At 42.4% G+C, this 63977-nt stretch overlaps 1 protein-coding gene across 1 annotated transcript; it reads left to right on the forward strand.

Moving 5' to 3' along the window:
- The first annotated feature begins 30535 nt into the window (after positions 1–30535).
- Positions 30536–41144, forward strand: KCNG1 (potassium voltage-gated channel modifier subfamily G member 1). The gene is made up of 3 exons (XM_077832420.1): positions 30536–30674; positions 38921–39725; positions 40265–41144. Exons 2-3 carry the CDS (start codon positions 38967–38969, stop codon positions 41033–41035), a joined length of 1530 nt encoding a protein of 509 aa, XP_077688546.1. The 5' UTR covers positions 30536–30674; positions 38921–38966; the 3' UTR covers positions 41036–41144.
- The last annotated feature ends 22833 nt before the right edge of the window (positions 41145–63977 follow it).

Here is a 63977-nt window from a genome sequence, read left to right on the forward strand (position 1 = left end):
AGGCCACAACCTCTCATCTAGAGTTTCCTATGGGGATCTGAATTATTTCAGTCAGACATCAATAGGGTCTAATCAATACAAAGATAAAAAACTCATACCTAAATCAGAGCTAAGAACTATACCTCCCTTAAAGGTATAGTTTCCCAATTTGTCAGCATATCACAGCAACCGACTCCCCCAAAATGTCAAGCAGGAAAAAGAAATCACAAGAGCAAACATTTCATGCTAATAGTATTCAGATTTATATTTTAATTAAACTATGAAAGATGTGTTAGCTCTTCTTAAGGATAACTCTTGTGACATTCAAGGTCACCTTAAAAACATGACTGGCGTAAGAATCACCATCACTAGAAATGACCCTGAGCCAGCAAGTTTGGAAACAAACCCAAATCTGCCCAATATTCAGGTATGCTCAGATCTGGGGTGTATTGGTTGGGGTTGGATGAGCTTAACTCTACCTATATCACAGGTTTCCACATAGCAATGTGTGTTGCTATGGCCACCATATCAGATTGCCAGCCTGGTTTTTGCCATTTTGAAGTCCAGCCACTAATGGGCCAGATTCAGATGTGAAGCTAAGATGATTGACAGGCTGAGGGGGTCAGAATTTAGTTATACTAACTTATACTCACTGGGCCAAATCCTGCTCTCAATTAGTCCATTGTATATCTGTATACAGTCTATTGAGATCAAAGAGCAAGGTCATTTCATTCCTAAATTTCAAGTATTTTAATCTTTGACTCTCACAGATAAAACATGAGTTATCCCAGCCCTAAACTCATGCCACTTCTGGAAACAACACCCCTCCATCTAAAGCATTTGGAACACTTTTTTAGAAATCACACTTCACCACACCTGTGGAAAACCACAGGTAAAATCCAGATCACTTTTCTGTCCTTCCAACCCAACCCTGAAAATGGATTCCATGAATGCCTTGTCTCTCATAGAGGTTTTGTCATTTACTAACTGCTCTTTCACTGGAGGATCTCCAGGGCTTGACAGATGCTCTGGACATGTCTTCAGTAGCAACAGAAGGCCACTTAAGAAATTCTATGCCAGCAGATAACACAAACACACATTGCTTATACAACCGCTGACTCATCAACCTGAGGTGGCATCCGACTTCTAGGAGAAGGTATCAGACTTTCACATCTTGAGTCCAAGGAACTTAGAAGTTCTTTGGCTGACCATTGGCATAGGGCCTGAGTCTGCCACCTGGCCTAATTCCTTCTACAGTCAACTTCTCCTCTATGGCAGCTGCACAAATAATTTTAAGAAGTTTCAGGTGGGGGAGGGTTTAGTGTTTTTGCTGCTGAAACACAACAGAAGTCTGAAGCAGTCAGTGATTTACACTGCTAATTAAATTGGGGAAATGAGTCTGAGTAATTATAGTTCTCCTCCTTGTCCTCAATTAGAGACTCACTGAGAAGCAGCAGAAGACACGTACAGGAAAAGAGCATAGTTTGGGGTTGGCTGTGAATAGGTTCCCCAGGAAGAGAGAGAGAAAAAAAAAACTTCACACGTCCCCCAGAAGTGTGTTCGGGTCCTTCCAAAGGCACTCTCAGCTGTACATCACTGCAGCAGCTCATCACAAGTTGCTGGAAGCAAACCCTGTGGCCAAAAATAACTTTTCCAAATGGCAAAAACAGAAGGTGGCAAACAGTGACATATTCCCAGGCTTGCACACCAACAAAACAGCCTGCAAGCAAATTAAAAATAAAGGGGCAACTTAAAATACACAGACTGGAAAGAAAGTTATACACTTAATAAAGAAACAAACTTCATGCTGACTAATAAGAAAGAAGATTACACTTCCTATTGACAGGCTCCAAAGGGTTGTTTCCGTACCTTTGGAAGGCCAACTAACTGAAAAGAGTTTGGATAAAATTGTAGATAGGCAGGTGGTTAGTCAGATCCTGACTGCTTAAACTGCTGGCTGGACCCCAATCTCTTAGAAGGAGGGAAGTGGCCCTTTTTAAAGGCATTACATTAACCAAACTGTTCTCATGAGATTTTGGCCTCAAAGAGCAAAAATGTTGCCAAATCTGCTCACCATATAAGATTTCCAACACCATGATTTATGGACAAAGTCACTTCTACTATTGAGACTGAACAAAAATCTCTCAATAATAGGATACTTCTGATTAGACCCAGAATCAAAACATTAAGGGCTTTCAGACATGTGGATCTGAATCTGAAACTGCCCCAGATAAAGGGGTCTAGATCTAAGGTTGTGGGTTTGGCTCATATCTATTTGTAATCCTGTTAACTGTGATGTTATTATTATATTGCACCCAGATGATTACTTGTCTTGAGAATTAGTTTGTCTGAGAAGTTGACCTGCAGACAAGCCACCAAGACTGGCTTGTTTCCTAGGTGGACCTAATATGATAGAGAATTCAGTCCAGTCGATGGCCTGGTTTAATGAGAAGCTTGCCTAAAAGCCTGTCTGTGGAGCAATGTTTTATATCACTTTATCTTTTGGAACTAAATGGCCCCATTTCACATCCCAATGTTTCTACCAATATGGTTCACAATTGCTACACATTCTTAGCTTTCCACCATTCAAGATTCCCCTGCCGTGCCTTCAAATTACTAAAACTCCAAATCTGGAAAGGCTGGTGTACATGCTTACCTTTAGCCACTGAGAGTAGTCACAATGATTCTACCAGCACAGCAAGTACAAACTGCAGGTCTAGACTTGAATTTGCAAACTCCTCATCCATATCCCTCACATTGTCCTCATTCAGTATCACCAATTCACCCCTGCAAAAAGCAGTTGTTGCCATGAATATATTAACACTGACTTACCCTGTCTCTTTTCCCTTCTCCCAGACAGTTTTGTTTGAGTGCCTAATATGTTCATTAAAGATAGATAAACTTGGTTTACTTACTTCCAGACATTCTTAGACACTGGGGGCCTCAAATGTTTAACCTGAATTCAAGTGTTGTTGGGTTTGCATCCTGGTTAGGGTGACTGATTAAGAGTAGCAGAGGGGGACAGCAGGAAATCCAATTAAGAAGTAGGGATCAGTATGAAGCAGGGAACAAAAGATTATTGCAAAGAGACTGTGGAAAAGAAAAGAAGCAGAGTAGGGAAGTGAGACGTTTTAACAGGAAACAGAAGCATATCTGTACCCTATGTATGCCTTTGGCAGCTCAACATTTAGGGAGGGGATCTTCTATCATTAACACAAAGAACATGTTGCCGTTTGGATAGAAAATGCAATGCATCGAGTTCTTTTTAAAACTGAAAACACTCTTCTTAGGGAGAATGCAACTTCCAGGGTTTAAGAACTTGAACAAGTTTTGCAAACCCAGAACTAGTTTGAGAAGTTTTCAAATCTCAGATAACAAGGCTCACCCATCCCTGCATCTTGCATTTGAGAACAACAGTGCGTGTTGTCTTAAAGGTTAATAAAAGAGAGTTTGGGAGGTTTTTTTATTATTAATTATTATTATTATTACTACAAAATACATTTTCAAAATCCTTTTAAGATCCAAAATTAGCTGATTTGTTTTGAGTTACAGTTAGGGCCTAATCCTCCACCCTTACTGAGGATGGAGACTAAATACATTTTTGAACTAAATGGTTGGAAAATCTGTTTTTCTACTTACCTGCCAACAGCCAAATACAAGATTCTGTGTTTCTCCAATAACAATTAACACACTGTTGTGTCTTTAAATCAAGGCACTAAGGGCCTGAATCTCTACTGCTCTCTACTTTATGGAGTCATGCACACATTGACAGTTGTATTTTACACTCACTTGACACAAGTATAAATGACCAGCAGCACAAGGGAGCCAGCAGTCAGTTTCTGACTCACTAGTGAGGTTTATAGCTATTAGCTGTATTGATCACATCTGCACCGCATACCTATTCCCACAGCACTCATTAAACTCCAAAACTCCCCTCCTAGAATGCTCCAGGCACAATGTAAAGCCAGGGATGGATTCTCTAGGGTCAGCCTATTCTGGGGTTGTTCCAAAATCCTGACCAGGAATTAAGAATGGATGGCCCTATAGCATTCCATACACCATTACTACCTGAAGTAGTGCAAGAAATTCTGGTAATGCAGCTCTATATATTGATATCCATTAGAATTACGTTGGGATTAGCCCTTGCACAAATGCATGGCCAGGATGCAAGAAAACTTCTTGATCCCCTCTCACTTGCCCCACACAAAGATAAACGACAAGCAGAGTGCAGGGACTGCTCCTTTGGGGCCTGAACTAACACCCATTGAAGTCTGGATCAGGCTGCCAGTGAACAATTAGGTTGGCACATCTCCCCATGGAGCCAAAGAAGAATTAGAACTATGGTTCCCATTCTCCTCTACATTAGCTCATGCTCTGAGAACCAGGTACAGAAGTGGAAAATAGACTATGGTGCAATTTACACATTACTCAGCCAGGCTGGCGAGATCAGGTTGCTTTCTGCCCCCTGGATCTATACCACTAACACTGTAGAGTAGGTGCCTTAAAGACATAATTTTGTCCTTGCTGTTGCAGGAGAAAATAGAGAACCTTAAATGCAGGTTTAACAGATAAAGCAAACAAACAGAAAGTTCTGTTTAACCTTTAATATTAATATAGACATCCATCCATCAGCATCTTTCATTGTCCCACTTGTACAAAGCTCAGTGGTATATCACTTAGCATAAAAGAACAAAGCTTCATTTACAAAAGAAATATAGTAAACAAAGAACTAATCCTCACAGATCAGAATAAAATCAAATGATAATAATGATGACCATTTTACCAGCAAGCAAGCCGCTCAAAGCTATGTCTGCCTATACGGAGGCTGATTAACTGACCCTGAGATGGCATCACATGCGAACCAGTGGGCAACAAACTTTCCCAAATAGACAGGCCCGCCAACGGGAGGGGGACAAAGGGGACAATTGCCCATGGGCCCAAGCAATTAAAAGGGTCTGGGGGCCCCCAGCCGCTGGCAGCGCAGTGGGCCTAAGGCAGGCTTCCTGCCAGCCCTCACTCCAAGCCACTCCCGGAAGTGGCCAGCACGCCCTGCAGCCCCTGGGGAGGGGGTCTCCGCATGCTGCCCCTGCCCCGAGTGCCGATTCCACAGATCCCATTGGCAGGGAACTGCAGCCAATGGGAGCTGTGGGGACGGTGCCTGTGGGCAGTGGCACGCAGAAACCCCCTCAGGCCCCCCCCGCCCCCGCCCAGGAGTCAGAGGGGTGTGCCGGTCGCTTTCAGAAGCTGCCTGAGGTAAGTGCCGACCCTCTGACAGCCTCCTGCACCCAAATCCCCTGCCCCAGCCTACAGCCCGCGCCCTGCACCCAAACTTCCTCCCAGAGCCCACTCCCACACCCAAACTCCCTCCCAGAACCCTCACCCACTCCCACACCCAAACTCCCTCCCAGAGCCTGACCTCTCAGTCTCTCCCACACTCAAACCCCCACCCAGAGCCTGACCGCTCACCCACTCCTGCACCCAAACTCCCTCCCAGAGCCTGACCCCTCACCCACTCCCGCACCCCAACCCACTGCCCCAGCCTGGTGAAAGTGAGTGAGGGTGGGGGAGAGTGAGCGACGGAGAACACAGGCACAGCTTGTCCATGCGTGGGGCCCGGAATTGCTGTCAATGGGCCTGCAAATAGACAAGAAGCATTAGTCTCTCCTTCAAGCAATCACAGATAAGGGCAGATTGATCTCCCCTCCCAATACACAGAATTGTTCCGCTTTTCCAAACCATCACCGAGACATCTCCCATATTTGTCAACAACTCAGCCCCAGTCTCTCCCTGAGAGTTCCCAATACCAGGATGAGGTTCAACAAACATCACTGCATTGGGAAGGCCTTAATGTTCACGTGAAACACTGAATGGAGATAAGCACAAATGTCTATATTATGGTGTTCACACAAATCAGTGTCTGTCCCCCTTCCATGTCCTGGAGATGAGAATATGAGATTTTCTTTGGGAGAACGGCCAGGGTCTGATTCCTATTGGACATCAGGTCCCAGAAACTTCCTTTGCAAGTCTTCTTGTACAGGCTGATGAACACAGGAGCCTAGAAAGTGCCATGATATTTTTTAAAAGCAGCCACTGGAGCCCACCAGAAGAGAAGCAGTTAGGTACAGTGAGCTTAATCCTTTATTCCTCATGAACATACAGTTCCCTTTAAAGTCCGTGGGCGTTTTCGTCATGTAAGGAACAGGATCAAGCCTATTATGGAACCATAGATATCATTCCATAGTTAAGGCTCCAGTCCTACAAGGCAATCCACATTAGCCTTTACATCCATGTAGAGCCCCACTGAAACCCATAAAGATCAGCTCACAGGATCAGGCCTTAAAGTTTTAAAAAGCATTTAGTCATAAGCCTCATTTTTGATCCACTGTTAACTTTCTAATTAGATAGACAGATAGATAGATAGATAGATAGACAGGTGAGAGGAAAATAGCCAATGATATTTTGCAGCTTATGAAGTGTATTTAAAACACAACTACTCCTTTTTATAGAACTCCAAATATGTGTCCAGTATCATTGTATAATGAGCTAACAATTTGACAGAGTTCTTAAACTAAATGTGATTTCCAAAAGCAGCATTAAAAATAGAGACTATCTAGAGCTGGAATGGATATAATGGTGATGCCAGGGGAAGCAAGACTAAACATGTTAGTTGTTACAGCAGTAATTTGTTTAAGAAGACGTATACTCTTGTGTAGCATAGAGAAGAAAAATTGATTTTCCAGCAGCACTATAAAACATGCCAAGAAACTGTAAACCAAAGCAAAGCACAAACTACAATGAGATAATAAAGCATTCAATATTTTCCATATATCTCCATTTATGGAAGGAAATAAGGAATTATTCTACACTTCTCTTGCCTTCATTTTATGCCCTCTGCTGCAGGTCAAAAGACAAGAAAACATATATAGAGGCAGAACTGGAACTCTAAAAGCTTGAATGCTAAAACTTATGTGCATAAAGAGAGATACAGGAAGTGATTTAGCTGAGATGATAGAACTGGGAACAGAACCAAAAATTACTGATGATGATGATTTGTATTGTAGAAGTGCGTAGGAGCCCCACTCATGGGCCAGGATCCCACTGTGTTAGGCTCTGCACAAACATAGAATGAGAAGACAGACCCTGCCCCAGAAATCTTACAATCTAATTACTAACCCCAAGTCCTTCTCTTCTAACCACTAGCCAAAGTAATCAGTAAGCACACTGAAGATAGATATGAAGCTCCTGAATATGCTAAAACACTTCTGTTCCTTTTCTGTTATTAGGGGTCCAGATTTCCAGTTGGTATAACTCAGGGCAGTTTCACTGACTTCAGTGGACCTACATCAATTTACACCATCTTATAGTCTGGCTCTAGTACATACCTTAATGCAGAGGTTCTCAAACTGTGGTCTGAGCCCCATTCAGGTGGTCCGCATATAGTTCCTTCTAAGATGTGCACCTGGGCAGCCACACACAAGAGAATGAAGGGCTGCCCACCTAATTAGTGGAGCTGCGCAGGCGTGGCTCCACTAATTAGGTGCCTGGACCCTGGAGAAGATGCACATGTAAGTTGAGGTGGTGGACTTGGGGGGAATAGGAGGTAGGTGGGAAGGGGCAGTGGGGTGAGGTGGGGGAAATAGGAGGTAGGTGGGGGCAGTGGGGTGAGAAGAGGGGGTAGGGGGAATTTAGGATGTGCAGGGCTGGGGCAGCCAGAGAAAGAGGTGACTTGCTGCAGCCCCAGGGTTGCGGCTGCCGGGGAGAGAACCCCTTCCCAGCCCAGCTCGGTGGTTGCCACAGCAGGGGAAAGACTACTGATATTAAAATATGAGTTGTGTGCTTTTATTTGTAGAACAAAAACATGTTAATTATTATTTAGTTTTTTTATATAGCACTTTTATCCAAAGCGCTTTACAATAGTTAGCTTATGGTACAAACAACATTTGGAAAGACCATGAAGTGGTCCGCCAAGACCGTCAGCAATTTTCAAGTGGTCCACGAAAAGAAAAGTTTGAGAACCATTGCCTTAATGCTTAAAACCATGCTAAAAAGTTACGCAACCATATGGATGTAAATTACACCCATATCTCAAAGAGGTACCTCAGGAATGCATCCGATGAAGTGAGCTGTAGCTCACGAAAGCTTATGCTCAAATAAATTGGTTAGTCTCTAAGGTGACACAAGTACTCCTTTTCTTTTTTCTCAGGAAGGCAGTTGCTACTAAACAACGCATGCAGAGCTAGTACTTGGGATGAAATGAGGATGGGGTTAGCTGTGCACTGGTATATATAAAAGGATTAAGGATTTCATCTTCATGAATTCTCTACTGGTTGGTTAGTTCTTTCAGGGTATTTAACAAAGCTTCCAAAGAAGCTCCATCAATTATATGGCTTAATGCCATTGAAAGATGTTTGTTTCCATCAACCTGCTGATTCATTTCACTTTATGCATCACTTTTTTCCCCTCTCTCCCCTCCCTTTAATGAATGATTTTTGGTAAATATTTTTGGCTCATTTATAATTGTGCCAGGAGGTGGAGAAACAGTGCTGGGAACTGAACTCTCTGGGTTTATGACCAACCAGCTAGGTACAGGGCCATGGGCTGAAATGTGAGAATCCCATGAGTGAAGTGGCTCTTGCTGTAAGTGATCCAGCTAAGACTTTGCCTGGAAAATGCACCTTTCATTCTTACCACCTCACCCTCTTTGGGATAAGGATGCCAAAGTATTCGGGAAACACAGTGGGGAGAGAGGATTGGAGGGTGAAATGGGAAAAACTAGGGGGATAAGGAGTTAATAAGATCTGCCTTAAATTGAATTGAATAAAGGCTCCATTTCCAGGGAGTCTCCCTAGCTTCTAAAGAGTCGCTGATTAAAGAATTATATCATGTACAGCATGGTCAGAAAGCATGCTCTGAGAACTAAGATCATGCCACTATCTTCAGTCAAACTTATGGAGAAGACGGAAGTAACTGGGATGGGACAGAGAAAAAAACTAATCTGATCTATAGTTCTGGTCCTTTAAAACTCATCCTATCCTTCAGGGTGGACTCCAGTAAATAACATTGAGCTCCTGTTAAAAATAAAAACACAACACTCTCTTCCTGAAGAGTAGTTGGAAATTTAACAGCCAGGACTGTCGTTAAAAAAAATGTTTTAAGTCATTTATACCAGTGCAGCCAGAAGTATTGTCTAACCACAGGGCTGGATTAAATTATATATTTCTATATTTCTCCTAGAGGTCACAATTCAGGCTCCATTATGCTAGACACTATATATATATATACACACACACACAGAGTAAGAGACAGACCCTGCACAAAGGGTTACAGTGTAAACAGACAGAGGGTGGGAGGAGAACCCAGAGATGAAGTGTCTGCCCAAGGTCATACAGCAGATTGGTGGTAACCGTGGGATTAAAAACCAGGTCTCCTGACTCCCAGTCCAGTCCAGTGCCGTGTTCACTATGCTCAAGCTGACACCGATTTCCTGTGTCTTTGAGAGTGTAACTCAATCTGACAATTATCCAAAGTGGCTGCTGTCCTTCATTCAGATTTAATTCCCAACATGCTTTGACACTTTCCAAAATTCCAATAACATCTGGAAAGGTAGGTTTAGAATGGAGCACTTGTCCCTGCCCAGGAATTTTTTTTTAAATTATGCCACTTGCCAACCATGCAGGACCCCAACTGAAATGGACCCAGGGCCTGTTTCACAGGGTCATCATGCACTTGCACAGAAACAGCTCTATCTGTGTTTTTTAAATTTTTGTGCCACGTTAAACAGTCTTGCCTGATCTGAGTTTCCATCCATCTGCCCTCACACGAGAGAAAATTATAAAGACACCTGGATTGATCCTGGGGAGTGCTCCACACAATTGCCTGAACTGCTGTGATTCATAAAGGATACAGGTTTCAGAGTAACAAGTACTCCTTTTCTTTTTTCATAAAGGATACAGTTTGCAGGTTTATAACTAGTATATTTAGAGGAGATGATTCAGAATGGATATTAAACAGGGAACCTGAACATCCAACTGTTGGAGACAGAATACTGGACCGGATGGGCCACCATTCTGATCCAAAAAGGAAATTGCTTATCTGAACGGGCCAAAGAATTGCCTGTCTCTCACAGTTTAGTGGCCATGCCCTTCAGATGTCTCCCATGGTGAGGGAGAGCACTCATTTTACTCCCAAAGTTACCTATGCCCCACACATCCCACTGAGTCTAATTTATATCAGAAATGAACTTAATGAGATTGAGGTTATAGTAAGAGGAATGAATCCAACAGCATTAACAGTTTCCTGCATGAATAATTTTTGTGTCACTCCTTTTGAGTCTTTGTCACACATTTAGGCCTTAGAAGCCTTAGAGGGGGTCCATGCTGGGAAGTCTAATGAGGTTCCAAGCCCCATGAATAGGCAGTTGGGTAAAGGCACTAGACTGCTGCTGTGCAGGCAACATACACCTCTAGATACGTGTTTCTTTTGCCTCGTGTTGCTCTTTATCACCTCCTTTTGGCTGAATCAGAGTCAGGTTCCTTGACTAGGAGGTTGACTTGGCATGTGGAGTAAAACTGGGAAGATCCTGCTAATTCCCTCCAAGAACAAGAGGATGCTTTAGTTGTACGCTATTGGTATGGTACAGTCGTTGTAACAAAGCAGCTTATTTCTTCAGTGTAATTTATTGCAGACTCTCACGATAATAACTAGTGCCTCAAGCTCCCTCTGCAACAGCACAGTCTGGCATTAGATGATATTCTCTCATCTAACTCAGATATCTGAATGCACAGTCCAGCTCTCAGGGACATCATAAGGATTTGTGATACTCCTTGGAGGACTGTAGGTCCATAAACCAGCAAATTATTACAGCAAAACATAAATACAGTATTTTCATCCATGACAGATACAACCCTGTTCACAGTGTGCCTACGAACATCGTACCCATCTTGCTGAGACCAGCAATCAGAACGTCTCAAAGACACAAAGTGCTCCTCAACATTTGTAAATTAAGTAGAGTATTCAAAATTGAAGTGTAATTAACAATGATTACAAAAAACTGAAATTGAGTAATTAATTGGCTGTCAGTTCTTTGCTAAATTTCCAGTTTAGATGGCAAGCTACAAATATGGTCACATTAAAAAGAAACAGAGATCTGTGTAAATTACTTCTTATATGGATCCAAAATGTTGTTTTATGGATAATGTTTAATTTTTATGCAGCTCTTCATTCATCAATACACCCACACGAACAGATCACAGATAACGTGTGCCCCGAATAAAACATCTCCAGAAAACTGAGATACCTTTTGTGTATTTTTAAAGTACACACAATATCCAAAGCCATCAATATTATCATGACGTATAAGGATCAGTCAATAGGTAAACTTTTCAAAAGTGTCTAAATGACTTAAGAGCCTAAATCCCATTTTCAAAAGTGACGTAGGTACTTAGAGCCAGATTTTGAAGGGGTTTAGGCACCTAAAGATACTGCTAGGCTCCTAGTGGGACCTTCAAAAGCAGCTGAGGTGCCTAACTCCCATGGGAGATAGTCTTATTCTAAGTCAATGGGCATAAGGCCTGGTCTACACCACAGACCTATATCGGTATAACTATGTTGCTTGGGGGTGTGAAAAATCCACACCCCTAAGCAACGTACATATACCAGCCTAACCCCCTATGTAGACCGTGCTATGTAGATGGGAGAGGTGGATTAACTATGTCCAGGGGAGAAGCTCTTCCTTCGGCATAGTAATGTCCTCACTAAAGCGCTACAGCCACGCAGAGACTGTAGCGCTGTACGTGAAGACAAGCCCTAAGTGCCTACATCACTTTTGAAAATGAGAAATGCTCCTGAATCTCTTAGGCTCTTTCGAAAATTTTTGCCAATATTCCTGTTATGGGCCTGGTCCAAAACCCATTGAAGTCAAAAAGAAAGACTCACATTAACTTCAGTGGGTTTGAACTAAGCTTCAAATCCCTTTTATAAAGGATTCATAAACTACCACAAATTGTCATGCCGGCCTAAACTGCGGCCTACAAGCCCACTCCAGTTAGGTACAAATTTCTTTATTTTTACAATATTAAAAGATTGGCTAACTGTTCTTTCTCTAGGCAAGTGAAACATTTAACAGCTACCAGAGCCCATACACATTTGAGAAAGTTTAAACAAAAATCCCAAACTCTGATTTTTGTAAAAAGGATTATTGAAAATAAATATGAGACCTATCAGAGCCCATAAACTAAGCAGAGTCAGGTCCAGTCAGTAGTACTTTGCTGGGATGGGGGAGCTGTCAAAAACCATCAGGATTCTGAGAGAGCAATTATTGGTAATTCAGTGTGTGGCAAACCATCTAGTGAGTTACCACTGAACCAATTCCCAGCACAGTATGTGGGAGCAGGGAGCTGTCAGAGGGGCCATTGTTCAGAAGAGGGCCAAATTCTTTATAGTCAGGCACATTGGCAGGTTTAAAAAAATAATGTTATTGGGTCTGGAGTTCTGGCCAAATTCCAGTTTGGGGAATTATAATCTACCTACATTTCTTTTATAGTTTCAGCTGTTTCATATTCACTTCCTGTCCAAACTGTGTAGTGTTGCTGCTAAACGAGATATCACATTCCACCCTAGAGCTGATTGCAGTTCACTGATGTCTGAAGGGACAGTAACAAAGCATTTGTAGATTTACATGGATAGCCTAGAGCGGGTGGGGGGGGAAGGGGCAAACTTTTTGGCCTGAGGGCCACATCGGGTTTCCAAAATTGTATGGGGGGCTGGTTAGGGGAGGCTGTGTCTCCCCAAACACCCAGGCATGGACCGGCCCCCGCCTCCTATCCAACTGCCCCCTGCTTCTCACCCTGATGGCCCCCGCAGGACTCCTGCCCCATCCAATCCCCCTGTCCCCTGACGGCCCCCTCCCGGGACTCCTACCCCATCCACCACCCCCTGCTCCCTGTCTCCTGACCACCCCCAGACCTCCCATCTCTGACTGCCCCCTGCCGCCTCATCTAACGCCCCCTCTCATTCCTGACTTGCCCCCCGGGACCCCTGCCCCATCCAACCACCCCTTCTCCCTGTCCCCTGACTGCCCCCCTCCTTCCTGACTGCCCCCCCGGGACCCCGTCCCCATTCAACCCCCCCTGTTCCCCGCCCTCTGACCGCCCCGACCCCTATCAACACCCCTGCCCCATGACCACCCCCACAACTCCCCTGCCCTCTATCTAACCCCCCACACCCCTGCCCCCATACCGCACTGCCTGGAGCACTGGTGGCTACCGGTGCTACAGTCATGCCGCCCAGAGCACCGGGTCAGGCCGCGGCTCTGCAACTGCGCTGCCTGGCTGCCCAGAGCGTGGCGTGGTGTGCTGAGGCTGAGGGGGACGGGGAACGGCAGGGGAGGGGCCGGTGGCAAGCCTCCCGGGCCAGGAGCTCAGGGGCCGGATAGGAGGGTCTTGTGGGCTGTAATTTGCCCACCTCTGGCCTAGAGAGACTGCGCCTAACATTAAGACTGTTCTTCAGGCTACCAACGGGGGGGCACTTGTGGAAGCAGTAATATAATAGAGAGCCTTTGAACTCTTGAGGGTAGATCAGTGATTCTGCAACCGGCCTGAAATGAGTTGACAGTTTCAGTCCAGTTCCTAAAACACAGGTGTCCACAGCATAAAAATCATTACTATAATGTTTTATCAGTACATCTACAAAGAGAAGTGACAGGTTTAACACACTGAATGGTTGAGTCATTTTCATTTCCTGAACGTAAAAGACTTTAAGTGGCAGAATTACACCAGGGCTTTCATTTAGTATGTCATCTCAAGCAAGGGGAAATATTTGCTTCAGAAATATTATACCAAGTCAACATGAATGTCTTTTAAACTATAGGCCTCACGCTGCATCCTTTACGTGCCCATTGACATGAAGGAAATTTTGGGTGCACCAGAAATCCAGAACTGGACACTGTATTTTCATCTCAGATGGGATGTGAATATAACATATGAAAATACTTTTTACTGCATTATATTGCTGGCTCTACCGCTGGTCAAAAGTTATTTGTTGAATTATGGATTTGATTGAACAGGAGCAATATTACATAATTTGTTAACTTTTGCCTTATTGATTAGCTCTACTGAACAATAATGTGTGATATTTTGCTACACAGGCCAAATTTTGAGTGGGGTCTCCAAAACTGCATTCATTATATGTATAACTACATCAGCTGATGCAGGGTCTTGCACATGGATACTGGAACATAAAGAGCCATCTTTTCAGACCTCTGCTTGTTCAAAGTCATATGCACAAAAGTTTGCCAGTTTGTGATTACATTTATTGCAGTTGTGCATGCAAGTGAGGAAAAATATGCATGCATATGACAAATTATTAGTCTAACTGCTGTTTTATATACATACTAACCATGAGTACATGCACAACTGCATTAAATGCACATACTGTTAAAAACCCGATCTTCCAAAGCCTTCAGCATGTCATTAAGTTTAAACACATGAGAAGACCTATAAAATTCAGTGGGACTATATGCATGCTTAACATTAAATGCATGCCCAAGCTTTTGCAGGAGCAGTGCCTACGTATTCAAATACATTCATGTTTCTGCACATACATTTTCACACACAAGGATCTGAAATTATGTCCCCAAATTGCCATGATTGCAAAAAGGAGGGAGGGTTGTACATAAGTAGGTTATCCACTGAATTGATAGAAGGATTTCTGAAAGCCTTTTTGAAAATCTGAACCACATTTGTTTTATTTCTGTTTACTTTATACATCATTAAGGAAACAAAGATAGCATGGAATATGCATAATATGTAGCAGCACTGAAATCAGTCTCTTTCATTTGCCTTATTATTTTAAACATCTGAGGTATATTTTTATGCAATGGAAAATAAACGTTACTTTCATGCCGTTTGAGCTCATTTTTCTACTTTTCTGTGATAAATCATTCTTTTAATTTATAGTTTGGAAAAGAGACTGAAAAGCTATTTTCTGCAGACTGAAACATCATTGTCAAAGTAAAATGAAATCTCCAAGCTCCACAAATCTAGGGCTATTCGTAAGCATAAGTGACTGATGAAATTCCTGTGCTGTTCTGAACCCATGCGGCAGGTAGCGATGGTAACAAGACTAACAATGATGGAACCAAGCAAAGATAATTGAGCACATGTATCTTTTTATTATTGCTATTTTAAAATGTCCCTGCTCTCTAAAGCGGTACTGTTGTCAATAAACGCTTTCCTTCATAAGAACATAAGAATGGCCCTACTGGGTCAGACCAAGGGTCCGTCTAGCCGAGTATCCTGTCTTCCGACAGTGGCCAGTGCCAGGTGCCCCAGAGGGAATGAACAGAACAGGTAATCATCAAGGGATCCATCCCCTGTTGCTCGTTCCCAGCTTCTGGCAAACAGAGGCTAGGGACACCATTGCTGCTCATCCTGGCTAATAGCCATTGATGGACCTATCCTCCATGAATTTATCAAGTTCTTTTTTGAACCCTGTTATGCTAATGTTGCTAAAAACTATATATGGTTAAATTATCAAAACATTATGGGCCAGATTCTACCCTCAAATTAATTTGGTCCAACATGTAAATCCCTTTTTATGATGCTACCATGTAATTTATTCCTCAGATCTAAACTTACCCTAAATCATATTTTGCATAAATAGGCCTGTGTGACATTGCACAGTATAGCCACTGTGCTTCCTCCCCTCACAAAGGACATCTGTTTTGAACAGCCATGCCTATTTGGACTGATCATGCTATCTGCATTACTATGGTCATGTTTCATTAAATATTGACTCTAGAGGCTCAATTCTCCTCTACAACTGAGTTTTGCTCAGCCCAGGAGAGGATGAAACATCTGGAAGACATAACCAGCTCCCTGATTCTGCATCAGCTAGCCCCAGCTTGAGGTGTGCTCTAACTCATACCACTGGCATAAGGGGCATTATTTCAAAGAAGGATCAGTGTAGCAGAACAATGCTCCGCCACAGCCCCAACATGCCACCTCCCCATGCCCCAGCATGCCAACTGTACCAGGAGTGGGAAGAGCAGCTGGTGTAAGAGGAAATTTCACCTGCTTTATGCCAGTTGGGGAGGGAGTGGGAATATCTACACTGTTATTTTTAGCCTTGTAGCCCAGACCCCGGCCTGAGCCCAAGTCAGTTGATCCAAGCTCTGAGATTCAGTACCACAGGTTTTTCTTTGTAATGTAGCCATATCTGAGTAATGCTGAGTCTTGGACTATGGGAACAGCTCATCAGCATGAGTAGGAGCAACTTCTTTACATAGAGCTCCTTTAGCTTCTGTGGAAAAAAACGAGGCGTACTTGTGGCACCTTAGAGACTAACAAATTTATCTGAGCACCAGCTTTCGTGGGCTAAAACCCACTTCTGTGTTTCTTTTGAATTCATCAGCACAGCCAGGCATGTAGCAGGATAGAAGGACATAGTTTCGCTGCCACCCAAAACAGCAAATGTTTAAGAAGAACAACAATAATCCTGATGTTTAAGCTTAGCAACTCAGTCAAAGATATTCCTGAGATCCAGGCATCTCAGTAGAGATGAAGAAAGAAACTCAGCAAAGCACAGCAGCTGAAGTGATTCATTTGCAGTTAGGATTCAGTTACCATCCGAACAGATAGAAGCACCACACCAATTGCTAAAACATAGGGCATGCCAAAGAGAGACTGCACCACCCTTTGAGCTGGGAGTTGAACAGCAGCATTATCCACTGGCCAGCCAGTGATCATTCTACACCATCCAACAGAATACCTATCCCATCTCAGTTGTTCAAGGTGCTATGGGCCAAATTTTGATCTCAGTAACACAAAAATAGAGTTTACTGTCTCTGGATTTATACCAGTATAGCTGGGAGGAGAACTGGACCCAGCTAGTCTATCAAATTTCTATGTTCAGAAAACTATGAGCAAGCAGATAGGTTTCTCCATTTTCTTCCGGCATATGAGCCTCACAGCAAAACAGCAAAGACTGAGAAGAAAGAAAGTCTAACCTTCTCAGATACTGGAGATAGCTAACATTAAATTCTCTCCTTCATTGCCTTCAGAAGGAAGGCACTGAGGCAATGGAAGAGCCCCAGTCTAGTCTAAACGTGATTTTTTTTTTACCAGACAGTTATATTGGTACAACCCTAACGTGAACAGTTATACTGATCCAGCTTATTCCCCTTCCTACACAGGAAGAGCTATACTGGTATTAAGCACCATGATACCATTATAACTATATCCACACTGGGGAGCTTTAACTAGACCGAGAAAGTTATAGGAGTTTCTATCGATGTCAAAGGGAATTTTGCTGCTGATTTCAATCGGAACAGAATCAAGCCTTCCAAGAGCATCCTCTGACTGAACTGCAAATGTATCCAACTAAAATGCATTGCCTAGCAGCGTTTCTAGGAGGAAGACAAAGCCGAGCACAATCATAACTTAACAGGAAATGTCAAGCCATAATATTTATTTTTAGATAAATACTTGATTTTTTAAAATATGGTAAATATGAATGAGTAATGCATAGTAAATTACCAATACGGAACCTTATTATATTTCTATGATTCCTAAAATAAGAATTATTTTAGAGGAATGTTTCATAAACTTAATAATAAGAAAATAAATCTTATTAACCAGAAAGCTGGTCTACATTTTGTGGCAATTTTATTGTAAGCAAGATGTATGGCTGAACAGTAATTAGGTATAATAATCACATTATGTGTGTTTTGCTTCTTGAATATTAGGTTCCATTTCTGAATTATAAGAATTATGTATTGTTTGAACTTGGAATTATATACCAAGTACCGTTGTTAACTTCATTCATAGGGAACGCTAAATTGCCTGTCTGAGGAGGTTTGCTGGAAAGATTTTTTCTGGTATTCTCATTTTTTATAATTGCTAATAAGGTCCATAGATAATTTAATCACAGTAACTCATCCAATCCCGAGAGGAGCTAAGCACCCACGCTGCCTCTAAGTCGATGGAAGAGGTATGTGCTAAGCACCTCTCAGGATCAGGCCCAATAATATTCTAGGGAAGAATATTTCCATACAATTCAATAACCCATAAATAAGCATTTGAAAATTCGTGAAAGGAATTTATTTTTGACACTACTTATAGGTAGAAGTTAGCCAGTAGCTATTACCAGCCACAAAAGGAGGCATTATAGATGGATTTATTACAAGACACTATATGTAGCTGGGATCTAGCTGCAATGTAAGAAATTCTCAGGAAAGTTATTAGATTACTGTATAATCTGGTCACCAATTGTACCCAATTGTACCCAGATGTTCTGCAAAGATTCTGCAAAAATATCAATTGTAAACAAGTATTCCTGCGCAATGATTCTGCAAAATTGTTCTGCACTATCGTTATCAATTTTAACCCAATATTCCTCTGATGGGATAAAATTTTGATTATGTTTGGATGACTAATGACTATCCCTTATCATGGAGTAGCCTGGTTAACAGCTCTCTGAAGATCTGTCATATTATCTGACTTATATGTACATTACTTTATCTATAACTCTTCCTTCTACAGACTAAGACAATACCTATGCTGCTGTTAAAATATCTCAAGGACTGCAAGAGACCCAAACCTTGCAGGTTACCAGAAGGCCCTTTTATGGTGCTGTAATGGGTTGCTTACATCAGCAAGAGAAAAATTTTAGGGTAGTCACATGTATAACTAGGTCAATGCAAGCTGACTTACGTCGACCCAACTTCATAGTGCAGACCAGGCCTGAGACTGAAATGTTAAAATATTACACTAATATCAGACCACACATTTGGCCTTAATTGCAGTAGCAATGAAATTTTTAAAAAATAATCCCTCGAGTACGGCTCGAAGCTCAGGTGATTGGTATGTAAGTTGCCAGTTCAAATATGACCCAGGCCAGTACACCCCAAAAATTGCCACACCTTCTGTACATAAAATACATTGACACATGTCCACATCACAATTACCATTGAGCCTCCCATTCAGAGGGGGTTTAACTAGCAAAGGACCCATTAGGCACCCGACGGTATAAGGAACTGAGGGCACTCAACTGAGAGGAGAAGGCCCAGGAGAGAGGTGGTAGGAAGTGTGTGCTCTTGCTCTCTTGGAAGGGCCTGAGGTAAGCAGACTAAGGAATGCCACAGGGACAGAACTGATCCCTGTGGTTGGCCCTGGAAAGGGGCAATACCCAAGAAGAGTTTGCAGAGGACTCAGGACTCTTCTATGGAAAAACCCCCACAGGGAGTAGAGTAGGCTCCTGTGGGGGACAGCACTGAGAGAGGGTTTGCAAGTGGAAGCAGAAGATTTCTGTAGCACAAGGAGGCAGAAGAATTATTAGTCGGATTTTCATTCGGACCTTTCAGTTATTCCTGAAGGGGGATGAACTTTGTGATGTGGCTGGAGAGGGCCGAGCCATGGAACACCTGAAGACAGGCAGATGGCCTGCAGGAACTGAGAATAATGGCCACGTTATGCCCCGATGAAAGGGGGCACTCTAAGGGTGTACAGTAATAAAATGCAGACAGTGAGCCAGATTCTTAGTTCATGTAAATTGGTGTCGCTCCACTGAAGTCAACAGAACTTTACAGCTTTACATCATCTGAGAATCTAGACTATTTCAGGTGTAACCCAGAGTAAGGCTCAAATCTGACCTACTTTACTCAAGTGAGTAATCAAAATCCTTTCAAAGTCATGAGTGGGTAAGTAAGGTGAACAATTTTGAACCCTGTGGGCCTGATTGCGATAGACTGTGAATAGGGCCTTACCCTTGAACATTCCCACTGAAGTCAATGAGACTACTTGTGGAGTCAGAGTCTCATAATCTGACTTTTTGTGTTTAAAATGCTGGCTTTCATTTTCATGGAGCCACAGTATGCAGAACATTTGTGGAGGTTCAGAAATGTCACCTACAGGGTTAGCCTATTATTATCCAGCTAAATCCTTTGTTTTGCCACTGTCAAAATTATAAGGAGTACTTGTGGCACCTTAGAGACTAACCAATTTATTTGAGCATAAGCTTTCGTGAGCTACAGCTCACTTCATCGGATGCATACTGTGGAAACTGCAGAAGACATTATATACACAGAGACCATGAAACAATACCTCCTCCCACCCCACTCTCCTGCTGGTAATAGCTTATCTAAAGTGATCACTCTCCTTACAATGTGTATGATAATCAAGTTGGGCCATTTCCAGCACAAATCCAGGTGGCCCAACTTGATTATCATACACATTGTAAGGAGAGTGATCACTTTAGATAAGCTATTACCAGCAGGAGAGTGGGGTGGGAGGAGGTATTGTTTCATGGTCTCTGTGTATATAATGTCGTCTGCAGTTTCCACAGTATGCATCCGATGAAGTGAGCTGTAGCTCACGAAAGCTTATGCTCAAATAAATTGGTTAGTCTCTAAGGTGCCACAAGTACTCCTTTTCTTTTTGTGAATACAGACTAACACGGCTGTTACTCTGAAACCTGTCAAAATTATGGCAATTTATTTTTTCTACACAGCCTTCAACCAATCAAACGTGTATTTACATTAAAAATGCAGAGCACAATGTGAAAGGTACAATGAAACATTCACACGCTGCATTTAACAAGCAGCACTGAGACACAAAGAAACAGCAAAACACTGTTTGTGAACAATGAAGGAAAATTAACAGGAAGGCCCCCCATTTGCACAAATCCATGCAACAAACAGACACACACTATGTGTTCACACACTGGTTTACCTCATCTGAGCACAACATTAACAATAATGTATGTGAGCATATGCTAAATTTGTGTGCAAATGACCAGTCTGATGCTTTTATTAATAACAATAATAATAACTAGCTGCATTACAGTAGAGCCCATCAGTCCCAAATGAGATTGGGGCCCCGTTGTATTTAGGCATTGTCCTCCAAATTACTTACAGTCTAAGAGGAGAGGTTTCCAAAGTCATAATGTGCCCTATGTGCCTTTAAAAATCTTCCCCTTAAGCAAACGATATAGACTAAGGTTGGGAGGGAAACAGACCCACAGGAGGTGACCTGACTTGCTCAGTATTGCCCAGAATTAGGAATAGAACACAGATCTCTTTACTCCCACTCTAATGCCCTATTCACAATAGATCCTGCTGTCTACCTGTGCAATTGCACATGCAGTCATGGCTACTGAATGAGTAAATTACGTGTATCTGTGCATTAACAAGTATTGGCAGGCCCGTCCATAAAGGGGTGCGGGGCCCAGGGCGAAAGTGACATCACTTCCAGGACCGACCACACCGGGGGCGGAGTAGGGGAGGCTAGGGGAGGTGGTGCCTCCCCAAACAACGAGGCGTGGCCCCGCTCACACTCCGTGCCCCCACCCCCGGGCCCAGCTTCGGTGGCACCGCTAGGCTCCAGGGGGATGGGGCCACACCACCTGCCTTCCCAGGGCTGCCGTGTGCTCTTCCTCCCCATGCACTCTCCCTTGGGATTATGTCACCAGTTTTAAAAATGACTGAGATTTAGAAAAACAAATGTAATAGAAGTCCATCTCATTTCCTGAATTAAGAGTGTGACCAGAAGGGATTGGCTGGAAAATGTATCCTGAGTGACACTGGGTGACACTGATAGGCACATCTATCCAGCATTGTTTACTACAGCTCATTAAAATCCACACTTGCATCAATCGGGTTCAAAGACATATCATTAGAGTCATAAAGACAAATGTATCAAACTGGTATTTTCATAGTGCCTGAACACATCATAGGGGAAATGATTTTCTTGATTTAATTTGATACTGACCTCCTGATACTGATCTTTGCATCTGAGTATTTGGAACTTAATCCATTCCAACTCACAAAGCCACACAATATTCAGCACATATGTGGAAAAGCGATTTGCAGATCCTTACAATGCTCCTTCAGCTCAGCAGCTCCAAAAAAAGAGTGACTTTATGGAACACTGCCAGGACCCTGATAAACAATACACTGTCCCTGATAGTTCTCTATACAGCATTTCCCTAAGCTCATTATAGCTGAACAGCCTTCCTCTTCTGAAAATACTTTCACTGGTTATTGCCAGTACATGACGTACAATAATATTTACAATAAATAAATACATGAAATATTTTATTGCATTGAACTTCTGGAAGCCTAATCATTTAAAAATGTGGGTTTAACATTTGTGCTTAATTTGCTCTTGCAATAACAATGATTGTGCACAAAACCTGCATAGAGATGTGCAAATGGCTAATTATTATTTGCACATACAGATACCTGGGATACCCATGCAGTTGCAGTAACTGCATATTCAAATTCAGCAGAGATTTTGCGCATGCCATTGTGTGCGCAGGTCGCTGTTTTTCAAACTATTTCCCACATTCTTTGTAGAGTGAATGCTTACACTGACTGCATTTTTATACCCACATGTGCATCTCATTTACAGCATGTCAGACTTCAGCATGTTAGGACACATCCATCAACTGCACAGTATTCAGTCAGAAAAATAGGCAGAATACTTATCAGTGCATCTGCACTGGGGAGGTAGGAGGAGATTAACATCATAAAGCATTTGAGTAAACGTCAGATATCTGTAAATTAATTTCAGTCACATCAGCCACCTTAAAAACATAAACAGAATAATTATGCAACCAGAGATGGAGGAGGAGTACATTACCTTTGTACTCCATCAGTGCCAAAGATAACACAATACAGAAGTGGGGAAACTCTAGCACAAGTTTTATCTGATCATACTCTGATTTTGTTCAACAGCAAAAAGGAAAGTCTAATTCTGCACACACAAAAATCAAAAACAAAAGCTACAGTTTATTCTAGCAATACTAATACCCTTGTAGCTTTGTTTAAAAGTTAAAGCAGGGATTGTGTGTTCGGATATTGAGGCAGTAAATCTGGTTCTGCTCCTGAACCCTATGTGAGCTTATTCAAATGATTTTCCCTCACCAGGCAGCAGTTCCTCACCTACAAAATGAGGATATGACACTCACTTATCTTGCAAGGTGGCTGAACTAATATTTGTAAAGCACTTTGGGTTTCTCTAGAGAAAGACACTTAAGAAGGGGAAAGTATTCTCATAATCATTATGAAGACCTTGTGTTATCTGCCACATATGTTCCTGATGGATTATGTCAGGTGGATCCTGGAAACAGAGTTTGGAACAGTGGGTCAGAGGCAGTATAGCTGATTGCTTCGGTCTGGCTGCCTGCTTTCAGGGGCAGAGCAGGCTACGTCTCCTGGAAAAAAGATCCAGAAAGACAGAAGAGGGTGCAAGATAAGCATGCATCAAGGTGGCTGGGAGAGAGACTCCACCCCAAAGACTCTGGGCTTGGAGGAAGTATCTGCCTGTTGTGTGGCGAGTTTTGTGGGAGTTCTTTTGGCGGTTCAAAATGTTGGGCCCATGCCCCTGCATGCCTTCCAGTTACATGAGAACAAAGGAATTGCCAACCAGAACTAGGAGATTTGTGAGGAAATTTCAAGGGGCCAGATTTTGAAACTTTTACTCTCATCAGTAGCTTTTATTCATTCATACAAACGTTCTATGTGAGCACTAATTCAAATAGTACAAGGAACATCTGTTACTGACCTTTAGAGGGCTTCTTAAGTTGTGTTTTCTGTGAATTCCTTCCACCTAAGAACAGACTCTGCCTGAAGCCCTGCATTCTGCTGCTTACAGTAAATCAGAGAGACTGTCCCTTCTTGAGCCTATACCTCATGAGTTTTAGAGCAGGTCATAATTCCACACTTCATTCTGATTACCCCCATTTAACCCCCTTCCATCCCACTCAGGTTCACACACAGTGAGACTGGAGCCTGGAACACTACTTAACACCACAATGGCTGTAAGAGGTGCTTGTGCCTCAGGTGTTGCATCCCCAGAGGCTAAAAGCATGAGATAGGTGTGCTGTTTCTTTAATACTGTAGCAGAAATCAGTAGACCTGGGGAAGGCTCTGAAAGGAACTCTGATGCGTGGAAATAGAGGGACAGATTTCTTTATTTCTATTAATGGACCCTTGCTTAGTATTAGAAGAAAGCAACTCTTTGTCCCTGTGCATCCCAATCCATTCTGATGTGTGTGAGCAAAAGTTTGACTCAATTGTAAGCTTCCAAAATGACTGTAGGCTGTGTGTGTTACCCACTGAGTCAACCAGTCAACCTAACATCTGGTGCATGCACTAAACAACATCTGCACTGTTAGAGGCAGAAGTATTGGGATTTCTAAGACCAGGTAAACAATTTGTAAAGAATAATTTAGTCAAAGAGTTTTGCCTCCTTCTGTGTTTACAAAGGTGCACTCAAACAGATGGCATTTTTCTTTAGTGTACTCATTAGCTGAAATTGTTTGCTGAATAATTTTGTGTGGATAATTCTTGGTCTGTAGCTTGGTATTGGAACCCCTCACTACTTGACTTAGCAGATATCCTAATCCTACCTCATAAGAAATGAATTTGTTCTCCTATTTTGTTTAGGGAGCAAGAAGGCAGAGGTGCCACAAAGATGAAATGCTCTGTTTTGCAGGTACCATCACTCCTGACTGCAGAGTGATGCTAGAATTATCTGCAGCAGCCAGAGAGAAGGTAGAACAGCACTTCAACTTCAGCATTCAAAGGAACAGAAGGAAAGGCAGCCCGCAAGCAACAAAAAGTCATGAAAAAAGTATTAAAATTTTCCTCTGCAGCAATGTTAATTCTTCAAGGAGCACAGAGTGTTTGGTTTCTCAGGAAATCTCCAGACAGTCAAACATGCCGTCAATTTATCACTACAGAAAAAATGTTAGCCCCCTCTTCATCATCTTCATGGGCATGTATTTGAATTTGTTTAACATGTCAATTCACTACTCATGAAAGATGCTGGTATGACATCCTGCAGATCAAAGTCCTCTATTTACCAACAGAACAGATATACAGGCTACAGGATCAAAACAGAAGCTTCCTTGTTTTCCTTGCCTGTGTTTAAGTTCTTTATGCATGCTTTTTCTTCTCTCGGAAGTTTTAATGTTAGCACCCAACACTCAACAACAGGCTTACAATAACTAAAAGGTTCACACATTCAGTGGTGGAATAATAATAAACAAGAATTATTTAGGCTCCATGCTTCTGCGAGGCTAACAAAAACCTATTTTCATTAGTTAATATTGTGCAAAAAGACCAATCATTCACTGTGTTTTTGCTGCATAAATGGCCTTCCCTACCCTGGATGGATGTGAAGATAGGCACAAACGTAACCCAGAAAAAAGATCTACCTACATGACAAGAAATAAATCACAGGAAGTAAATCATGGTGTCTCTCTGATTGCCGCTCGCTCTGTCCAGAACCCCATTAAAGTTTTACAATCCTGGTCAAGTAGACCTGAGATTGGTGTTCATTGGTTCTGCTGTGTGTTACGGTGTGGGACAGGACCGAGTCTGATAGCTGCGAGGAGGGAAGGATCAAAAGAACTGCCAGAGATTGATGGGGAAAGAGAAGCAGACCCTGAGAGCCTTGTACATATTTAGCCATTTTAAATAATTGTTGAATTATACTATTTTAGCAACATAGTGTTTCATGTGCCATGTCTACGTAATAACATTAAAACACTCCCTGCTTCTAAAAGTAAACTGGATCTTTATTAACAGGAACTTTTCACAGAGATGTTGCAACTGTACCCAGCATTTCAGCCATGTGCACACAGACAGACTTCCTGGTGCCTCCTCCAAACTCTTCCCTCTGCAACCTGTGCTCTTCTCTCCATCATTCCAAGAGGTTGCTGCATCATTTCCTTTTTCAATTTTTATTATTGTTGTGTCTTTTATGCAAGCCTTTGTGGACTTGATAAGGTCAGAGATTACTAGTTCATAGACCACCTTTAGGGATATGACCTTTACCGTTAGGCATCAGAGTCCTTCAAGCATGCTAGCCTTTGAGCCAGTCTCACACTTTTTGTTTGTGTTATTGTTATTGGTAGGGAACTTGTTTCCATCCTGGTGTTATCGTCACTCTGTTGGGTGGTGTCCTGTTGGTCCTCCATATTGGTCATATACCTCACTTCTTCTAACTCTCCTAGGTTAGGTCAGCCAATGGCTGAGGCTGTTTCTGTATCCTTCTGATCCTGGCCTTGGCCCTGTCTGACTAGATGTGCCAGCTGCCAACCACTACTATGCAATTGTCTAAGTTTCATTTCCACCACTGTCCTGAGTCTGTAACTACTGCATATGACCAGCTTGGACTGTTGCCTTTTGCCATTGCTTTCTGTGGCTATTGGCAGTTTGGAACCAGACCCGCTCACTTGTGCATTGAGGCCTCAGGTTCTTGGCTCCTTTGTTGTAGCAGGCTGCCTGCCTACTTTGGTATTCCCTTAACTGCTTCTGTGTACTGGCTATTGACCTCCCACTAGGCTCCAAGAAATTACTCCACATGGGAAGCAGTCATGTTTCTCCAACCCCTCAATCCCGTCTTCCACACAGAGCTCATCCCAAACCTAGTAGTAGGGGGTGATCTTGTGTAGCACTTGCTCCTTACGACATAGCCAACTCTGGAGTATGAACTGTTCTACTGTCCGCTGTGGGCTGCTGACTTTGCATCAGTGCTGCTCCTCAGCCTCCTTCTGAGGCATCGCACTATAGCGCTAGCTGCTCTTCTGGGTTGTCAGGCTGGAGGACTGGTGATTCACATTTTATTTACTCCTTTCAAAAGCCAGTTCTTGTGTCTCTGGCCATTCCCACGCTGTGTTGTGGCTCATTAACTGTTTCAAGAGTTCACAGGCTTCTGATAGCTGTGTGCAGAATCTGGAAAGATAGATGGCCATTCCTATCAACAGCTGAACTCCACTCCCCACTGGCCTGGGCATTTCCCTAATGGCTTCACCTTCTCAGTATCCTGCTGGAGTCCTACAGAAGTCAACAGACATCCAATATAGGGGACCTCAGTCCCACCTTGTCTGCGTTCAGCTTAATATTCCACTCCTGACACCTGTCAGGAGTTGTTGCAGATTGATATCATGATCCTGGATTGCCTCTTCCTTGACATCTACTACAATAAGAATGTCAACAGCTACAGTCTTCATGTCTAGGAATCCCTCAAGTACCTGGTTTGGTTTACCTTGGAACACCTCTGAGGTGGGGCTGCTGCCCATAGGTTTTTGTATCCAGCAGTACCTGCCAAAAGCTTGTCAGGTAGCTGGATAGCTCATCTTTCCATCACAAACTGTGCACAATTGAAGACATACTTTCTGGATAAATCAGACAGTATGTCTTCAATTATTGGTAATGGGTAGTGACTTCTTTTCAATGCTTTGTTCAGTGGTTTTGAGTCCATGCAAATCCTCAGTTTACCTGAAGGTTTTCTCACCACTATTAGGCTGCTGATCCACTCTGCACTCGTTTCAGTGGGTGCAATGATGCCTGTTCTTGGCAGGTTTGCCAGTTCCTTCTTCAGTGGCTCCACTAGGCCTAACTGCACTCTGCATTTCGGTAGTCTCACAGGCTGCATGTGGGCTCTATTTCTAATTTACTCTTGCCTCTAGGTATCCACCTTCTTGAAATACATCCTTATCTGCTGTTAGAATGCTAGACAGGGCCCTGGGTGACTATTATCCCTCCTTGTCACATTGAGAATATTGTGGTGTTATACTGTGATCAAATCCCTGGCCCGCTCTGCACTGCTGCCCAGTAGTGGGTGGTATTCCTGTGTGCCAATTACTATAAACTCCAAGTGATAATATCTCTTGTTACATGGGTTTCTTATCTACAGCCTGCATTTGCTCACTGGACTCAGAATTTATTGTACACCACCTGCATTTGGTCGCACTTCCCCAGACTAATATTGCTGCTTATCAGTGTTGCTGGGATTACATTGCAGCTGATTCCACAATCCATCTGGAATCAAATAGGTCACTGATCTTATAATTTAGTTGCAAATGGCAGCTGAATGGCTGGAAACCTTCTTCTGCAGTACATATACACTTAGAGTCTTTGTACCTGCTAAAGTCACACTCTTTATTGGAAGTCTCTACTTCCTCAATCACTGCATGTGGTCACTTTTTTCTTCCTGGAGTAGCTGCAGCATTGGGACATAAAGTGGCTCTGTTTTCCACACCTCTTGAACAGCTGCCCTGGCTGGGCATTTTTTTTTTCTGCCTTTCATGTTGCTTTCCATGGACCATGATGCATTCTCAGTAGGTTTCTCTCTGACCTGCTTCCTGCATTCCTTTAGCTTGAACCTGTATATCTTTCCCTGCGCAGTTCAGTTACCCTTGCTATGGGAGGCATTTCTTGAAGATTAGATCTGTTTCTCTCAATCTTTCCTTTAAGCCAGAATCATGTGTCCCACAAATGATCCTGTCTCTAATAAGGAAGTATTTTGTCTCCAAAGTTACATGTGAATGCCAGAGTTCTCAGCTCTGCAAACTAAGTCTCTATTCCCTCTTCTGCTTCTTGATTTCAGGCAAAAAACCAGTATCTCTCTATGGTGTCATTCTGTCTGGGACCACAGTGCTCACCAAACACCTTGATTAGTTGTTCCAGTGCTTCAGGCATTATTCCTGGCACCAGTGTCTGCTTGGCACAGTACATAATACTTTATAGTAAGAGGTAGTCCCTGCCCTAGGCTGCTTACATTGTAAGGTCCCAGTCCTACAAGTAGTTCCATGTGGGTCCAGGGGTATGCCTTCATGGGTCTCTTCACAGGATTGAGGCCTAAACAGACAAGAAAAACAGATGGTGGACAAAAGGAAACAGTATTATCTCCATTACAGATGGAAACTGAGGCACAGAGAGATTAAGTGTTTTGCCCAAGCTCACACAGCAAGTCTGCAGCAGAGCTGGGGACTGACCCCAGATCCCCTAAATCTCAGTCCAGTTCCCTAACTACCTAACCAACATTTAACATAAAGAAATACTCCTTTAAAATCAAGATTAAATCCATACAAATGGATCTCTACATACGGTATAAGGGATTCTTACCTATCTGCTAGACCATACATCTTTCGTGAGAAATATAGCAAGGACGGTGAGTCATGTATTTTTCAAAACTTGAATAGGAGATCATTAATTTTAATAGAATTTTGTGACTTGCCATAGGAATGATACGTATGAATACTCATTTAGTTTTTATTGGTGTGGGTGGGTTTATATTATGTGATTTATATTTTTAATTGTCATTTGTTCTGACTATTTTAAAATAGCATTCAGTTGCCTTGGCACAGAATGGGGGATGGAACCAAGGGTTTACTGACAATAGTATTATGTGATGCAACCAATGTGTCACTGGCTGTCTCCCACAACTTCACAAAAATGTTATCAATTTGAGGTTACCCTGTTAAGCAAACAGCAGTGCAGCGACACCATGCGGTACAATGGCCCAACTGCAGGGCACAGCACCAGCTTTTCCGCATCCAGAACCACGCAGGCTAGTGTTTGCAGAAGAAAAAGGTGAAATGTTGCCATCAATTTAGCACTGAGAGCCTGAGGCCTTAGAGGTTTCATCTGAGTGGGACCTGGATTTTCCTTGGAGAACAGCCTGTAACAATCGAATAAACTTCTGGGCAGTCACCTGCCCACCCTAAATAGTTTGGTGCAGAAGGTGCAAAGTATCTCATGTATGTAGCAAACAAACTGCTTCTGTGGAAAGACATGCTCAGCTCCTCCCTTCACTCCCAGTCAGGTCAGGTCCTCAGAGGCATGTGGGCAAAGTAAAAACTGAAAGTCTGTGTAAAAAATATCTGCAAAATACACATTCTCAGAAGGTAGCTTGGCCAATTTCTCTGCAGTTTTAACATGAAGATGTAGTGTGTGCAAATGTGCTGCACATGGACTATGTACATGCCTGTGCTTGCACAGGGAACATGCACGTTGTATGCAGGTATTTCCAATCCACATACACACTTAGAATGGGCCAAAACTTGTCTTTATATTTGTGTGTAAAATACCTACCACAATGCTGGTATACTATACACGGAGTGTGTGTATCCCTCCTCGGTGTTTACAATGTCCATAGGCGTATTTTTGTGCAATATAGGTATGCATGCAGGTAAGCAATGCTGCATGTGTGCCTGCAAAGTGTGTTCGTCTGCCCGCTGGATGCACTGTTGGTGTGTATGCCTGCGCCTAGTGTGTGCACTATGGTGGGCGTATGCCACTGCCCGCGGCGTGTGTGGGCCTCTATCGCCTGTGTCCATGTTGAACCTGAGCTGGATTCAGGTGGGGCTTGTCCTACTCAATTCATGTTCATAGGTGTGTGTGCGTGTGAGCACAATGCACGTTGCACGCGGGGCGGGGGGGGGCGCGTGCAAGCCTGCAGAGTGTGCGGCGGCCTGTTGCCTGTGCGGGATGGGCACGTGCCGGTCGCCCGTGCGCGTCTGCGGTAGGTTGCATGGGCCGGGGGTGGCGCGGGTGCGCGGCTGTCGCTGGCGGGTGTTGCCGGCTGCCCGTGCGGTGCCCGACTCTCCGGAGCGTGCCGGCGGCTCCCGGGCGGCCCTGGTTGCTGCGGCAGCCGCCGGTTGCGACGCGAGCCACGGTTACCATGACTCTGTCCCTCTCCGTCAAAGGGACTGGAGCAGGGAGCGTCCTGTGGGCGCAGCCCCAGCCCCGCCGCCTGCGCGCTGGGCGCGGTGCCTCTGCCCTGCTCAGCGCAGCTCAGGCTCCCTCCGGAGCCGCCGCGCTCGCTGCTCCTGCTGCCCGGCGCCTCCACGCCTGCCCGGCTCCTCGGGGGAAGGACCCAGCCGGCCGGAGCCGCCACAGCACAGTAAGCGCGTCCCGTTCCCCTGCCCAGCCCGGCTCCCCTCTCCCGCACAGCTGCGCTCCCCGGCTCCCTGCCCAGCCGCGTCCGGGAACTTCCCGGGCAAGTTTCTAGCGAACTTTCCTCCCCCGCGACGAGCCGCCGGGGCTGGAGCCCTGCCTGGCTGCGGCTCCTTGGAAGAGCGTTGAGCGCGCGTCCCCCCTCCCCGGGTCTCTCCCTTTCAGGCTGTTTATCGGTGGGGACAGAAAGAGACCAGAGGGCAGCCAGCTGCTTTTTACGCTCGCTCCAGTCCCCAGGTCACCAGCACTCATGGGACAAGAGCCACCGCCGCGGCCGGAAAGCCCTGGGAGGCTGCCCCTTGGCCGGAGGCTTTGATGGTTTCCCCGGAACATTGGGATGATGATTTCAGACTCATACACATCTCGTTCAAGCAACAGGTTTTAGCCCTCAGCAGGGATTTAACAGGAGGAATCCTGCTCCTTCACCCGGCCTCCGTTTCCTACTGTTGCACTAAAATAATGGCTCTTTAGCTCATTAAAGTGGCTTATCCGGGTAGTGAAAGTGCCGGGAGCTCCTGAACTTTCCCCTGCTTTCCAGCCTATTTTCTGTTTCCTTCCCTCCTTTCTTTGAGAGCCTCGCCGACAGCTGCCTCGGCTAATCCATCAGCTAGACATGGCTTTTTATTTACATCCGCTTTCATTCCTTGTTTCCTTCTCCGTGTCTTGTTCCCTCTCTCTGAGCTGTCTGTTTGCACAGTGCGATTTCCTGACTTTCAGAGTCGTGTGTCCTTTGCCCGGGCTCTGATTGTCCTTTATCCAGTTCATTTTAATTATTTTAAGTTCTCTGTTTCATCCTGTTAATTTCATGACTTTTTGTTTGTTTTGTGTTTATTGTCTTAAAAGCTGTTTTTAACAAGTAGTGTGCTTCAGTCTTATTTATCCATCAGAAAGGGTTATACTGGGGGGGAAAGCTACTATATGTACTATTAGTACCCAGTGTTCACTTTTCATTTTGATGGCAAAAGGTGAACTAATTGTTTATATATATATATATATAAACACACTACAAATCTCATTTACTTATTAAAACGTGCTTAAAATTTACTATAATATCTCATTTAAAATTGCTTACAATGAAAAAACTATTTGGAAGTAAGAAAGCAAGTTATCAGTTATAATCAATACTGAAGTAATCTCTGAGGAAGATAGGGATTCTTTTTTGGCAAAGTTGCTTCTCTTTTGATTGTTTTTTGACAGAAGCATTAGTTTCAGTAACATGCTCAAATAAAAGGAAAGTCAGCATTTAGTTTGTGGGTTAGCACAACATAACATGCCCTGGCCTTAAGTATAACTGCTTGCACCAGATCAAACAGAGCAGCAGATATGTGCTTATTTATTTTCATAGGATATATTTATTAATATGATTTTAATGTCAGAAACTAACTTTTCCAAGTCTTGTTTTGATGAGAAGTAATAACAATTAATCTAGTGGGGGAAACATATCCCTGGGGAACTTCCTTAGGTTGCAATGTTTAGGGTGTGTTTGTAAGTAGAGTAGAAGTTTGAGTACCCTGTCACTACATAAGTTGTTGTGTCCGTGCAGTCTGGAGTATTTCAGAATGGTAGCCTCAGACAGGTGTTATAGTGTGAGCACCATATGGTGGATCGATGAGCTTCAGGTCCTGGAGAATAACAAGCTGGATTTCCAATACAGCCTGAGAAGCATGTGGAACTTTTTTTTTTTTTTTCATTTGGAGAAGTATAACACAGGAATAATTTTTAAATGGCAGGAAAGCTTCTTATGGCAGAGCCTTTTTTGGAGAGGTAATTATATAAGTAGTCGTACTGCATTGGAACATGTTTTACAAGAGGAAATGGTAAACAGCAGCAAATGTAAGAAGTACTAGGAACCAGACTTGGGACAGAAGTCTGGGGAACTATTCAGATACTTTATAGGCTTTAAAGGACCCATGTCCCCCTAGCACTGTTGTTATTTATCCAGGCACAACTTTGACTTGTCTCTGCAACAGAACAGTAACAAGGCTTCTTGCAGGATTTCTGATTACATCAGAGATGCACTGCAGAAATCAAAATGCTGCAGAGGACATTGAGAAAAATTTGGAACTGGAGTTTTAACAAGTAACTAGTTGTTTCTGTTTGCTTTAGAAGGGCATCCTTAATAATCCCTTCCCCCTAACTTAATTAGTCTGATAGTCTCCCTCAATTGTGGGGATAATCAGAGCAATCAAATGGATTTCTAACTTGGTTTACTTACTGAACATAATAAGAACACACAAACTGAGCATGAGATATTTCTGAAGAGGTTGTGTCTGTTTCTCTCACATACACACAGACTTCCTCTCTCTCTCTCACACACACACACACAACTGCAACCTAACAAAGTTAACCAAGGATATTTCCCACACACACACACTAGAATATTTGTTATTATGTATTACTTGTATAACAGTAGCACGTAGAGGTCACAAACAAGATCACAGCTTTCATTGTGCTAAGCACTGTACAAACACAGTGAGAGACAGCCCCTGCCCCAGTGAGCTTGCAAGCTAAATAGACATGACAGAAAAGGGTGAGAGGGAAGAGAGCCACAGAGACAAGTGACTTGCCCAGGGTAACACAAAAGGCCAGCAGCACAGCCAGGAACAGGACCCACATTTCCCAAGTCCCAGTCCACTCAGAACAGAGAGAGTGTTGTCTCAAAGGCAATGAAAGGAGCCAGTGGATTTTTATCACTGGGCATTACCCAGAGCTGTTTCTGTAGAGCAGGCTAATACAAGAGGACCTGTTTAGAGCTTGACCTGTCTCATCACGCAGAATAATTACTGATCTGGGCTGACTAGTTTGTCTAATGCGTTAATGTTCAGATGCAGTGTCTGACTTAAAACATCTCTTAATTGAAATTGATGTTTTACGGTGCTTTTGTGGAACTGGTACAAGGCTGATTTGCTATCATGGTAGTGTTGCTTGGTTCTTGGTCTGTTGTGTGTCATGAAAATATGGTTGTAGCTTATTGCTTTTATACACTATTTGGGTTGGGCTGAAATGGGATAAGTTCATTCCTGGTATAAATCCACTGCAGCCAGTAGAGTTACCCCAAGGATGGACTTGGTTGTTATCGAGCTTTGTTGTAGCTTCCTTGTAACCACAGAACATTTTTAATTTTCAAACTGACATTTTCTTTGAAAAGGGCATAGAAGTCAAATTGCTGAATGGAAACTTTACACAAATACAAGGGCTGAATTTACCTATCTTTTAAAGAAAAAGCACACTCGTAATATTTGCTTATAGTATAGTGTTCCTTGAGAGGTGAATAGAATTTGCTCATTGCTGATGAGCTTTTCAGCAACAGAAATCTGCAGTTGGTCATCTTTCTCCTGACCATCTTGGTCTTCTGGCAACACCTATCACCATAGCATAGGCGTGCCTCCCAAGGAATAATACAAACAGCACAGACTAACACTGTACTGTTTCATTTTCCTTCCTGCTTCACACAGTCAGGGACTGTGGGCTTGTTTTTTATTATCTTTGATTTTCTTCTACTCTCTTGCCTCCTTCTCCTCCCTTTTTTTCCCCCTTCTTTGTCATATTCTGCCACATTTCCAGGAATGCCAAGTTGAAGGAGTGAGTTTTAAACCTCATTTTGAAGATTATGGAATATGTGGCCATTCTGGTCTTCCCCAGTAAGGAGTGCCAGAGACTTGGCCCTGTTGCCAAGAATGTCCTGTCTTCTGCTTTCACAAGATCCATCCTGGACGTTGACAGTTCCACATTTCCTGAGAAAAGCAGCTGTGGAGGGTGGTGTTGTCACAGCGCTCTCTGAGGTACCTTGGGACAATCCCCTGTAAGGCCATAAAGCTTAGCTCTGAGTTTTGGCCCAGTATTCCACAGGAAACCAGGGTAGTGAGTGGAACGGGGATGGATGGACGCAACAAAGTGCTCCTGGCGAATTTGGTGTTGCTGAAGAGAAAGCGGCTGTGTTCTGGAGTTATTGAAGCATTGCTGATGATGGAGTGTTCATACCTAGATCCAGTGGTAATAGCCTAGTTTGGAGGGTAGGGTTCAGTTTTCTGGCTAGTCCTAAATAAAATCATTTTTGTGGCTCATCACTCTCCATGAGTCCAGCAGCATTGAGAAGACCTTATGTTGTGGACCAGTTTGGCCATTTTGAGGTAGACTTCTTCCATGGAGGGTAAACAAAAAGTGATAGCTAGCTGTTCAAAGTGTTTCCCACCTTCCAAATGTTACCACCTGTGGCTTGCCTGTGTTCAGCTTCAGCCAGACATAGGGGTGGTTGGGAGGTTGTGCTTTTTGCATGTGAGGTAAATGAGATGTAGAGATGGATATCTACTAGGCATCCACCATTGTAGCATCTAGTTGTACTATCTAGGCTTCTCAACCTCTCGTTACAGGAAAAGGGTAGCCAATGGCCACGTTTTATAGTCCCAGCCATTCAGTGGGTTACACCACGGATTAATTTGGCCTGTCGTCTTGCACACATACAGAGACAGAGGTGGGAAGGCAATGAAAACGCATTTTTATGGCTTAATGATTTCACAGTTGGTGCCTGTGGGTTACAGTGCAAGCCTGATACACGCATAACATTTACATTTTTTCTCCCATTTCCTCACGTTGTATCAGTGGATGTACTGGGAGAGCAAACCAATCACAGAGATTAGCTGCCTCCTCATTTTTTTTCTGGCTGCAATTAAGGGCATAAGCTGTTATTAACCCACATCATCTGATATAGCAGAAGCCCTCTTTGCTTACCTCAGAAGGGAAAACGGTTAATATAACTCCTCTCCTGGTTATTCACAATTTCCAGGAACTGTAAACGTATCAGCGTTCCCTTTGGCCCAACCCCACAATAGACACAGTCAAGTTGGTAAGAATAAAACATTTTTTTGAAACAGAACACTGGGGAACACTGAAGGAGGGGGTGTGGGTGTCAGTTCAGCATCTCACAGGGTCTCCCACATCTCAGCAGGAGTTATAGCCTGAATTCCCCAGGGCATCATTCTCACAGAGAACATCATCTCAGGAGTACTTTACTAGTAGACTAGCTGTAAAGTCAATAGGAATGCTTTATATGGTAGGACTATATCTCAGGGTAACTGCAAGTTTGGTTGTTAGTAAAAGCATTCTCTGAGAAGTAGAAGCTAACACCAACCTACCCTTGGAGCCAATCTTTGAAAAATGACCTCTAAATTTGCACCCCTTGACCTCTGTTCTTTGCAGGTGCAAACTTTTGCAGTGCAGCTGTCATTCTATACAGGATTTATTAGCTTATCTGAACTCTGCAGCTTTACCAGTAGGTAATGGCAGAGAACCGTCACTTGTCATGAAGCTTCACTAATAATCTCACTATTGGCTGGAATTTCCCAGAGCGTGTCTGTCATAAATATAAAGGGAAGGGTAAACCCCTTTAAAATCCCTCCTGGCCAGAGGAAAAATCCTCTTATCTGTAAAGGGTTAAGAAGCTAAAGGTAACCTCGCTGGCACCTGACCAAAATGACCAATGAGGAGACGATACTTTCAAAAGCTGGGAGGAGGGAGAAAAACAGAGGGTCTGTGTCTGTCTGTATGCTGCTTTTGCCAGGGACAGAACAGGAATGGAGTCTTAGAACTTTTAGTAAGTAATCTAGCTAGGTATGTGTTAGATTATGATTTCTTTAAATGGCTGAGAAAAGAACTGTGCTGAATAGAATGACTATTCCTGTCTGTGTGTCTTTTTTGTAACTTAAGGTTTTGCCTAGAGGGATTCTCTATGTTTTGAATCTAATTACCCTGTAAGGTATCTACCATCCTGATTTTACAGAGGTAATTCCTTTACTTCTATTAAAAGTCTTCTTGTAAGAAAACTGAATGCTTTTTCATTGTCCTAAGATCCAAGGGTTTGGGTCTGTGGTCACCTATACAAATTGGTGAGGATTTTTACCAAACCTTCCCCAGGAAGTGGGGTGCAAGGGTTGGGAGGATTTTGGGGGGGAAATATGTGTCCAAACTACGTTTCCCAGTAAACCCAGATAAAGTTTGGTGGTGGCAGTGGAAATCCAAGGGCAAAGGGTAAAATTAATTTGTACCTTGGGGAAGTTTTAACCTAAGCTGGTAAAAGTAAGCTTAGGAGGTTTTCATGCAGGTCCACACATCTGTACCCTAGAGTTCAGAGTGGGGAAGGAACCTTGACAGTGTCTTTTTACATAGGATTACATTTTGTGTTAATGTTTCTGCAGAAAATATGACATGTCAATCAATAGCCCATTACTCAGTCTTTATTCAGGCAAGACACTTACTGAAATCCATTAGAACCTTGCCTAAGAACCAGTGGATTTGCCCCTTTGTTTGCTCTCCACGTTTCAGTTCCAAAGATTTTTTAGAATTGTATTTCTCTTGCCTTGGGCATTGCCATACGTGTATGTTCCTGGCCAAGACAGAACAACTTAGAGCTCAGTTTTGTGAATGAGAGTTTGTGTAATAAGGCAGGGAAAGCTGAACGTATAGGAGTTTTTGGCACCTTTCCTGTGTGTTGTGTTCATGGAGCACGGGGGAGCAGCAGTGGAGATCCTACTCCATGATACAAACAAGACGACAAAGCCCTCTTTGCTTACCTCAGGCCAGGAAAGAGTGCTGTGGCTCTAGCAGGATCTGAATGAAGCTTTGGCTATACTTGTGTATTCTACATAGGTTTTCCTTACCCAGGATCCTCCATCTTCTCTTTAAGGGCAGGTGATTATTGAATTCCTTTTATACTGAGAGGTGTCAGAGGCATGAAGGTATCACTCCACCAAGAACACGAGTCCATCTGCCATGAGGAAACAGGAAAAGGTTAGCTCCGGAAGGGGGATTAAACTTCAGCGTAGAGAATAGCTGAGATAATGGTAACATTAAAGTCTGCCATGTACAGAGAATTTTGACATGCATGAGCAGCCCATCATGCTGAGATTGAAATGCAGCTGTTCTGCAGCGTGATACTTGTGGTGCTTCTGGCTATAAGTATGCAAGCTTTTAAAATAAATGGCTTCATTCATAATCTTTAACACCAGAGAAGAGTAGTTCTGTGTCTAATGGAGCCTACTGTCGCTGCTGTCTCCCTCCCCACCCATTAAAGGAGACAGAGTAAGTGTCCCAAGCACATGCAGCAAAAATATATTGTTGTGGAAGGCTGGAGCATGGAATATTTGCTGCCCCTCTGTGAGCCTGTGACTAGCAAGTGTGATTACTATTTATTTATTGCACTCAATTGTTTTTCAGTGAAAACACTTCCCCCCCCACCCAATAAAATTAAATAGCTACTCATGTTAAATGTGGCTGAATATACAGATGAGAAATCTAGAGCCAGCGTGGCATATTCCTTTCTTATGTGACAGCCACCTTCCAAAGTAATTCAAGTGAATGTTGCAGTGCAGCAAGTTAGGCAGAGAGAGTTTAGCAGTTTCAGGGCCAAATTTTTATATGGGCATGAACCCAAGATCACTCCATTCCTTGTGTGAAGTCACTCCAAATTTACACTAGTGTAACTGAGAGCAGAATTTGCTCCTTCATATTTTCAGAACCATATCATAAGAACCTTTTGAAGACTCTTAGAATGACAGAGAAAGGTACCTTTGCTCCAACTATATTAAATATATTAGCAGTACAGTGAGAACAATGTCTATTAAACAAAATTATTGAATCCAAAGAATAGTGTATGATTTGTATGAAATTCATATAAAGTTATTAAACTATCTTCTCTGAATAAGGTTTGAGGCTCCAGAGAGCAAGCTGTCATGCTATTTATATGTCCAGTTACACACAACTGGCAAGCATTATATATGAATAGCAGTGCAAATGTTTTGTCAACATTGTTTCCATTTGACTTCCTTGAAAGCAGTTTAAGACTGCTTGAACAGACAAGGATACTTAGTGAAGTTCATCATAATCAACTTCGGATTCTTTTGTATGTACGTAATTGTTACTAAAATATTTAAGAAGATTTTTACATATAGTAAACAAACAGGAATGCTTTTTTCCAATTCCTTTTCTGCACCACACACTTGAACTCTACATGTCTGTGCGATAACTTCTTTTTTACATTCGCATTCTGCTAAATATACAGAGCCACTTGCAGGCATACATTTTCTCTGTGATTTCTTTAGCAGCCCTATAGATAGTCAAGTTTCAATCACCATCTTTGTTTCAGATCCAGAGGGCAAACATATACATTAACACCAAACATCTGTATTTTCTTTGTTGCAGAATACTCTTGCTGGAGTGTCTAAGGGATGTGAAGTTAGCTTCCAAAATGACTCTTTTAACAGGAGAAAATTCTGATTATGACTATAGCGCCCTGAGCTGTGCTTCAGATACCTCCTTCAACCACACGTTCTTTCCAGAAACAGAAACCCTCAAGGGAGTTTTTTACCAAAGAGCCAAGCTAATTCACCCTGAAGAGGATCTCTTTAAAAGCATTCAACCTGAGGACCGGAAGCATCATATCATCATAAATGTAGGGGGCATTAAATACTTGCTGCCCTGGACCACACTTGATGAGTTTCCCCTGACACGCTTGGGCCAACTGAAATTTTGTAATAATTTTGATGACATTTTAAACATTTGCGATGATTACGATGTGACGTGCAATGAATTCTTTTTCGACCGCAACCCGGGGGCATTTAGGACAATCCTGACATTTTTGCGGGTTGGGAAGCTTCGGCTCATGCGAGAGATGTGCGCTCTTTCTTTCCAAGAGGAGCTGCTCTACTGGGGCATTGAGGAGGACAGTCTGGAATGGTGCTGCAAGAGGAGGTATCTGCAAAAAATGGAGGAGTTTACAGAAATGAACGAAAGGGAGGACGACCTCATAGAGAATGAAAACCCAGGTGAACCAGTGGAAGAGACAAGAGCCAGCCTGTGCATGAAAAAGTTACAAGACATGGTGGAGAGGCCGCAGTCGGGGCTTCCTGGGAAAGTATTTGCATGTTTGTCTGTATTGTTTGTGACCATTACTGCAGTGAACCTATCCATCAGCACCATGCCCGACTTAAGAGAGGAGGAGGAGAGAGTAAGTTGACTTTCAGGATGGTAAAACATCACTCTTTGGAAAAAGTAAAGCAAATACAGGGCCTAATTCTGCTCCCATTGAAGCAAGTGGGAGTTTTGTAATTGTCTTCAGGGCAAGCAGGATAAGGCCTGTAGATAAAGATACTGAAAGTTGTAAATGACACTTTTCTCTGACAAAAACATTTTGTAAATATGCATTCTTCTGGACAGCCATATCATGAATTTTTGAAGCTTTGTTTGTGCTGCTTAAGAACACCATAATTACTGATAGAAACTAGGGAAGTTGGAGCCAGACCTCACTGCCTCTGAAGTCAAGGGGAGTTTTGCCATTGACTTCAGTGGAAGAAGTATTGGGGGTGTGGTAAGTTTTGTATTTAGCTTGTAATTCAGCAGATTTGCCAAACTGGTTACCCCTTAATACAGCTTCAATTCATTTAATATTATGGCTTTAAAGACCAAAAAAATATCATTCCTGTCACTTTACCAACTAAAATAGTGACTGTTCATTTACTTAGTATAAACTCCTTCTCTTTCTTCTAGGGTGAATGCTCCCAGATGTGCTACAATATTTTCATCGTGGAATCTGTCTGTGTGGCATGGTTTTCCTTGGAATTCCTGTTGAGATTCATTCAGGCAAAGCGCAAGTTTGTATTTCTGAGGAGACCATTAACCCTGATTGACATTATTGCCATTCTGCCCTATTATATCACTTTACTAGTAGATACCACTTCGGTGGGCTTTAAAAAGCCAACCTCTGGCAACATCTATCTGGACAAAGTAGGTCTGGTGCTCCGCATACTCCGTGCCTTGAGGATTCTATATGTCATGCGGCTGGCCAGGCACTCTCTCGGCCTGCAGACTTTAGGACTCACCGCTCGCAGGTGTACCCGGGAGTTTGGACTCTTGCTGCTCTTCCTCTGCGTGGCCATTGCACTTTTTGCGCCGCTCTTGTATGTCATTGAGAATGAGATGGCGGACTCACAGGAGTTTACCAGCATCCCTGCGTGCTACTGGTGGGCAGTAATCACCATGACAACAGTAGGCTATGGCGACATGGTTCCCAGAAGCATTCCAGGCCAGGTGGTGGCTTTAAGCAGCATTCTGAGTGGCATTCTCCTCATGGCATTTCCAGTCACCTCCATCTTCCACACGTTTTCACGCTCCTACATTGAGCTGAAGCAAGAGCAGGAAAGACTCATGTTCAGGAAAGCACAATTCTTATTAAAAACTAAGTCTCAGCTAAGTAATGAATCACAAAGGAGTGACATTTTATTTCCCAGTATCTCTTCTGAGACTAGGGACAACAACTGAAATTTAAGTTGCCATAATTGTCTGATATTGGGCAAAGTTATGCAGTCAGAGATCCCATCTTACCATTTGCTTTGGAAGCATTTAAAGAAATCTTTATACAAATAGCAAGAAAGGGGGTTTTAGCCATCAAGCTGATGTGGTTTTAAAAGCCTATTATTAAAGGCTTTTTCTTTTCTTTTCTTTTCAACAAAATGTACAGTTAAGACAGTTTTTCCCCATGAGATCATGCAGTGGGATATTAGGAATTTGAGTTCTCTGACTGAAACGAGAACAATGTAAAATACATACTTGACACAGGCTGTGTTGTATTTGTAATATAAAGTGATGTACCATTTTCCAACCAAGACATTGTGTAGGTATTAATTTTGATAATTAAATAAGTTCTTCTTTAGTTTCTTCATGTATATAAATACTATAAAGATAACAAGTTCAAGTCTAAATTCATCCCCAGTGTACCTCCATTGACTGTAGTAGAATTAACCAAGTATGTAAATTACCCATTGTGCCCTTGGAGAGGATTAAACCAGGTGTGTGTCATTTAGGGCAGGCAAACATAGTATTTTCCTTGTGAGCCTTTCCTGAAAATAACAATAACAATGAAGAGGAGCTATTGGTTTCTGCGTGCTTTGGGACAGGCATGTGCTGAAGATGTAATTACTTATAGCTCAGCAGCTTCAAAACTTAAATGGGCTTATACTGTAGCTCTGATATAGTTCAACAAAATATTCCCAGTGATGGGTGAGAGGGTCTTGCGTTTTGTGACATCCAGTACAGATGACAAGGAGGCAGCTAGCTGCAAATTAAACCAAATGTGCATGATAACATCATAGTAATGATGTCTGTTTCAATGTTATCCCTTTAAACCAGATAGAAAACAGAAATTAAAAAGACTCTGTTTCTAGATGAAGCTGCAGCATTACTAATCAGGTTGATTCTGATGCTGTGCATTGACTGTATGGCATCTGGCTTCTTTTAAAAAAAATCAAGGAGTATTACAACAAGTTGCCAGTGATGTAAAAAGGAAATAATACCAATTGAGTCATGGGAGACTAAGTCAGTCTCCAGTGACTCAAGACTATAAGGTGGAAAGCCTTCAGCTAATTAGCTCTTCCTTCACTGTTACTGTTAGCAGGCATCATAGCACTGAAGAAAAATTATTTTGGGAAACTTAAAGACAACTAAAGAAGCGTGATCCTGCATCTTTTACTTTACTAGTCCAAAAACAAGTTGTTCTCTTGAAGTCAATGGGACCATGTGGGTGAATAAGGCTTTCAGGATTGGGTCCTGATCTGGCTCCCCCAGAAGTCAATGACAAACCTCCCATTCATTTCAATCAGAGCAGGTTTGGGCTATATGGCAGCTCAAGAGACAAAGTCCAGAACTTTAACAAAGAAATCAAATTGGTTGATTTGTCTCTTAGAGAGTGTGTATTGTGTTGAAAATCTTAACTTTAGGTGAAGTTTCCCAGTTTAAAAGAACAATGTCAATTTCCTGTTCATTAACTGTCATGAGCCAAGAAATATGAAAGTTCCCAGCATCTCTGCCATCTCACCTTAAACCTATTTTTCGGAATCCCTGTTCTGGTCTCTGATCTCTCTCAAACAGGGACTTTCAATTGTGTTAAACTGTATGATGGTTTTGTCATTTATATCAAAGAGGTTGGGGATGAAATGCAAAACTCATCTTCACTTGAATTTTTGTCTGTGAAAGGTGAAACCTAGTGTATTGGCCTACACTGAATGGCCAAGTCTCCATGTTACAGTGACTTGGCTTAAGTTATAAATAATAATAAAATAATATTAGATGTATACAATTATCATAATAGACATCTTATGTTTTCCTACTAAGAAATAATAGTTCAAACCTCCTTACCACTTTTTAACCAGAGTTCTCAGAGCACTTTACAAACATTAATGAATGAAGCTTCACAAAATTGCTGTGATACAGGTAAATATTCCAATGAAACTGAGACATGATGAGTCAAATGAGTAGCCCAAGGTCACAGCAATTGTGTGACCTAGAAGAAGTGGGTTATAGTCCTAGCTGACCCCCATTCTTGTGCTTTAATTAGAGTTGAAAAAACCAGGGACTATTTTTTCATGAAAAAATAGTCCCTTCTCCATCAAAAAAATTCCAAATGTTTTGACCAGCTGTAACTTTAACCACAACACAAGCACTCGAGGTCTTTATTCCTTTGTATTAGCATCCATTATAAAAGGATTTGTTAATGGGACTATTTGAAAGAGTAAAATTACTTGTATGTGTTTGCAGGACTGGGCCCTAAAGGAGAAGCTGTATGTCAAAATAAACATGAATCAAGAGATTATGGGCCACATCCTCTGCTGAGCTCCATGCTATGCCAGTTTACACCAGCTGAGGATTTGGCCTAATTTCATCAATTTATGTTTAAATCAGCGTTAAGTAAGTGTATTTCAGATATTGTTTTTTCTGTTGTAAAATTATGGCCAGATCCTGAAGTCATGACTTGAGTCAAATCCTTAAGGGTGGGTACTAAGCACCAAGCCGGAGGGGGATTTGCCTGAGTAGGAAACAAGTAAGGATTTCAGGATGTAGCCCATTGTAATGTTGCACTTGGCAGCAAATAACTTGTACGAGAATCAACATGTTGTACTATGAATCATTGTAACAAATTGCTTATGTTTTACAGCAAAGTGATACATACTGTAGTTCTTATGCTAAATTAATACAGCTATATGTCTTAGGAATACAACATTAGCATGAATCCCACATGCTGAATTCCAGTTTCTACTGTGAAGCCTGAAGACTTTAAATTATTATAACTCTTTACAGTGTATTATCTCAATTTGTAGACAAATTTATGAAATTGTAGATTGATTCAAAAGCTGACTCTGAAATGTTTCCAGCCACACAGCTGACAGCGACTGAGTCTGATAGCTTTCCTTTCTTGCTTTTCAACAGCATGTGAAGTTAACAAAAAGTTCCTTTAAAAACACTCTGTGCTTTCATGAAGTACAAAGGAATTGTTTAAATTGCCACTGATAAAAAGTGGTACTTGTCAAATATCCTACTAGAGCTGGATTCGCTTTGCTATTTGTATTATCCTGTATATACAGCAATAGTATGTATATTTTCAAATTGAATGGTAGTAGCTATATTAATTTTGATGAATAAAGAGTTGGGCTTTCTTTATATTTTCATGTGCTTGCTTATAATGCAGGCTGGCTACTACAAGCAGCTGAAGTGTCATCAGTGGAGCAAGATGATGATGCAATAGTGGAGTAAATCTCAGAGCGGACGAAGACTTTCATTCACCTTTATCCTCTATTGGTGACACATTTCTCATGCCTGGCTGCAAGAAGGGGGGGATGGAAGAGGGTGCAAAGAAAGCAAAAGTGGGAGAACTTACATGGGTGATTGACATTCTGAGGTCCCACGTAGGAAGTGACTACCAGTTGGAGAGAGGATTTGGGCAATGAACATCACTAGCTGAAGCAGGTTGGCTACAGAAGAGAGCATTAGTCAGGAGTCAAAATCTCTCTATCTGCCTGTGTACTTCTAGTGCACCCTTAGGCTCTAAGTGCCAATTCAACAGCTTGAGTACAGGAACCCTCTCTCTCATGTGTTTCTGAGAGCCAGAAACTTACGCATTCCCCCTGCCAGTCAGAACATAACTTTAAAATTGTTTGTAAAACTAAGTAAGAATGACAAGAGAAGAAATCAGGGACAGAAATTGAAGGAATGAATAGGAAACAGATGGGGAGTTCAAATGAAGAGAAGAATCCCCGCAGAGACCTGCATTTCCAATTAGGATGACAACTCATTAAATTACACTCCTGAAAATCTCTTCTTTTTTCCCACTTTTCTCAAAAGTGGCAAAAAATAAAATTCAGCAGATCAGTGTAATATATATTTAAAATCATTTAAACACATTTCTATAGCAAAAAAATAGAGATACAGTGAGGTTCTCTTTGATTTTCCCTCACTGAACATCATTTGATGTGGATCGTTGACTGCAGTGGCAGTCTGCACACTGCCATGCATTTGGAAGAATGGGAGACTTGCATTATACTTCCCTTACTAGAGGTTTACTCAATGCCACTTCACCATGAACCGTGTCCTGCAATTCTTACTCAGGGAAATCTCACTTTGTGGCAGATGTAGGAATTGGGTCCCACTGTAACGTCATTCCATTGTACTCTCAGTCTTTCCTATATGAATATTCAATGCCTTTGGCTATGTCCTATTAAACAAAAACCTTTTGTGCAGGGCTGAGTCATGGATTCATGCATCATCTAGTACACGTGTCTGAGAAGGAAAACTGGCACATCCTGCACATTCATGACGTGTGGGCAGAGTTTAGCTGAGTGTTCAGATTGATGTAAAACTAAAAATTGCTGTGGTGGGACAGTACCTCTTTTCCACTGCTCTTCTTGTCTCTTGATAAGAGTTAGTCTTTACAGGATACTTCAATAAAAATACCCTATCATAGGTGAGGAGGTACTAACCCTTGGACAACAGTTTAAGTCTTCAGTTGTACAGTACCACCAGTTCCATCCCTCATCCCCCATTCAATTGCTTACTGAACATCCTATTCATTACATAGTGCCCATTAAATCCAGATGTAGTGCCCAGAAAGGAGCTGGCCTCTATCAACTCAGAGCAGCTAAATAACACAGTAGCAGATAACAGATACTAAGAGATTCAGGACTGACCACTGATTAACTATACCCTATATTATAGGAGAGAATTTAAAAAAAAAAAGTTAATGAGTTAAAAAACAAAGAAACTGATAAATATTTCTGATAAAGCTAAGAAACACCAAATCCCACTCACAGATTTGCCAGTAGAAGTTAGCACAGCAGAACAGACTGAAAACTGGACAGCATACTCCCAAATCTGTGCAGATTGAAATGAACATATTCAATCAAAAATGAAATTTAAAGAGTGTCAAATACAAATTAGAAGATGGGAGGAGGAATCTCTGAGAACAGATCAGCCAATGGTATTAACTAGAACCTGAACTGTTTACTCTAGGGTCGTGGAAGGGACTGTCCACATGGCCATTTTAATTTACACCTTGTTAGCGAACACATATATGTTAGGCGTAGAGCATACCAGATTAATACAGACTAACACGGCTGTTACTCTGAAACCAGATTAATACTGTATTATACCCAGCATGTGGGCAGTTATGTTAACCAATTTATATTACATCTTTCCCACAATGTTTTCCACTGCTCACTTATGTCAAGATATATATCCCACCATACTCTGCAAAGCTAAATGTAGCTTTTGCCATTAGCAAATATAAAGGCTGTCAAAGGCAAGATACATTCATTCTATGTCCTTGTCCTGGTAACTTCATGGGCAACTGGTTTAAAATGTAGTATCCAAAAGAGAGATAAGGGAAGGTACAGAACCACAAGGAACTCGGCAAACTGGTGGGTTGGATCTCAGGTGACACAAAGTGCATTCTAACTTGCAAGCAACAGTAGTATAAATATAAGTGAGTTTGGGGGTATATTTTGAAGACCACCTACTGTGTAAGGTGAAAATGCTGTGAAATAAACATTTCTTTCCAAAAGGAGAGGTATGTATGTCTGTTTCATATTGTACTACTTTGTCTTAAACAATAAACTTTGGCTAAGCTTTTTTATTTGGTGTTCTGAACATTTTTCATAATGAACTATAAATGTAGTCAATCAATCAATCAATCAGCTATACTATTAATCAGCAGCCTGGAACTGACTGAATTAACAGATGTCCCAGCTGCTGCATTTTAACAGCCCTTTTCAATTGCTTATCCCATGGAGGATTTTGCAGGGCTGCAGCATCCAGTTATCCCAGAGATGAATTAGGCCTCGTGTCTCAGAAATACAAACCATCAGTGTTTAAAACTAGGATGTAGAGTGTATTATGGAACAGTGAGTTTGAAGTCTCCAACAGAAGATCTCCAACATGAGATCACAAAGGGTCTGGCTACTCTGCAATTAAAAACCCACAGCTGGTCCATGCCAGCTGACTTGCGCTAAGGGGCTCCGGCTAAGGGGCTGTTTAATTGCGGTTTAGACATTTGGGCTCAGGCTGCAGCCCGGACTCTAGGACTCTGCAAGGTGGGAGCATCCCAGAAGTTGGGATGCAGCCTAAGCCCCAACATCTACACCACAATTAAAACATCTTGAGTCAGCTGGCATGTACCAGCTGCAGGTGTGTAATTGCAGTGTAGACATACCCAAAGAGAGCCATTCCCAGAGATCAGGTAGTGTCACAGGGCATGAAACTGGAGTCATGTTTTATAAATCCTGCCCCACACTGGGAAAAAAGCCTGTAAGGGAATATTTCTATACTAATGATTAAAATGCCTAACGCTAGACCCACCAGCTCATTTACTTATCATTGTTCCTTCATTGCCTTCTGAGATGCTATGGTAATGAGCAGTCTGAAAACCTGGAGTGCAACAGAGACTAGATGAGATCCTTCTAAAATTCAACCTAGTTCACTGCAGCATGCAGGCTCTGTGCATGTTCTGTATTGACTTGTACTGTTACTGTCCCTTTGGGACAATATTGGTTATCTGTTTGGCACTGACCCACCAGTGTATGCAAGTTTAACCATCATCAGTAAAGTTAATGGGCATTTTGTCTGTGTATTGATTAAAGAAGGAGTTCAGAATCTGACCCAAAATAATAAAATTACAACTTCCTACTATTGTGTCCGTTTCTTTTGCCTTTCTTTGGAATGCTCCATTATCTCATATTCTCTGAAATCCTCCACAGAAATCACCATGGACACCATTAACCATGCTGAAAGCACAGCTGATAAGCTACAGCCCTTACTGATGAGGAAAGCTAGCAAGCTCACATGATATTGGCAGATCTTTCCTCATTCTCTGTCCAATAGCTATTTTGCCTCCTCTCTGCCTCAAATACCTAATCCAGAAATGAATGTCACCTGAACAGAAATAAAGTTCTGTCCTAGCTAGAAGCACAGAGACCCAAACAGACTAATTACAAAATGTGTGTTACATGTATACAAGCTACCACAACCACATTGTTACCCTGTAGCCCTGCTGATAGGCTTTGTATACCCATGTGACTCTCTGAAGTTAGTTCTGGCACTGTAAAATCTTAGCACCTTAAGGCCAAATTTTCAGCTTCTCCTTACCCAAGCCTCTTTTTCTGGTAATCATTTTGTTCCTACTTTTATTTTTTGAGTCCAAAAAACAGCTGGAAAATTTGGTCATTAGCATGCATCAAATCTGATGCTCAAGTGGCGAACTTGGAATACACAGTATTACTCCATACTATCATCTGGGGATCTGAGTTAAAAGCCAAGGTTGTTTGCTTCCCAGGCTACAGAGTTGTCAATTTTTGAAACTTCTGTAAAGTACAGCGGGTCAGCAAGTATTTCCATATTTAGATGTATATCACTTTCTGCTCCACAGCTCAGTATATGTTTCTGCAATAAGCACTTCACTAAGTATATGGACATGCATGTATTTCCTGCACAGTTAGTTATATTGGGATGGTAGCTGGATATTGTGTTTTGACATTAAGACATACAGCTGCTGAGCTATGAATCTAAGCAGTACATACATATTTTCATTAGCTAAATACTTAATTAAAGAGTCTGATGTATTTCATCCTACAGCTTTTACAGTGAAATCTATCAGGTCATCCCAGGGAAAGATGACTCACTGCAAGAGTCACCAATTGCCATACCCTGTGGAGTGTAAAAGCAGCATTAACCCAAAGCAAAATAGGCCAAATGCTGTGCTAGTATAAAGGGTATTTTAAGAAACTAGGCAGGTACATTTTAGAGGAGCACTAGAGTGAGGCATTGTGTGGCAAAGTAAATAGGTCATAAATTATTTTACTTCTAGGGAGTGGTGGAAATAGGGCGAATAAACTAAAAAATGGACATGACAGTAAAAGAGGGCATGGTATAAGCATGGAAAGAGCACCTAAAGAAAAGAAGTATAAATTAAGGTTAGCACCTTGCCCCACCATAGGCCTTGTCTGTACACAAAAATTGCACTGATATCACTTTTCTGCACTGGGGACTACCATGAGTCCATACACACATCTTCTCCCATTACTGGTTCCCTGGCCTTCCATTTATAGATGCCGCTTGGTTCAAAACCAAGGCAACTCATAAACACTCACAAGGCCATGCTGCTCACACAGGCTTAGTGGATGCAACTGATATCCAATGCCAATGGGCAATTTTCCACTGTAAGCCGAAATTCTAGTCAGTGTTTGTAAACTTTGTAGAGGTTTATACTGCTCATTTTAAAAAGGTCCAGCCTCAGAAGATCCATGATAAACCACAGGAGCAGCTGTGTTCAGTCCTGCTAAAAGCTAGAGGTTCTGTGATTTGTAAGATATACACTGCAACAGTGCTTCAGTCTACGAGATACATAGATAATGATTTTCATCAGTGGAGAGTTAAAGAATGAGTCAAATTCAGGATTCAGATTTATGCATCCTACATTGCCATCTACAGCCCATTCATGGTATTTCACTCCAGAGGCTTGTAACCTACTGATAAGCAGGGATCCTAGTTTTCCGTGATTAATCAGAGAATTAAAAAAAAAAATCCATGTTTTTCTGCTATTAAAATGAATCACTGAACTTTAGTTTCCCTGGCTACAATAAGTATCAGTTGAATACAATGTTTTATTGATATATTTAAAGTTTTTAAGCAAGTTTGAAGCCTACCATCAATATGACAAGTTTCAGAGTAGCAGCCGTGTTAGTCTGTATCCGCAAAAAGAACAGGAGGACTTGTGGCACTTTAGCGACTAACAAATTTATTAAAGCATGAGCTTTCATGAGCTACAGCTCACTTCATCGGATGCATAGAATGGAACATATAGTAAGATTTAGATAGATAGATAAGTTGGAAGTTGCCATACAAACTGTGAGAGGCTAATTAGTTATGAGCTATTATCAGCAGGAGAAAAAAAACTTTTGCAGTGATAATCAAGATGGCCCATTTAGACAGTTGACAAGAAGGTGTGAGGATACTTAACACAGGGAAATAGATTCAATATGTGCAATGACCCCGCTACTCCCAGTCTCTATTCAAACCCAAGTTAATGGTATCTAGCTTGAATTAATATGCAAACTAGATACCATTAACTTGGGTTTGAACAGAGACTGGGAGTGGCGGGGTCATTGCACATATTGAATCTATTTCCCCATGTTAAGTATCCTCACACCTTCTTGTCAACTGTCTAAATGGACCATCTTGATTATCACTACAAAAGTTTTTTTTCTCCTGTTGATAATAACTCATCTTAACTAATTAGAAAAGGAGTCCTTGTGGCACCTTAGAGACTAACCAATTTATTTGAGCATGAGCTTTCATGAGCTACAGCTCACTTCATCAGATGCGTGAGCTGTAGCTCACGAAAGCTCATGCTCAAATAAATTGGTTAGTCTTTAAGGTGCCACAAGGACTCCTTTTCTTTTTGCGAATACAGACTAACACGGCTGTTACTCTGAAACTTAACTAATTAGCCTCTCACAGTTTGTATGGTTTCAGAGTAGCAGCCGTGTTAGTCTGCATTGGCAAAAAGAAAAGGAGTACTTGTGGCACCTTAAAGACTAACCAATTTATTTGAGCATAAGCTTTCGTGAGCTACAGCTCACTTCATCGGATGCATAAAAGTGGAAAATGCAGTGAGGATGTTTTTATACACACAGACCATGAAAAAATGGGTTTTTATCACTTCAAAAGGTTTTCTCCCCACACAAACCCACTCTCCTGTTGGTAATAGCTTATCTAAAGTGATCACTCTCCTTACAATGTGTATGATAATCAAGGTGGGCCATTTCCAGCACAAATCCAAGATTTAACAAGGATGTCTGAGGAATGGGGGGGGAGGGTAGGAAAAAACAAGGGGAAATAGGTTACCTTCCACAATGGCTTAGCCACTCCCAGTCTCTATTCAAGCCTAAGTTAATTGTATCCAATTTGCAAATGAATTCCAATTCAGCAGTCTCTCCCTGGACTCTGGTTTTGAAGTTTTTCTGTTGTAATATCACAACTTTCATGTCTGTAATCGCGTGACCAGAGAGATAGAAGTGTTCTCCGACTGGTTTATGAATGGTTTCAGAGTAACAGCCATGTTAGTCTGTATTTGCAAAAAGAAAAGGAGTACTTGTGGCACCTTAGAGACTAACCAATTTATTTGAGCATAAGCTTTCGTGAGCTACAGCTCACTTCATCGGATGCATACTGTGGAAAATACAGAAGACGTTTTTATACACACAAACCATGAAAAAATGGGTGATTATCACTACAAAAGGTTTTCTCTCCCCCCACCCCACTCTCCTGCTGGTAATAACTTATCTAAAGTGATCACTCTCCTTACAATGTGTATGATAATCAAGGTGGGCCATTTCCAGCACAAATCCTGGTTTTCTCCCCACCCCCCCACACATAAACAAGTTTATGGTTTATGAATGTTACAATTCTTGACATCTGATTTGTGGCCATTTATTCTTTTACGTAGAGACTGTCCAGTTTGACCAATGTACATGGCAAAGGGGCATTGTTTATGTGTATGTTTGTGTATGTATATATATGTTCCATTCTATGCATCCGATGAAGTGAGCTGTAGCTCACGAAAGCTTATGCTCTAATAAATTTGTTAGTCTCTAAGGTGCCACAAGTACTCTTGTTCTTTTTACCATCAATATGAAATTTATCCTTGCCAAACTCAGTGACTCAGTCTTTCAGGATGATTTTTAAAGTTTTCAGCATCTTTTCATAACTTTATTTATTCACATATGGAGGCTGAAGTGAAATTTGAGATGCATTTACACACAAACCCCTATATACCATTAAGTAACCTCTGTATGCCAGAAAGAGTTTATTGGAGTATGTTTAGCTATGTAAATTTAAAGCACATTCAGAAATCAACCCAAGAGGGACAGATTGCGCACATTGAAAAAATGACACTGGTACTTTCATTAAAATTTAGTTACTTGTTAGTATATATTTTCATTTTTGCACAAAATGTAAAAACTAAAGATGCTCTATAAAAACAGAGAGCTCTCTGGAGTGGCAGACTTGGGGATTTCTGAGCAAGGAAACTGCTTGATGCTGTTTGTTTCTATTGTGTTCAGAGAACAAGGACTTTATATACACTTTTGTAAATAAAACAAGATTACACTGAGGATATATCTGACCTATCATTTCTCACCCAAATGGAAACATCCCTGCCAGGTCCCGAATTCTGGTGAACTGTTTTGACCAAAGGAGCAATACCTGTTTAGCTGCTTCCCATCACTCCTGAGCAAAAAAATAAATAAATAAATCTGTTTCTCTGTAAATTGATAAATGTTTTAATCACATGGTAATACTTTAGCTTTTAACTTTCTCAGATAAATTGTATGTTGCTTGAGAAACAGCTACCTCCTGTTGCACTATATATGGTTTATATATGTTTAGGTGTACCTTCCAGAAGAGGCTCCCCCCACACAAAAAAATTTGCACACACAAAAACTCACTCAGTCCCCTGGGCACCTGAAATTTGAATATCCTGGGCCACACTTGTTTTAGGGACCATCTTACACTTCTTCATTTACAAGATATTTTAATAATTGCATAGTAGAGTGAATGTATGCATTTAAGTAGTTAGGCCCAGATCCTAAAAACACTTATTACACGTGTGCTTAAGTTTAACCATGTGAGTAGTTCCAGGGGACAAAAGTTAAGCAAGTGCACAAGTGTTTATAGCATCAGGATCTCACTGCCGTAAATGAACTGAGAAACTGAACAATTCCACCATACAAACAAAACTATATCCTGTGCACTGAATGCTTATTGTTTTGGGAAGTGTGTTTGGAAATGTAGTCAACATAAACTGAAATATAGGCATTACAGGTTCTAAACTGACCTACAGATGTAAATAACTAAACAATTAACATAACTGAAAAAGACCACAAATGCAGCCTATATAGCTAGACACCGCAAAAATCCATTGCAAAACTCATTATTAATACCACCAAAAGCCAAGGTAGAGCATTAAAATAAGTGAAGAAGGAAGCAAAAATGGCACTGTCATAAGTATAGGATCCCTGAAGTCAATTTGAATGGTTATAGTGGTACACATATACTGGCAGAGAAATGTCACACAGCTACAGAACAGTCTGAGCCAGACACAAAATAAACTAAAACACTGTAAGAGGAAAAATGAAAACAGGACTTTTCGTCCCGATTAGCCCAGCTTTGTATAAAGCAGGCTTAGGTCAAGCACTTTATTCATTCTGAAGGTGCACCTGTGAAGTGGCAGATTTCAAAGGGGGAGGAGGGGAGGGCCTGCCGATGCCTTCGGAGCTGAGAGCCCTGTCAGCAACAGCATTCAATAAATCTCAAAGTGCAGCAGGGGGAAAATGCATGGGTTTTGAGGAAGGAATTAACAAATTTGTAACACAGCTTTTTGTGTATGAGGCCCATTCTCTTTGTGAGGAACACATGAATCTCAACCACTTGTGGAGCTGATCCAATGACAGGCTTCAACAATCTCTTAACCTTTCCAAACAGGTAAAGTATCCAAAACTTCCCTATCATAAACCTCAATAAATTACCTTCTTGAAAGCAAGGCACCCCCTACTGGGCTAATCCATAAATCAGCAGTTTAGAGGAAACCTTTATTGTGTTCTCTTCAATGAGAACCAAAGCACTGAGGGTTGGCTGTTTTGTCAGGGAAGAAGGTCAGAAAACAAACATACAAGAAGCCATGCTGAAAACAACATTCTGGCCTCAATTTTTCAGAAAAGTTTGGCATGCAATAGCACACACAAACTGTGCACCCAACTGATTGAGCCAGTTGTGGTAATCGCATATGCAAATTTGTTGTGTAATTGTGAAAACTTGGGCCAATGGGGCACATTTTCAATGGATCCCCCCAAAACACCCACAATATTTGTGGATATGTCTAGCTGCACACAGAAATCCTACATTTGCTTTATGTAGTGTGTGCCATGCACCCACAGTGATATCTCCATCACTCCATTCTGCAGGAGTATTTTTGTCGGCCTGTTGAAAATGTGACCCTCTGAATCGTTAGTAGGAGTACAGAAATTCAGAGTTTAGAGAGGCGTCCTGGATGAGATTTTCAAAAGGGCTGCGCTTAGCATGGCCTTAGCTTTGTTCCCTCTGGTATCAATAGTCAAATCCACTCTGATCTCAGGTGGAGCAGAGTTAGGCCCAATAAGGAGCAATAGGTAAAATCTCACCCTCTTTTTTATTTGTGCCTAAGATTTTCAAGGCTTTGGGAAGTTGTTAATAGTTGATTTATGATTTAAGTGGCCCGATTGTTTTGGTGTTGTACAAACATGGATTAAAAACAGTCCCTACCCCCCAAAGAGCTGATAATCACAAGACACAACAGATAAATGGAACAAACATGTGGGACTGAGGGGTAAAAAGAAAAAGGTAACAATTAATAAGAGCATTTTTCCTATAGACTAGCTGGGCACACAGTGCTGCTTTGCCACCTGCCTAATCGATAGGTATTGCCCTGTAGGCATCGCATCGGAAGTGAGATCTGGAGGAGGAGAAGGGAGCAGATTAATGAATTTTGGGGGTAAAGTGGAAGTTTGTGGGTGATGCGAGCAGCACTTGCACACATATGCAGTAAGTTATACAGGTTCAGGGTGCCCATGCGCCACCAATATTTAGGAATGTGGGCCCGGTTCCATCAATGTTTGGGCTTACTGCGCTTTGGGGGTCCCTGTGCTTCAGGAAGATGCAGAGTCCAGGGCAGCCTGGGGGGTTAGCGAGTGACCCGGCCCCAGCACGCCCGCTCTGCCCCACCAGCTCCCGGGGTTGCTCAGGGAAGAGGGTGGAAGCTGGAAAGAGGTGGGGCGGGCGATTGGGGGAAGCGGTGGAATGGGGGCAGGGAGGGGGCAGAGCAGAGGCAGACTGGGTTGCTCGCTGCTGTCAGTGCCAGGCCTCCCGCTAGCCCCCCAGGCCACCCTGGACCCCGCATCCCCCTGAAGCACAGGGACCCCCAAAGTGCAGGGCCCAGGCCTGTTGCCCCAGTCCGTCCTATGGACAGGACGGCTCTGGGTCCAGGGAAGCCTGAGGGATTAGTGGAGGGCCTGGCGCTGGCAGCAGCAAGCAACTCGGCCCCAGCCTGCCCCTGCTCCGCCCCCTCCCCACCGCCATTCCACCCCTTCTCTCAATTCCCTGCCTCTTTCTAGCTTCCACCACCTCCCCCAAGCGATGCCGGGATCTAGTGGGACACAGCAGGGTGGGCTGGGGCCGGGTCACTCACTGCTACCAGCACCAGGCCCCTTGCTAACCTCCCAGGCCACCCTGGACCCCGCATCCCCTGAAGCACAGGGCGGTTGCCCTGTTCCATCCTATGGACAGGATGGCTCTGCTTGGACCCGTTCTGCGCTCCACCAAAAATTATACAAACCTGGCGCCCATGCTTGCACAAGGCCATTGCAACATCAGTAAAGAGGTATGTTGTCAGCCTCTTCCTATTACTGACAACTTCAGAGAGGAAAAAAGGAAAATAAAAAACTGTCACGCAAACAAAAATTCCTGGAGCTCTAGAATAGCACATCCAGTGACCCAGCAATAGCTTCTCCAGAACTGCTGTGTGTAAATACAAAGGTATGAGTTGCTTGTGAACAAAAAGCATGTTCCTTTGATGCCTTATCAAGTCCACCACTCCTGTAGAACCGGTCTGTATCAATGGAACCATTACTACGGTCGGAGTGAATCTAGTGATTCTAGAACTAGGAGGCACAACTTTTGGGATCTAGTCCCAATATCAACCCTCCTGTGTTGTGTGACACTGTCCTCTTCATAGCTTAGCCCTCTGGCTAAGTCATATTAAAGTTCTCCCCCCTTCCAGGGCATCACAAGTCCTTTGAGACAAACTGTCGCAGACAGGCCACTCCCACAGTGGCCAGTTGGGAACCTGGGCTCACACTGTATACCAGGTTCCAGACCCAGGACCCTCAACCCAGAAGCTCTTGGCTTTTTCTCTCCCTGCCCCTTCCCTGGGCAGCTTCCTGCTCTTCCTCCTTGTATCAGGGAGTGCAACTGCAGGTTTTCCTCCCTTATTACAGCCTACCAACTTCCTCTCTTTATAGACCCTGCCCAGCTCCGCCCCCGGCTGGACTTCATCTGCAATTAGGCCCTACCACTCCCTAGGTACAGCCTAAGGTTAATTGGCCTAATTTACCCATCAGGTCTTGTGTGGGGCTGACACCCCCTTACAGGTAATATTTTTCTTCCCAGGGATGTTGTGATGCTGCTTCAGTCAATGTTTACATTTTGAGATCCTGGAGTGAAAAGTGCAAAGCATTATTATTCCCATCAACGCCCACCTGTTGCAAAAGATTCCCACGAATAACATAAATATTTCTCATGCAATATGATTGATCTCTAAAAGTCTGGGACACGGAGGCTGCAGCAACAGGAGCTAGGGAAAAGAGGTAAAAGGAGGGGGCTTGTGATAAGAGACAAGAGCAGACACAATAAGGAAGGGCAGAGTTTTGAAGGGCCTGCAAGGTGAAGATGTGAAGTTTGAACTTGATGTGATGAAGCAAGGGGTATATGGATTCAAAGAGGAGGTGATGGGATCAGAGTGACCACGAAGAAAGTCCATCCTAGTAGCTATACTATATGGACTGGAGGGGACTATGTGGGAGAGGAGGAGCTTGTCACAATAAACAGGGGAGGAGATGGTATGGGCTTGGTGAGCTTTGACTGTATGACCAGAAAGAAAATGTCAAAAGTTTAGAAATATTATGAAGGAAGAAGTGCCAAGCTTTGGATATAGCCTGGATCTGCAGAGAAAGGGAGTCAAAAATGAGCCCTAGGTTTAAGGCCTGAGTGACAAAGAGAATGGTGGTGTGATCAACAGTGACAGAGAAAAGCAGAAAGAGAGAAGGTGAGGAGCTCAGTTCTAAGAGTCAGTGATGCGGGGCAGCAGGACAGAGAGGCACACATATGTGCTTGAATTGGGCCTGATTATTATTACATCTTTGGTCACCCACAGGTTCAGTAACAGAATTGTAGTCTAGATCAGATGGCTCCAAAAATATATTTGAAACCTATAATACACAGCGTACATCTTTGGGAGTGCTTCCTGTACATTCATCTTACACCTGAAAAACTACCCATGATGCCATCATATGTTACCTTAAGTATGTTTGTGTTTGTATGAGAAAAAAATTAAATCCCTTATTGTCCTTTAAAAAGTTAAAACCCTTATCTGCCTTATAGAGAACTAACCATTCCTTAGCTGGTGGGGGCAAATACTTTTATCACAAGATCTGGGCTTCTGTTCAGTATTCATGGGCAGGTGAATTCCCCTTTGTGTAAGAGAATTAATTTCCTAGTTAAAGATGGGAGATGAGCCAATTTAAATTTGGAAATAATCTTTCTTCCCAAGAAGAGAGTCAGTCTCCTAGCAACGGCAGGAACACCTTGTGAATAAAACAACAGTGGTTTGCACAGAAGGGCTTCATGCCAGGGGCAGGGAGAGCCACAAGAATGTTCAATTGTCAGTTTCTTCCTTCGGTGATCCATTATGAATGATTCTGTCAGCAAAATCTGTTGCAGATGAACACCTCAGGGCCGCACTGAAAAAAGGAAGGAAGGGATCTATCTCTAAGTACCTACATGGCCTCTATCACCATAGTATCTGAGCACCTCCCATGCATGCAGTTATAGACAGTCAGTAACAACTCTCCTTTCCTTCCTTCCTAGCCTGTAGGAAAAATAGTTTGATTAGTTTGGGGGGCAGAGGGGTTGTGGGGAAGGGAGTATGTATTTTTATAAGTGTATTGTGTTTGTGAATTTATCAAGGGAAAAATAAGTTGAAGAAATTAGTTTTGTATTTTGTTCCAAGGACATACTTGTCTCTTGCAGGAGTGAGTGCCATAGACTAGGTCCAACTCCTTAGCAAATTCTGTCCCCGGAACTCATAATGAGCCTCCCCTATACTACTTAATAGTTTCATTGTTCCAGAGGAAGGCAGCCACAATGGGAGTAATGGTCATGCAAGAAGATGTGATCTCTCTACTACAGTAGATCCCACAAAAGGCTCTGCATCGCACATGTTGGTTTGGAGACTTTGAGCAGGATTCCTTACTTAGTGGGGAGTGTATGGGATCTGAGACTGGGAAGGCCAAAACCAAATTTAAAAAATAAATAAATGCAAGCCCCTTTAAGAAGGCCTCCAAACCAACCATGGCTGCAGAGTTCCCAGTGCCCTTATTGTTCTAGGAAGCAGGCAGATTTTCTCCCTTTCCCTTAGGCAGCAGGTCAGGGAAGAAGCAGCTTAATGAAATTCATGAAGCCCTTAACTCACAGCCTTGAACCAGAGCAACCAAACATAGGGCTTGTATACATGGTGCACTATTCTGTACACTCACTGGCCTGCATGGACCCTGCTGGCGCACACTAAAAGTTCCCTAATGCACATTAATGTAGTAGTCTCATGTAGCATACTACATGACTAGTACGTTACATTACACACTAGGGAATTTGTAGTACACACCAGTAGGTCCACATGTATCTGTTACTATACAAAAACTAGTGTGCACTAGAATTTACTCCCCTGTAGTGCAGACTACACATTATGTAGACAAGCCCTTAAAGTCAGAAAACAAAAGTCTATAGGCCCTAGGCTAGTGTCCTAGTGCTTGAGCAGGCCTGCAACCTGTAGCCATCAGCGTGACTTCAGGTCCACCCCACGCCCATCACACACACACCCTTTCCTTGCTCAACTTCCTTTTCCTGTTTATATAGCCCTGGCCCAAGGACAGGGCAGGATGCTTCTGGACTGTGCCCAGAGTGTCTTGGCTTAAACTCTAGATTGATTCTTAAAGGGGCGGAACACCCCACCACAGGGAGCAAGTTTAGAGATCAGAACACTAGGGTGAATATCAAATGTTACAGGTGAGAATGGAAGAGTTATTCCAGAGAAAACTCCTAGGACATCCTGCACTACTGACAGCAAGCACCACAGATGGAATGAATTTTGTTTAGAAAGAAAATAATTTCTTTCTATGCTTTAGGGAAAACATATATGCTTTCTCTCTTTGTTGACAGAGATAAAGAATCAAAGGGGTAGATCTAGTGTATTAATTGAACACATGCGCATACAAAAGGAAAGTGCAACTGGATGCATAATTTGAACATGTTGTTACAGCATCACAGTTGCTTTTATTGCACTCAGCTCTAAGGCTGACCATATCCATAACAGCCAATAGGCATAGTACCAGGGGTCATTTATACAAATTCACTTTTCTGACCATAAACCTATTTAAGTATATGGGAACTGCAGAGATAATTCTGCAAAGTCTCATAGGATGCACAGTCTGTCTAATCTACCTAAGTAATTTAAGAAATTATAATGCACCCACCATCGCAGTATCTTGAATCCACAAGCTACCCAAGGAACCTACCTCATTAATTAAAGGTGAGATTTTCAAAAGCACTCAGTGCTGGCCTATCTGCTCCCGTTGAATTCTGTTCTAACTGAAGTCCAAGTTTTACTACTGACTCCAAAGAGAGCAGAGTAAAACCTATGATGAGAGTTCATAAAATCCCACCTTAAAACTATAACAGCTCTTCTTTTACACAACCCATAATGTTGGAATTTTATTAAACTACTTCACCAAGAGAAAGTGGGTAATTTCAAGTGTAGCCTTCCTTTCCAGCACTTACAGAGTCTGTATTTTGTGAAAGGGAAGGGGGAAAGATATTCCATGACTTAGATTAATCTGTAAGATTGTGAAATGAAAGCATTAGGATGGACGTCACAATTTGTAATAAGAAAAGGAGTACTTGTGGCACCTTAGAAACTAACCAATTTATTTGAGCATGAGCTTTCGTGAGCTACAGCTCACTTCATCGGATGCATACCGTGGAAACTGCAGCAGACTTTATATACACACAGAGAATATGAAACAATATCTCCTCCCACCCCACTGTCCTGCTGGTAATAGCTTATCTAAAGTGATCATCAAGTTGGGCCATTGCCAGCAGAAATCCAGGTTTTCTCACCCTCCACCCCTCCACACAAATTCACTCTCCTGCTGGTGATAGCCCATCCGTGTGTATGGGGGTGGGGGGGTGAGAAAACCTGGATTTGTGCTGGAAATGGCCCACCTTGATTATCATGCACATTGTAGGGAGAGTGGTCACTTTGGATGAGCTATTACCAGCAGGATAGTGAGTTTGTGTGTGTGGTTTTTGGGAGGGGGGTGAGGGGGTGAGAGAACCTGGATTTGTGCAGGAAATGGCCCAACTTGATTATCATGCACATTGTGTAGAGAGTTGTCACTTTGGATGGGCTATCACCAGCAGGAGAGTGAATTTGTGTGGGGGGGTGGAGGGTGAGAAAACCTGGATTTGTGCTGGAAATGGCCCAACTTGGTGATCACTTTAGATAAGCTATTACCAGCAGGACAGTGGGGTGGGAGGAGATATTGTTTCATATTCTCTGTGTGTATATAAAGTCTGCTGCAGTTTCCACGGTATGCATCCGATGAAGTGAGCTGTAGCTCACGAAAGCTCATGCTCAAATAAATTGGTTAGTCTCTAAGGTGCCACAAGTACTCCTTTTCTTTTTGCGAATACAGACTAACACGGCTGTTACTCTGAAACCTAACAATTTGTAATGTGGCTGACAAAATCCAACTTCGCTAGTTTGGACACCTACAGAGGATGAATGAAGAGGACCTAGTGAAGGTAAGATGGCAGGAGAGGGTAGTAGGAAAGGGACCCCAAAGAAAGCATAGGAAGCAATGGATGTATAGCATCAAAAAAGATGGTAAGCAGATAGACGTTAGTACTGCCTCAGACAGACAAAGATGGTGGATGCTTGCATGATGACCCAACCCCAGAGATGCAGGGTGGGGAAGGAGAAGGAGGAGTAGGAGAAGAAAGGAGTGTGCAGTAGTCTCACTTTGAGAGATATGACTGAGATATTTAAAATTGGACTGGACAGAGGATAGAGGACTGGAGAATTCTCTGTATGGAGCAATCTTGGGCCCCAGGGCAAGGCTTGGATGATCGGATAGGTCCTTTCCATATCTTGCTTTTGTGATTCTATAGATTTAGCTATGGCTTGTGTCTAGACTTAATTAGGTACTTTAATTTTAAGCAAGCTTGTTAAATCATAAAAATAGCCTCACTGTTGGCTTGAAACCTTATATTGAAATAGCCAGCATTTAGAGAAATGCAAATACTTATAATCTAAAACACTAAAAAGGGAATAGGCTAAATTTACACCATTTGCCCTTTCTTATTAAATTCATAGGACAGATATAGACTTTGACACTGAGTTATTTTTCTGTTCTTCACTGCAGTCTTTGGCATGAGAATGAAATATTAGAATTGCAAATGCTTTACAATAAAAATAGAGAGAACCAAGAGGTCAGAGCAGCACCATGACATGGACAGATTTCAGTGGGTTTTAACAATCAGCTAAACCAAATCACATGAAAAACACTGTAAAGAAAATTAATCCACCGGATGATAAAGGATCTTGAAAATGATGCAAACAAAATCCATTCTTCTTCCTGATTTCAGGACTGGAATGTAAGGCACTCTCTTCTGTTGCTGTACGGACAAGAAGAGCACACAAATGTGCAACTAGATTTACTGACTGTATAATAAAAGGATATAATACAGCTGTACTAGAAGTCACCAACAACTTATCTCTGTTTCCAACAGAGTCACAGCAATATCCTATCATCTGACCCCAGCATGCAGTATGTGAGTCATATTACATGTTCAAGTTCTAAGAGCTGTTTCAGAATAACACTTATAATCGGGCTTCTCTGGGGTCCCATCACCATAGTATCTGACCACCACACAGGCACTGATGAATGTATCTTTACAACATAACAGATAGAGGAGATAAGTGAACTGCCCCAGGTTACATGGGAAGTCTGTGCCACAGCTTAAGAGAACCTAGATCTCTTTTGTCTCAGTCTATTTCCTTAACCACAAAACTATCCTTCCTTTATGCAACTCTGCTTTACTTATAGCAGGAAGCTATGGAAATCTCTTCCCACACTTTAGGAGAGATGAGGAAAAGTGGGAGAGAGCCCAGAGGAGAGCAACAAAAATGATAAAAGGTTTAGGAAACTTGATCTATGAGAAACGGTTAACAAATCTGGGCATGTTTAGACTTGAGAAAAGAAGACTGAAGGGGGAACTGATAACAGTCTTCAAATATTTTAAGGGCTGTTATAAAGAGGATAGTGATCAATTGTTCTCCATATCCACAGATGGTAGGACAAGAAGTAAGAGTTTAATCTGCAGCAAGGGAGATTTAGGTTACATAGTAGGAAAAGTTCCTAACTATAAGGGTAGATAAACTCTTTATTAGGCTTCCAAAGGAGGTTATGGAATCCCCATAATTGGAGGTTTTTAAGAACAGGTTGGACAAACACCTGTCAGGGATGGTCTAGATTTATTGGCCATGCCTCAGTGCAGGGGGCTGGACTTGATGACTTCTTGAGGTCACTTCTTGCCCATTTTTATGATACTATGATATTTATTTCCCACCACAAAGTTTTCAAAGCTATAGCCTGAGGTAAACAGTGTGGCCTGATACATTTAACTAATGTTAATGAAAAACACAGAAGGTTTATACCACAAACCACAGAGTATATATAACTTTTCTGTGGTTTGCATTAGCACCCGATAAATATGTTCCAAATCCTACCATACCTTACTCATATTGGGCAGTACTTTGCTCTGATGGTCATCCCGGGACTGCTCAACTAGACGGATCATCCCCACCTGGTGGGAAATGGAGGAGGAAACTTATGCGGACACATCATCCCACTGAAAGGTGAGGAAAGACGCTAAAGGGGAAGAGCCTGGCCAACACAAGAAAGGCCCTAAATCCGGCCTTGCTATTTATCTCTGTCCACAGCTTTGCGTGGCTTCCCTTCCTCTAAAGGCCTCATTAACCATGGGAGATTAGCCATGTTCATGCCTCTGCTGAGTTTGTCATAGTTACTGCACCCAAAATATATCTAACAGGCCTTATATAGGCAAAACTCCCATTGTGTCAGGGGGGAGTTACGATTGCGGGATTGTGTCCTGCAAACTCAATTTTGCTTGAAAGCCCACACAGCCGTGGAACAGAGAGGATGAATCTGCATTCTCCATTTTTGCTTTTCACAAAGCCATCACTCTGTATCTGACCTACCAATCCTAATCCTCAAAGGAAATCTGCACAACACTTTCAAAAGATGAACGTGGGAGCTTAAATTCATAATTTTGCTAGACACTAAAAATCATGGACTGACTAGAGACACTGGATTTATGGCTTATTACAACAATCTATAACCCACTAACAATGCCCCCAGCTGCCTTCCTCCCTCTTCTTTCCCCCCCATGACTGGAGGGATGTGAATGAGCCACTTCATCTTGAATGGACCCTTGAAATATGTGTTAACTACTTATGCTAAACAGTCTGTTTCACCTTGTATTTAGCTGTGACACTCATTATATTTACCAGATGTGAAGAGCTCTATGTAAGCTTGAAAGCTTGTCTCTCTCACCAACCGAAGTTGGTCCCAGAATAAAGATATTACCTCACCCACCTTGCCTCTCTAATATCCTGGAACTAGCAAGGCTACAACAACGCTGCATATAATACAATCTTGACAGGTAAATTTTCTGTCCTGCAATTTACTGACTAGGATTTGTGAATGAAAGGATGATGGTACTGGATTATCCCCCTATTAGTCTCTTCTCATTCAGAGGGAGCATTTCTCAGATGATCTTAGATAAATGTGACCTGCTTAGGTTAAACTATTTGCCTTCTTCCACAGCAAACAGCTGCCACATTTCATTAGCATTGAGTGATCACAGAGGAGCAAAAGACAGATGCTTTCAGTTTCACAGGGTGTAATCTTTGATTCAGATATTGCCATTAATATGT

This window comes from Eretmochelys imbricata, chromosome 13 (assembly GCF_965152235.1).
Source record: "Eretmochelys imbricata isolate rEreImb1 chromosome 13, rEreImb1.hap1, whole genome shotgun sequence".
NCBI lineage: Eukaryota > Metazoa > Chordata > Testudines > Cheloniidae > Eretmochelys > Eretmochelys imbricata.

Coding starts and splice junctions, on each gene's coding strand:
- KCNG1 (XM_077832420.1), top strand. CDS start 38,967: ATGACTCTTTTAACAGGAGAAAATTCTGATTATGACTATAGCGCCCTG. Junction 39,726..40,264: donor TAAGAGAGGAGGAGGAGAGA/GTAAGTTGACTT, acceptor TCTTTCTTCTAG/GGTGAATGCTCCCAGATGTG.